The sequence below is a fragment of the Diabrotica virgifera genome, chromosome 2 (genome assembly GCF_917563875.1).
Source record: "Diabrotica virgifera virgifera chromosome 2, PGI_DIABVI_V3a".
In the NCBI taxonomy this organism is placed as follows: Eukaryota; Metazoa; Arthropoda; class Insecta; order Coleoptera; family Chrysomelidae; genus Diabrotica; species Diabrotica virgifera.
Window position 1 is genome coordinate 82894106 of NC_065444.1, and position 67526 is coordinate 82961631.

At 32.6% G+C, this 67526-nt stretch overlaps 1 protein-coding gene across 1 annotated transcript; it reads right to left on the reverse strand.

The window, feature by feature from the left end:
• Nucleotides 1–32027: 32027 nt before the first annotated feature.
• On the reverse strand, nucleotides 32028–48688 carry LOC114331217 (sodium channel and clathrin linker 1-like). Its single transcript, XM_028280713.2, has 2 exons — nucleotides 48537–48688; nucleotides 32028–33907 (listed from the first exon to the last, which is right to left on the reverse strand). The coding sequence occupies exons 1-2, from the start codon at nucleotides 48555–48557 to the stop codon at nucleotides 32282–32284; spliced, it is 1647 nt and encodes a 548-aa protein (XP_028136514.1). The 5' UTR covers nucleotides 48558–48688; the 3' UTR covers nucleotides 32028–32281.
• Between the last annotated feature and the right edge of the window lie 18838 nt (nucleotides 48689–67526).

The following is a 67526-nucleotide window of genomic DNA, read 5'->3' on the forward strand; positions in this document are numbered from 1 at the left end:
ATTTTCACGTTTCTTTATGTGCTGAGCTCTTCTCTGGCTTGATATGTGATTTTCCTCCATTCCTTCCTGTCACTCATTTTTCTTTTTTGGCCCTCTAGCCCCATCCTTTCCAAATCTTTTTCGACGTCTTGCTTCCATCTATTTTTCGGCCTTCCTCTTCTCTTTCTTGAAGTTATAGTGTAGTTTAGTACCTTTTTTGGAGTCCTCGTGTTTGGCATCCTTTCAATGTGACCTCGCCATCTAAGTCTCTGAGCCTTTATCACTCCTATTATATTAGGTTGGTTGTATAATTGCTTTAACTCACCATTTGATCTTCTTATCCATAAACCGTCCCTTATTTTTCCTCCATATATCTTCCTTAGTATTTTCCTTTCCCAGATCTCCAGTAAATTTTGTTCATTTTTTGTCATTGTCCATGTCTCACTGCAGTATGTTACTATTGGCTGTATAGTTGTTTTGTATAGCTGTACTTTTGCCCTTCTTGATAGAAACTTGCTTTTCAACATTACATTAAGCGCATGTACACTTCTATTGCCTGCCATTATTCTAGCTTGTATTTCTTCTTTAATGATAGGTTTACGTGATATTATTGCCCCTAGGTATGTAAATCTTTCTACCATTTCGAATTCGTATGATGTTCCTTCTTCTACTTCTACTTTAAACTTTTGACCATTCCTAAACTGACCATCTGTCCACTCCATACATTTTGTTTTAGTTGAATTTATATATAGTCCCATTTTCTTCGCTGCTTTTACTATTCTCGGTACCATCTCCTGTAGCTCTTTTTTTCCTCTTGCCAGTAACACCACATCATCCGCAAACGCCAAAACTTGGTGTCTTCTTTGATATATGAGTCCTTCTCTATTGATTTTTGCTTCTCGCATTATTTTTTCTAGGCATAAGTTGAAGAGTAAAGATGACAGAGGATCGCCCTGTCTTAATCCTTCGTTTACTATAAATTTTTCTGATGATTGATTGTTTATTTTCACTCTGTTTTCTGTATTCTTCAGAGTGAGATGTATCATGTTACGTAGCTTTCTGCTAACTCCCAATTCCTCAAGCGCCTCTTTTAATTTCTTCCTCTTTATTCTATCGTATGCTTGTTGGAAGTCGATGAATAGTGCTATCGTTGGTAGGTTGTGTTCATAGCTTTCTGCTTGTAATTCTCTGATTACGAATACTTGGTCCGTTGTGCTTCTCCCTCTTCTAAATCCGCACTGATATTCGCCTATTATACTTTCAGCTTCTTTTTCAAGTTTGTCTTTTATTGATTTTCCTAGGATTTTGTATACGGTATTTAATAAAGCTATTCCTCTGTAATTACTGCATTCTGTTTTGTCGCCTTTTTTATGTAATGGGCAGATAATTGCTTCCTTCCAGTCCTCTGGTATTCGTTCTTTTAACCATATATCTTTTATGATTTTGTGTATCCAATCATTCAGCAATTTTCCACCATATTTCATCATCTCTGCTGTTATGTTATCGCTTCCAGGGCATTTGTTGTTTTTAAGATTTCTAATTATTTCCTCGATTTGTTCTTTGCTCGGTGGATTATCTTCTATGTCTTCTAACTGTTCATTTTCTGTCTCTGCTTCTATGGATTCATTTTGGTTTGGCTTATTCTTGCCATTTAGTAATTCGTCAAAATACTCTTTCCATCTCTCTACTATTTCTGCTTCGCCGCTTATATTATCTCCAGCTTTGTTTTTAACGAATATGGGTTTCTGCTGGTATCCTCTTTTCTCGTTTCTGGCACCTTGATACAGGTTTTATATTTCTTTATTTCTGTAGTTCTCTTCTATTTCTTTTAGCTTATTATCTAAGTGTTTTCTCTTCTTTTCTCTCAACAACCTCTTTACTTTTTGTCTTTGTTCTATATATCTATCATGCGTCTCTGTTGTTTCTTTCTTGATCATTTCCATCCTTAATGATTGTCTTAGTTCTATTTCTTTTTGGCACTCTATGTCGAACCACTCCTTCCTCTTTTTAATCTCTTGTTTATTACATTCTTTTGCTGCTTTGTTCATTACTTGCTTTATGATTTCCCAGTTGTTCTCCGTTTGTTCTTCTATTTGTATCTTTTTTAGTTCCCTTTCCATTGTTTCTCTGTATGTTTCTTGCTCTTTTTTTGTTGCAAACCGAATTGGTTTATTTATACATTTCTTTTCTTTTATTTTGTTTTTGTTTTCAGGTATCAGTTGCTTCATTTTGATACCCACCATGTAATGGTCGGAGTCGGCATCTGGTCCTCTGTATGTTCTAATCTTTTTTATACATTGCTGCTCTTCTTTTTCGATCAGCACGTGATCTATTTGGTTTTTGGTCTTTCTATCTGGCGATATCCATGTTTCCTTGTGTATTTCTTTTCTTTCGAAATATGTGCTCATTATGATCATATTTTTTTCTCTTGCAAAATCTATGAGGAACTGTCCGTTTTCATTAGTTTCATTGTGTTTACTATGTTTTCCTATTGTCGGTCTAAATATTTCTTCCTTCCCTATTTTGGCATTTGCGTCGCCTAAAATAATTTTCATGTCGTATCTGGGTATACTTTCGATTGTTCTATTTAGTTCACTGTAAAAAGATTCTTTGACATCATTATCTTTTTCTTCAGATGGTGCGTGAATATTTATGAGAGTGATTTTTTGGTATTTTCCCTTAATCCTGATACTACATATTCGATCTGATATTGGTTTGAATTCTACTATTGCTTCCTTTAGTTCTTTTCGTAGCATAAAACCTGTGCCTAGTGTTCTATTCTTTCCGCCGCTATTAAAAAACACTGTATCTTCTATTTCTAATATATCATTTCCCAGCTGTTTCGTCTCCTGCAAGGCTACTATGTCAAATTGGAACTTTTCGATTTCTCTCGCTAGATGTTTAAGTTTACCTTCTCTATATGTGCCTCTTACATTCCATGTTCCTAAAAGTAAGTGTTCTTTTCGACATGTTCTCTTGTGTTTTTGTCCGGTTTTCATTTTTTTCTCTTTTGTCCTTTTTTTGAATTATCGTTATCCTTTTTCTGTACTTGTGTCGTCATCGTTATTCCCATGGTACAATTGTCTGCTAGTTTTTTGATGTTGTTTTGATCATTTTTCCTTCTTTGTCGTTCCACTTCCATTCGTTGTTGTTTACCCATATTTTTTTTACTCCAATCTTGACTTCATTTCCTTTGTTTCTTTCTTCCTGAGCAATGTTTCTAATTGTTTTCTGTATTTCTCGTTCTCTTATGGTTGCATCTTCGTTAATATATACCTTCAGCCCTCTTATTTCTTTTAACTTATACTTTTTTTCCATTATTTTTCTTTTTTCTTCCTGGTTTTCTAATTCAATAAGGCATGTTTTTTCTCCTAGCTTGTGAGCATTCCTTATTTTAACCTCTACTCCTAAGTGTTGTTTGATGAAATTGTTAGTTGTTTCTTTTAACCCTGCTTGTTCATATGTGTCTATCCTTAGACCGTTCATGACTACGTTATTTATTCGTCGGTGTTTTTCCATAACTTCCGTGTGGTTTGTTATTTCTCTGAGTTCCTCCTTGATTTCTATATTCTCTTGTTTTAGTTCCGCATTTTCTTTTCTCAGCGCTCTGTTTTCTATAATGAGCTTTTCTATTGCTTCCTTGCTTTCTTTTTGATTTCTTTTTATTTCCTTAATGTCATCGGTGAGGTGGCTCATCATTATTAATAATTGATCAATTTTTGTTTCTTCATTTCTTTTCTCTTGATTTTTTGTTGGTGTTCTCGAGAACTTTTTGCTCTTTCTAAAAATATCATCTTCCTCGTTATCCATATATCTGTCCTTCCTTTTTGACCCTCCTTCTGACTGTGTGTCATCACTGTCTAAAGTTTCCAGATACCTTTCCATTTTCCGGCGCCAAACACTGTCTTCCACCTCAAAAGTGCAGAGAAGACAGCGTTTACCGTATTTATTTTGTATATTTATTATCGGTTGTTATTTTCTGTGGTTACCTGGAAAATCTACTCACAACGGCAACGTCGCAATTTCATCGGCCAGAGTTTCGTGTCTACGTTTTGTTGTTAAACAGGCTTAACAATTTTAGCGATCTTACTTTTTGTATGTCCTTGGTTCTATTTTGATGTTATTTCACCGATTTTAATGTTTTTAATTATCACTAACCTTAACTTAATGTCTTATATTGTTCACTATTTTATTAATTTTTACAATATTCTTCAGCTAACCCAGATCGGCCTCGGTCCCGATTAATCAGACTTATCGAGGTTCCACTGTACTATTTTTACACAAAAATATAGCACTTAAAATCTGAGAGATGTGATGAGTTGATAAACAATTTTTATGTAAAGTTGATTCAGAAATGTATTCTGCTTATACTTAATTAAATGTTAGATTTTTAATTTTATGTATACCTACCTAGGTACCACTAGAGATGCAATAAAAATTTCTAGAAGAAATCAATTAAATTATGATGAAAATTTAGGGTTGTTTTATAACCATTCCTTTTTTGTATCACCATCCATTTAATATTTTAATACTATGCACTAGTGATGTAACGAATATTCGTATTCGCATTCGCGAATATTCGCATGTTTTTGCATATTCGCATTCGCATCCGCATTCGCGAAATTTGTGCGAATGTTTTGCGAATATGAAAACCAGAAAAAAAATAATTTTAAGCAAATATTAGGTTAATAAGATCAAAATCTATTCACTTCTCATCTTTTTTATTAGAAATGGTAACTTAACCTCAAACATGAAGCTACTCTCAAATGGAAATATGCAGGACAAAACAGCAGATAAAGAGACGGAAGATGTAAAGAAGCGATAACTCACTGGAGACCATGGGACTACAAACGAGGAAGGGGCAGACCACAGACGAGATGGTCGGATGACCTAAAAAGTACGCAGGGACCAGATCGACAGCATTAGCACTGAACCGAGAAAAGTAGAAAAATAAGGGGGAGGCCTACGTTCAACTTTGGACAAATGAAGGGCAATAGATAGATAGAACTTAACCTTGTATAATCACATTATCAGCCTTCACTTTTTTTATTATTTGGTATTATGTAATAAAGCTTAAAATTCAGATTGATTTGCACTAAATATCAATTAACTTTTCATTGTAAAAGGAAACATTACAAAAATAGAAACAAATTTAAAAAAACTGAATATTCGCATTCGCATCCGCCTTCGCGAATGTCAGTAGCAGATATTCGCATTCGTATTCGCGAATGTTCAAAAAATGACATTCGTTACATCACTACTATGCACTTTACTTCTGTACATCTATTAATTATTATTAGTTATAATTTTCACCATGATGTGATACTGAATACTGAGATGACAAATAAATAAATTGCTTTTTCAACTGACATTATAAATTATCACATACTTACTAGTAAGTATTTAAGGATTATGTAGGTCAGTAAGTAAACTTTATTTTTCAAATCAGTGTTTAAGCTCATATCTTTTCTCTGTAGCTGTTAGAAATAGAAGCTCTTGATTTTATTATGATTTGTAGTGTAAAATTTTCTTTACTTGCTTGTATCACCTTAATTTCATTGTCCAAAATATTTTATACTGTTTTGATAACAAAGTATCTTCTACACCAAAGCTAAACAGTGTTTAGCTGCTCCAATTTTATTTTGATTAGGTATGGTTTATTTCTCATTTATTATGTTATGTACCTACTTTTGACATCTTTTCTAATACTCTCTATTACAATAAAACCAACAAGATAAATCTCTTCTGTGATAGAAAAAGTCATGGAAAAAATAAAAGTGGACATTTATGTTTGCTTTAAAACTATATTAAAAAAAGGTATTATTCATTACATTTCAAATATACAGTATACAGTATATTTTGTGGACTCTACAATAAACTCAAACCGATGCAACCAGAGTGCCATAAACCACTTCACATTACACCGACATAAAAAACAATAATTCACATAATAAACAATAATACAAAATACCCATTTATGTAAATTTTTTTTTCTCTGATTCTGGCTTTGGTTTAGAACTAGAACCTTTAGCCACGTAATTGTATAACTTATCACTAAGTCAGGGGAGTAATGTGTAGTGTGTGTGTTGAGTAAGTGTCTTGTTACTTTGCAAAGTCGACGTCATTGTCTTTGCAAAGAGACGCTAATTGTTTCCGAACGTCTGCGGTCCCTCCGGTAAATAAATAATACAAAAATAATGATAAAAAAACTGACGTCTGTCATATGCCTGTCACGAGACAACGCATGCGTGTTTAATGGAACCGAGTGCTACATTTAATCTCTCGTAAACGTAATACTTAAATTAGACAACCCACACGAAAACAGTTTCAGAACCTTGTTAGACATTTCTGTTTGAGTTTTCCCATATCAGATAAAAAAATAAGCAATACAATCAGCTGTTTATCATTTAATTACAGGCAGTAAAAAAGTAATTAGATCGGAGAATTACACTCGTTTTAATGGATTAAGAAATGTGAGTCAGATTAACCAAGTAGTCGTACTTAAATAGTTCCCATAATCATAAATTCAAGTTAAACCATGTATTCTGTTGTAAACTATTGAAAGCTTTACGACCAATAAATAATAAAATCGTTCCCATTGGCAATTTATCCCGGCGATTCTATTTCCTCCAGTAAATACTTAAAACAAAAAGCGCTTGAGACCAAAATTGTTGGCTTTTCTCTCGCTTCGGTTATTACAATCACAAAAAATCAGTTCAATATTTATTTCCCCGGAGTGTAAAACCCTCCCTTCTGGGAAGGGGCAAATCTACCTCTGTTTCTCCATTTGAATCATTGAACAGGACGATTAGAGTAATAAATCAGCATTAAGGGCGATGTACACTGAATTTTTATGGAACTACCCAGGGATAAATGGAGGAGGTAATTAAATTTTCAGCAATTAGGGGTGAGCGTCGGTGTTAACGCTCATGGACACAATTTTTGGGGCTAGAAATTGCATGTATAATTGATTAAACAGCTATTTCAATTCTCCGCCGTTTAATTTTATTATTTTCGCGGATACTATACCGACCGCAATTTTTTACCGACCCCTATCAAATATTCGGTTGATATATTTTTTTTGTTATAATAAGATTACAGGATCAGTAAAATAATTTGCCCATAAATAATTTTGTCACATAATCACATGGGCAGAAACCTTGTACACTGTAAATGTACCTCTACCATATATTGGCTCTTACTATAGGGGAGTTTGTTAAGGGGAGCCGAAAAAAATCTTTCCTTAGAAAAACTCGAAATCGACAGATTAAGATAAGGTAAGTAAAGTACATGCAGAACAGTATATATTTAAAAAATCTGAAGATTTGAGAGGGGCGTAAGGAAATGGGTGAGCCACAAAATTTCCCGAGAAAAGAGCGAATATTTCGCGAAATGAACATCTGATCGAAAAACTAAAAAACCAAGTATGTAATATTTTTGAAAAATCTACCGAATGGCACTAAACACGACCCCACAGAGTCGGGGTGGGGTTACTTTAAAATCTTAAATAGGAGCCCCCTTTTTTATTGCAGATTTGGATTCCTTACGTAAAAATAAGTAACTTTTATTCGAGACATATTTTCGAATTATGGACAGATGGCGCTATAATCGGAAAAATGATTATTGGAAATGGAAAATTAAATTAAAAATATAAAGTCCCCACTAAAATGGAAAACTTAACTTAACTTTTTTTGGTTTTAGGACCTTACCTTCACAACCCAAGAGGTCCCCATGACGCTCGAGTGACTGCACATTTAGCATATTCTCCTTCACTACTATAAGTAAATCGGATGATAAGGATGTCAACGATTTATTTTGCATCTCTTTCTCAATGTGTCTGGCAATTTAATCTTTTTTTTTTAATACTCTGGGCTAATCAGCAATATTCATGGAAAAGTTATTTACCAGCAATTTTATTGCTGGAATCGAATTATAAGATCCTATATATTAATAATATAGGTATGCAAAGTCCGCATATAGTGTGCTACTTTTTTTATAAACAAAATGGCGCCGACAAATCGTATTTTTTTCAATTATTGCTCTATAACTCCGAAGATTTTAACTTTACAACAAAAACACCCAAATAAAAATTCACCGCAATTAAATTCTGCATAGAGATATGTTTTTCACGATTTGCTCCGACGAAAATTTTCCTCGGAAAATGCGGGTTTTCCTAACAAAAACTATAATTTTCAAATAAAGTTTTAGGTAAGTAATTATTGATCAACAATTAAATATCTTAGTGACATCAAAGATTTCTTGGTATAGATTGTAATTCCAGAAGCCGGTGAAAATTAAACGAATATTTTAGCAACAATTCAATTGTTAATTAACAATTTACGATCGCAATAATAACCAAAATAATCATGATACATTGATCAAACTTATAAAGATTATAAAGATGAGATGCTTGTTAAATATTTTATCGACAAAATATAAATTTTTCTTTTTTTTGCATAATCTTTAAATTTTGAAAAAAAAAAATAGTTATAATACGTTGGTCTAATTAGTAAAGTACAAAAAAAGGTTATTTACCAGCAATTTTATTGCTTTAATCGAATTATAAGATCCTATATATTATTAATATAGGTATGCAAAGTCCACAGATAGTGTGCTACTTTTTTTATAAACAAAATGGCGCCGACAAATCGTATTTTTTTCAATTATTGCTCTATAACTCCGAAGATTTTAACTTTATACCAAAAATACTCAAATAAAAATTCACCCCAATTTAACTCTACATAGAGGCATGTTTTTCCCGATTTGCTCCGACGAAAATTTTCCTCGGAAAATGTGGGTTTCCCCAACAAAATCTCGAATTTTCAAATAAATTTTTTGGGCCAGTAATTATTAATCAATAATTATATAGCTTGGTAAAATAAAAGCTTTCTTGGTATAGATTATAAATTCAGAAGCCGGTTAAAATGAAACGAATATTTTAGCAACAATTTAATTGTCAATTAACAATTTACAGTCGCAATAACAACCAAAATAATCATGAGACATTATAAAGGTGTGATGCCTATTTAATATTTTGTCGACAGAATATAAATTTTTCATTTTTTTGCATAATCTTTAAATGTTTAAAAAAAATTATTATAACAAATTAACATTTCTTAGAAATTGTTTATTATATTCTAATTTTAAAAAATACTTAAAATGTGTATTTCATAGGTCTTGAAAATGAATGCTTTAAAAAATTTTTCCAACCATTTGCAAAAAAGTTAGGAAACAGCAAAATAAATATACGATATCTCCATTGTTTATAATTTGTTTTAATTGTTTCAAAGCTTAAAAGTGAGTCTATGGTACAATCTAATTACTCACAAAGAATGTCAAAAATTAGTGCAATGGTTATATTTTAATCAAAGATTAAAAATACTTTTTTTTTGTAATTTTTAGCGCGAAAGTAGGCTTGATGCAGAGCCGGAGATAAAATGTTCACTCGAAGCGACTGACACGCTTAAACTCGCGCGAGTTGTGTATGTGGGCGGGTAGCTACGGTACTGTATTATTCTACTTTCGCGCGTGTAAATTACAAAAAAAATATATTTATAATCTTTAATTAAAATATAACCATTAAGCTGATAATAGATATTGTTTTATAAATAATTAGCTTGTACTTTAAACTTACTTCTACGCTTTGAAAGAATTAAAAAAAAATTTATTAACATCGTAGTAATCGTATGTTTATTTTGCTGTTTTATAACTTTTTTGCAAATGGTTGCAAAAAAGTTTTAAAGCATTTATTTTCAAGATATTTGAAATGCGCATTTTAGCTATTTTTTAAAATTATAATATAATAAAAACTTTCTGAGAAACGTTAATTTGTTTATAACTATATTTTTTAAACATTTAAAGATTATGCAAAAAAATAAAAAATTTATATTTTGTCAACAAAATGTTAAATAGGCATCTCATCTTTATAAGATTTCAAAGTTTGATCAGTGTATAATAATTATTTTGGTTATTATTGCGACCGTAAACTATTAATTAACAATTGAATTGTTGCTAAAATATTTGTTTAATTTTCACCAGCTTCTGGAACTATAATCTAAACCAAGAAGGCTTTTAAGTCATTAAATTATTTAATTATTGGTAAATAATTACTTATCTAAAACTTTATTTGAAAATTAAAGATTTTGTTGGGAAAACCCGAATTTTCCGAGGAAAATTTTCGTCGGAGCAGATCGGGAAAAACACTTCTCTATGCAGAATTTAATCACGGTGAATTTTTATTTGAGTGTTTTTGTTGTAAAGTTAAAATCTTCGGAGTCTAGAGCAATAATTGAAAAAAACACGATTTTCGAGCGCCATTTTGTTTATAAAAAAGTAGCACACTATCTGAGGACTTTGCATACCTATATTATTAATATATAGGATCTTATAATTCGATTCCAGCAATAAAATTGCTGGTAAATAACTTTTCCCAAAAATGGCCTATTCTCCGATAATCAGCCCAGACTATAAGTAAATGCTGGTAAAAAATTTGGAATTTTGTGCTGTTTTGTGCCATTCTCAGGAGTATATATGAATTGAATCCAGTCAATTTAGGGATGTTCTTCAACCAGAAATACTAGGTAAAGTTCATGGTTGAAACAGATATTTAACAAATTGTTTATCCCAGAGAGCTTTTTTTGCAATAACATAAGTCAGAAAAAATAATGTTAGAACCATTCTACAGGTGTCACATGAAAGATCATGAACTAAACCTTCAAATTGTTTTAAAAAAGGTGAATAAAAAATGCATTTATTAGTAATAAATAATTGTGCAAAAGCATCGTCAATTTTTCCCTATAAACTTTTTGAATAACTTTTTTCAAAAAATCATTTTTTTTGCCGCTTTTTAGGTGCACAACTACCAAGTAATGTTATGTATATGATAATTCATGAAAAATTGTAATAAATATATATAATTTACTGTATAAAAAAATAAAAAGTTTATAAGAAGAAATTTAACATACTTTCGCAGAACCATTTATTACTAGAAAATGCATTTTAATTCACTTTTTTTAAACCAGTTTGAAAGTTTAGATCATGCTCCTTCATTTAGCACCTGTAGAATAGTTCTAACATTATTTTTTTCTGACTTTATTGCAAAAAAATCTCTCTGGGATAAAAAAATTGAATAAAATTTAAACAATTAAATGGATCGCTTTGAAAATGTTTGTCATATATTGAGCACCAAAGAACCCTCATTTGACAAAAATTTCAAAGCTGTACACTTATTTTTACAATAGTTATTGCAAAATAAATTTTTTTTTATTTCGACCTTTTTTGCGGTAATATCAACAATAAATGAGTGTATTCAACTTTGTCGTACGCCATTTTAAAGATTTTCCATTCTTCGAAGATGTTTGTACTAAGAAAATCATAAGTCCTACTGTTTTTCAATAATTTGAAAAAAAAAGAAAAAAGGCCGTTTTTTGACACTAAATTGTTTATAATTAAAAATGGCCGCCAGATCATACGCAGGAGATAGTTACAATTTGTTCTTATAGGTATTACCTGTCGAAAAAACGCTTCAGTACCCTGGCTGTTGAAGTGTCATGGAAAAACCTTACTACCCTGGACTAAAAAGGTAATATAATCAGTAATGGGCTTTATTTAGATATCCAAAAGGAGGATATTAAAGAAATTATCACGAAAAGATACTACAACTCACAAAATAATAATTTGGATCTATAGGAGGACCATACGGACTTATTGTTCGCAATTAACAGGTTATCGTCTAATCATACCAATAAAGGTAGGAAGAATAGGACGAATAGGAATATAGTCTGGAAAATAGTCTCAAGTCAGATTGATCATTTTCTAATAAAACATAGGTCCCGAAACACAATACAGGTAATACAAGCATACCCAGTTATTGATCGATAAATTTTCAGATCACAACTCTCTTATAGAGTATGTACGCAAATTTGTTATTTGCGTATAGTCGAGGAAATGAAGCTGAAAAAATGGCAAAACCTCGCAATTTTTTTGTCCAGCATCGATTTGTACAAAAATTTGAGATTAGGCTCATTACACCCTCTAGTTCATGTTCTATATTCAGCCGTTGTACGCTTTTGCTTTTTTAAGGGTGAAAACTACCCCTAATTGTAAAAAATTATAAAATAACATTGTAAACTTTAATATTGTCGACATTTGGTTCTTATTAGTTACATAATGATTAATTTATGCTTTAAGATATACTATAATAATATTTCAACCCTTAAAACCACCCTTGTTGGAGCTATATATAAAAACTTTACTTATCCTAAAATAATAATTTATGCTTGCATCGATTTACTTAAAAATTTGGGATTAGGATCACCTCACCCTGTACTTCACATTCTATATCATAATTAAGGGCGTTGATTATTGTTAGGGGTGTAAACTACCCCTTATTTACAAAAATTACATGAAAACATTGTAAACTTTAATATGGGTAAAATTTTGTTTTGATTTGTTAAAAAATAATTGTTTTATACTTTAGGATATAATATATTATATATTTCAACCTTTATAAAGTACCATTAATAGCATGACAGTTTTATAAGTAGATATTTTAATAGATCTTTACAGAAAAAAAAATAGAATTAAAGAATTACAAAAATTAGAATTACACAAAAATAAGAATTTACAAATATGTACAAATACAAATTATACAAATAGTTTTTTAGTCATCTTCCAGTATACAAACCGGTTCTGTGGTAGTATACATACATTGAAAATTATCCATAAGAGGACTATCCGAATTTTTCGAAAAAAAAAATGGTTTTATAAACATATCTCCTTCATTTTTGGCGTCAAAAAATTTTTTCAAAAATTACTTTGTAGGATTTCTTAAGAGTTATAAGACTGTGTAAACTAAATTCCGTAAGATCCCTTAGTTTTTAATTAGGGTGGGTGGCTCGAATAAGGGGGTGTTTGCTCGTAAATAGAGGTTTTAAACAGCTATATCTTGCTTACTGTTCACTCCAATGAAAATATATGCACAATAAAATTTTAGTTATTAAAAAAGCTACAATTTAGTAGTTTATAATTTTTTTGTATCTCCAGTATTTTCGGAGATATTTTGAAGTAAAAGGTGAAAAATGGGAAATTCCAAAAAATTAATTTTTCTTTAAACTCCAATGTTTCTAAACTTAGCCCTTTTAGATAGGTCAAACTTCTTGGGTGTATTGATAATATAAATATAAAAGGAATTATAGAAAGGCCAAGACCAATTTTTAATTAGGAGGGTAGTTAGGGGGTGGTTTTCATTGATTTTTTCATAGAGAAAAGCAGGTACCGACCTTTTTTTGATCATAAGTCGCTTAATTTTTAGGCTAGAAACTTTTTCTTTATTATTTTTTGAAAGGCCTCACTGTATGCTTGAAAAAAGATTATTTAAGTTTTTCTCGAAAACTGCAAAGTGTTTCCGTTATTTTACTTTGAATATTTTAAATTATGCATTTGACGAAAAAAGCTAACTTTTAAGATGCCGTATCTCGGTTTGTATTGGTCTTAAAGATGTTAGAGAAAAATAATTTGGTTTGTGTTACTAAAAGATACAATTTTGATATCTACAGCTTTTTTGATTAAATGCATACTTTTCGAGGTATTCTCGAAAAACCCTCTAAAAAAGTCGATTTTTTCATCGAAAAACTGTTACTTTCAAGCGCGAATAACTCGAAAAATATTAGTTTTACGAAGAAAATGTAAAAGACATTTTTTTCTTAGAATTACTTTTTACATCGATTTACATGGTTAAAATGTAATAAAAAATTCTCGCCACCGAGATGGGGTGGCAACCACCCCCAAAGTTTTAGCGTACAGCGGCATGATATAAAAAAAGATCCTTGAACTATTCCCCACCTTTTGTGAAAATTTCAAGTAAATCCATGCTGGACGAAAAAATTGCGAGCCAAAATGCTTTTTCGTCGACACGTACATAATTTGAATATGTCAACTAAGCGAGTTTCATGGAGACCGGTAGTTGGCGTAAACAAAGTCGGACTTTCTTTTCGTAAAATTTTAAGTCTCACAGAAGTATGGATACTGTAATAAGATGTTATCAAGTGTCGTATCGAGAAGGCTGATTATGAAGATCAAGGGGCACACAGCGCTGAAAATCAACGAAGCGTCAGGATCCTCTCTTAAAATAGTAACCCTAAGAAACAGCTTCTCCACCGCCAGGTCTCCAATTCGCACTTTTATCTTTTAAACATAGATAGAGGTAGCACTGTGTGTTACACCTTGCCCCTGATTATGGACGTCATAGTGTTATAGAGTGCAAATATAATATAATAGGTTGTGTAAGGAAGATTGAACGTCCACCTGCTAGGGGTTGGATATCAGGAATACACTAATTACTCATACTGCATTTATTTAATTACTATATATGTTAGTAGCAGTAGCTAGTTGGTGGACGAAGTCTATATTCTAACTACTTGATGTCTAAATAATAAATGAGGAATAAAGAATGATCTGCAATATGTTCTCCGTATCTATAAATAAACTTGTACTTGTTTTTATTATGATTGCCCACACCGAATAGACCGTGAAATATTCATAATATCAAAATAACTGACTAGGTCTTTCTCGAAATGAGTGCCCTACATTGTGACATCAATGTCACCCAGTTATTCTACTATAAACAATAATGTTTGTGTAAGACCTTTAAAAATTAAACCGATATGAATTGTTCTTATGTTTTGAATGCTAATATAAATCCTGTACACAGAGAACGATTGGCTGGGAATCAGGAATGGAATGGGTTTGTCTTTAGTAGGGATGGCGGTTTTTGACAAAACACCGGTTTTCGGTTATACCGTTTTTTTGCTTACGGTTTAACCTGGTTATAACCGGCAAAAAAAAACGGTTTTTTTAAAATCGGTTTTTGGTTTTTTTAATCCAATAGGTTACAATGTTACATTTAGCGAACGGCTCCACGGGCGAGAAATTGACGCTAGCAGTAGCAGTAAAACGAACTTAAGGTTCCACGGAACGGAATAGGAATAGCCGAACTGAACCGACTACGCACAAGTCCTGTAGTCGGTACAGTTCGGCTATTCCTATTCCGTTCCGCGGAACCTTAAGTTCGTTTTACGGCTACTGCTAGCGTCAATTTCTCGCCCGTGGAGCCGTAGCCTTACAAGCACTTTAGTTTGCGATACTCCACTCGACTCGATACTCGATATCAATATGATAAAAATTAGTACTATCGAAATAACATCAATATCAATATAAATAAAACACAATTTTTCATAAAACCATTTTATTCTATTAATTATTATATTTATTTATTATTTTATTATTATTATATACTTATTGACTATTATTAAATATAATATAGCGTAAGATTAAATATACATATTGCAATAATATACCATTTAACCCAACCATTTCAACTTTCAAAAATTTCCCAGACTCTTTCAAATGGAATTTAAAAAAAAATAATATCAACACAAATATTTTACTTAAAAATAAATTGGATAATGTAATTTATCTTTTATTTTTACTACCATCAAAAAAAATTAATAATGTATTTCTTTTAACACGTTTGTATATTTTTGTATAATAGGTACACATTTTAACTCATTTAATACTTCCTCTATGGGTGTATCGATTTGAAAACGTAGGAAAATCCTTGGAGATTCGTATTCGTAATCGGTAATTCGATATTCATAGTCAGAACATTATTTTTGGTAATCAGAAAAAGTCATTCACCCACTTTCAATGTCAAGAGTCAAGTGTGAAAAATAGATGATGTTTGCGTCTACTTCAACCAGATCACTTCTTATGTAAATATTATGATTACAAATACCTTTTCAACGAAATATTATAATAAAATTTAATAGTTTCTGGCTAATGTGAGTTTGCACTTTCAGTTTGCTTCTGTATTTATAAAATAAAATTTGAATTATGGTTTTGTTTGGAATAATTACTTGAGAATAATAATTATGTTTGGGATCCAAAATAATACCTAACCTATTCCTAATCACCGTAAAAACCTAATAACCGGTTTTTACTTTAAAAAGAAAAAACCGGTTATAACCAGGACAAAAAAATAACCGGTGAAACCGGTTATTGCGAAGTAAAAAAATCGGTTTTCGGTTAAAACCGGTAGGTTTTTCTCATCCCTAGTCTTTAGTAATAAATTATTACTCTGTTTAGGAATTCATAATCGCAGATACAGGGTCAGAAGATGATCAGTTGGTGTTCATATTTTCAGATATCCCCAATATCCAATCTTTTAGCACAATCAAGCAAGGCCGTACATTACGACAGTCACCATGGTCTTCTTTGAAGAGGCTGGAACCAATCTTTTGTCCTAGTTTCCGAGGTGTCTGGATTTATTATCAGCAATTAAATACGTGTGAACCATGATTGACAGTAAGACTTCTTAATTTAGGGCAACGTCTCCAAACTTTGGGAGCATGCCGGGAGAAGTTACTGCGGCACAAAACAAGACACTTCAGGAGGATATTGGCTATCTCATCTGGAGCGACCACATAAAAATAAAGGTTGCTTTTCAAATCAGTGTCGAAGAAGCTTTTAAAAAAGCAACAAATAAAGCTTTGAGGTATTAAAAAAATACGAAACACTTAAAGACGCATCTACAGTAAAGAAAACGTATCAAAACAAAGTCTAAATATTCCAAAAAAAGCAGATATTTTTTTTTATTTCTTATAAATAGATTATATTTGATATACTCACGTACCCAAATGTTGCATGCAACGACACTGCATGCTAAATAAGTTGTTTATGAAAGTTTTACCTAAAGCTATCTGTAAGTCGTTAGTTTCTTACGGAAACGAAGATTAATACGAATTTAACTTAAGTTGCGTATTTACGATGTTTACATAGACATCCCGTCGTATAAATCAATAAAGTTCAGATCATTAATTTTCAAGTAAAACTCTGTACGGAAACTTCGTTTTGCTTTATTTCAAATTTAATCTTCGTGTTATTAATGGTTGACGTGACAGAGATGTATTTATATTTTGAAAGACTACTTTGTTTTTGTATTTAAATCTAAAAATCATAGAAAATAATTAAATACTACAAAGAATTCACAACGGAGTTACTAACAGCAATGAATGCGGTAAAAATAGGAGGAAATTTTTGAAGTTTGAAAATATTAACTAACTGAACAGCTTTTTATATAAAAATTTTACAGAAAAATTTGAATGTGATACCTTAACAACAAAATACACGTTTTGCTATATCTATTAAAGTTTGCATTATGCTGCAAACGAAAATAGTATAGTATAGTTGATCCAAAAGATGGCATAACCCAGACATCCAAAGTGAAAGTTATCCTTCAGCACCAAATTGTTCTATATGGTCCACACCATTTTGAGCGTCGGGTTTGGGGGGGGGGAGAGAGGGGAGAAATCGGTAAATTCGTAGTTTTTTAAGTTTTTCGCCAATATTTCTAAAACTATGCGGTTTAGCATGAACAACCTTCTATAAAAAATTGTTCTACATTAAATTTGAAATAAAAAAGGCCCTATGCATAATCTATCTAAAATGAATGGTTCCAAAGTTACGGAGGTAGTATAGTATAACTGGTCCAAAAAAGGCCTAACCCAAACATCCAAAGTAAAAGTTTTCCTCCAACACCAAAATGTTCTATATGGTCCACATATTGTTCAGTAAAAAGTTACACCATTTTGAGCGTCCGGTTTGGGAGGGAGATGGGAGAGAAGCCGGTAAATTAGTAGTTTTTTTAGGTTTTTTAGGTAACAAAAAATTTTCTATACATAATTGTTATAAAATCAACGATTCCAGAGTTACGGAGGGTGAAATTCGAGGTTTTCGATACTTTTTATATTTTTTGGGCAATATTTATGATTTAACTATACCAAAAACCTAGACATCCAAAGTGAAAGTTATCCTCCAACACCAAATTGTTCTATATGGTCCACATAATGTTCAGAAAAAAGTCACACCGTTTTTGAGCCTCGGGTTTGGGGGGAGAGGGGGGAGAAATCGGTAAATATAAACAGTATCAAAAACCTCCACTTTTCACCCTCCGTAACTCTGGAACCGTTGATTTTATAACAATTATGTATAGAACCTTTTTTGTTTTGAATTTTATGTAGAACATTTTTCTATAGAACATTCCTTACGCTAAGGCATAGTTTTAGAAATACTGACGAAAAACCTAAAACAACTACTAATTTACCGACTTCTCCCCCATCTCCCTCCAAAACCGGACGCTCAAAATGGTGTAACTTTTTACTGAACAATATGTGGACCATATAGAACAATTTGGTGTTGAAGGCAAACTTTTACTTTGGATGTCTGGGTTAGGCCTTTTTTTGGACCAATTATACTATACTACCTCCGTAACTTTGGAACCGTTCATTTTAGAAGGGTTATGCATAGGGCCTTTTTTTATTTCAAATTTAATGTAGAACAATTTTGTGTAGAGGGTTGTTCATGCTAAACCGCTTAGTTTTAGAAATATTGACGAAAAACATAAACAACTACGAATTTGAAGATTTCTCACCCCTCTCCCCCCTAAACCGACGCTCAAAATGGTGTGACTTTTTTCTGAACATTATGTGGACCATATAGAACAATTTGGTGTTGGAGGATAACTTTCACTTTGGATGTGTGGGTTTGGGTCTAACTATACCATACTAAAATGGATAAAATTAATTGTATCATTGGTAATCTCAGGGTGCCCGTAATTTATGCCAGAATGAGAGAGTATAAAGATGACTCAGACATATTTACCATAGACAAGCTAATCACTCAATATGAAGAGTTGTCGATTTATAAATTCCTAAAAGAAGTGGGAGCGGAACACAAAAGAAAATGATTAAGCAGGACAAGTCGCTAAAGAAGATTGACATGGCGATCCAGATTTTTTTAGAACGACATTGGCCATGCGATCACCTTTAATAGAAAGAGCTATAGGTCAATGATTATGATATCAACTTTTTTGAGCCTGAATTGGATGATGTAGACACCGGCTGCTACATGTGGTTTCAACGTGTTACAATTTTTACACAGTTCACGCCATATGATCATCCCACGTGGAGGTGAGTGAACTATTTTTTATGGATTTGCCTTAAATTTTTTTACTCCTGGGCTGACATTAGTGCAACATCTATCGTTTTGTCATGTTGTTATCAAAGAGCTTGTTATTTTTCGACACACTGTAGTCCACCTATGAGTGCCTGTATACCAATTTGTTCAATAAAATCTTTAGGTACTTGTGGGTACATCAAATACAATATATTTTTAATATCGGCTTTAAATTCTTGTAGGCTTTGTTATGGTTTTACTATCGAACTTTCAGATGACTTTGAACGATTTATTTTAGATGCTGCTCGCCATATCTCGTAACTAAAGCTTAAACGAGAGAAGTGTAAATAGGTGCATCATGGGGAACAAATTGCAAGAGAGTTGTTGCTTGTCTTCGAAGCGACACTATCAAAGAAGCTGAGATGACTTTATCAGTCCAGTTATTTGCTCTAGCTGCAACTTTGAAGTGAAACCTCTAAGTTTCCTGGTTGGAAAGAAATTGTGTGTGGTATGGAAGATGATAGAATTGTTTGTTCGGCTAAGACATGATTTACTGAAACAAAATTAGACAAAGAAGCTTGGGTATTAATTTTTCTTTCTAACTAAACTTTTAAACTCATTGTTTTCAGCAATTGTTTTGATGTTGTACTATTTTGTTTCCTAAATCGGTTTTTATAATCTGTTTTTTTTAATTTGTTTCTACTACTAGTAATTTGACTTACCTCTAACTAAAAATGTTCGTGAATTTGAGATAATAATATTTATGATTTCTACTCCTACTTTTCTACGCCTCTCCTCGTACTCTTCCCTTTATTTACTAAGCTTCTGCACCTCTTTATTTTCTTGCCTACGCTTTTCTTTTTTTTTTTTCAGTTTTAAAAACTATGCTGGGGTCCGAACGTATCCATTTCTTTACCAAATCCAGCAGATCTTGTATTCGCCAGTAATAACTATTTAATATCCCACCGATGTTACACTTCTTTTATATCAATTTATTCAATCACCAACTTGTTTAGAATGCCATACACTCAACGAAAAAGGTACGCAATATCAATAAAAATGTTAATTCAGACAACAAACGCAATACTTAAAATATATCCAATTCTTGGTTTTATTGGAACAACAAAGCGATGTTCATAAATTCATTATTTTCGTTAGTTGAGCCAATGTATTACGTTTATTGAATGGATAAACATGCATTATGTATACCATAATATCACTTTATTGATATTACGAACTCTGTTCATTGAGTCAACGAACACTATTCATTGAAACAACAACGTCGTTAATTGACCGACGAAGACTATTCGTTATTATTTCCGTTTATTCTTACAATTAATTCCGTTCATTCCCACAATAAATACGGTTATTCTTACAAGCAATTCTATTGATTCTTACAATCAGTTTCGTTCATTCGTACTATGAACGTATTTTATATTAATAATTACTGAATGCATTAGCCCAATGTATGATATTGATTAGTAATAATTTTTAAATCGCCCTTTTTGTCCTAAACCTAATGGACTTACACTGTGTGATTTCTCATAATATGAGAAATCATATTATGATTTCACTTATACAGTGCGCTGGAATAAGTGTTACAACCCCACCCCCCTTATTAACTTATTTATTTTTAGCACATAAACAAAACGCTCGGACAGGTCGATTTTTAAAATAATCAAAGTATATTATGACATCAATGTTTCGAACTTTACACGATCCCTCTTCAGGTGCCAGGCATAACTTTGATTTTTTAAAAAGGGAAAGTACATCATGTGACAGTTCATTTAAAAGCGTTTGGAATAGTGCTTCCAAAAAAGTATATCACTTTACTCCTTTTTGAGAGCGCAGGTGCAAAATTTCGATGGAATTCTTTTTAAACGCATTAATTTTTTGGCATTTCGAGAAAACTAATAAGTATTTGTGAAAAATTTAAACGCAGAATAAAAGATTACATTATTACCGAGGGCTGAAAATCCCTTAGAATAAACAAAAAGTTTCGTTTGAACGGTATATTTGAAATTAAAAATCATACTAAATTTTCTCTTTTTAACCCCTGTGACTTATTAAAATAATCATTGTAGAAGTTCTCACGGACTTCAGATCCTCGATAATACTGTAATATTTTATTCTGCGTTTAAATTTTTAAAAATACTAATTAGTGTCCTCAGGATTCGAAAAAAATTTAAAAAGAATTTGACCGATATTTCACGATAATTGACACACGAAAACTTCTTTCTACTACGGACTACAATTGGAAACGAAATGAAATTATTATTCGGCACTTCGGCAGAGGTAACAGCATTGTTTAACAAAGAATTCTTTTTTAAACAATGGTAACACAGAGAAGCTAGGGGTATCACGATAAGGAAAAGCCGTTACATTTCTAATGGTCAAGCAAAACATTTATTGTCTCAACAACTACGTTTATTGTCACCATGAACGCATTCGTTGTGGTTATTAACCGCAGTAGTAGATTGATTAATGCATTCGTTGTCACAACAATCAGTTTACATCTATACAATAATCATATATTACTCTATATTAACAACACTTGTACAGTGTTTTAATGAAATCTGTACGTTGTCACGATAAACCAAGGTACTTGCTTGTCATCTACGAAATCAAGAAAGTGAGTTGCTGCCAGAATTAACATTATTTATTAAATACACGAAACTAAGTTATTGGCTGAATAAATTGAGTGTTATTGATTAAGGTACTCTAGTTATTTTCACAATTATTATTCAATCATTGTGACAATAACCAAATACATTCGTCAATGTCTAAAAGTTCGTTGAAACAAAAAATTAAATTGTTGTTACAACGAAATACTATTCAATAAACACTGTTAATTAATATTACGAACTAAATTTTTTTAAATGATACTTAATAGAAGCGGAAATGGGAGAGATAGAAGCGGATTTTGCTTGTGATAGGTAATCTGCACAAACTATATGGACATAATAATATGGTGAATCAGTTGTGTATATAAATTTCCCCTGCGGGCAGAAATCAGAGTGGGGGACAAGGGTAGATATAAGTAGTCAAAGTCCCATTTTTTATTATTTTTTGTGACGGTTATGATCGAGATAGTGCACCAAAATTTGGAAATAATTACTAAATGACGTAACTAAGCAAAATCTCCACAGCTGCGTGTGGGAAAAAGGGGTGGCGCGCAAGGGTGAATATAAAAATTATAAGGAGTTTTTTTACCCTCATGATCGAGATAGTGCACCAAAATTTTGGAATAAGTAGATCATAAGGTAACTAAGCAAAATATCTAGGGGCGGAACGCTGCGTGGGGAACAAGGGAGTGGTGAGGAGGGGAGAATATAAAAATTATAAGGGTTTTTTTGTGACGTTGGTCCCTATAATTTATATATTCACCCCTGCCCGCCCCCCCTTTGTCCCCAACACAGCTTTCCGCCCCTGGATATTTTGCTTAATTACGTTATGATTTACTTATTACCAAATTTTAGAGCACCAACTAAACGTCACAAAAAACTCCTTATAATTTTCTTATTCATCCCTGCTCGCCACCACTTTTTCCCCCACGCAGCTTTTTGTTCCTGGAGATTTTGCTTAGTTACGTCATGATCTATTTATTCTCAAATTTTAGTACACTATCTCGATCAGAAGCGTCACACAAAACCCCTTATAATTGTTATATTCACCCCTGCTCGCCATCCCTTTGTCACCTACGCTGCGTTCTGCCCCTGGAGATTTTGCTTAGTTATATACGTCATGATCTATATATTCCCAAATTTTGGTGCACTTGATCACGAATATCATAAAAAACCTCTTATAATTTTTATATTCATCCCTGCTCGCCACCACTTTGCTTAGTTAGGTCATGATCTACTTATTACCAAATTTTAGTGCACTACCTCGATTACGAGCGTCACAAAAAAATCCTTATAATTTTTATACTTACCCCTGCCGACCACATACTTGTCCCCTACGCAGCGTTCCGCCCATGGAGATTTTGCTTAGTTACGTCAAGATCTATTTACTCCCATTTTTTTGCACTATTTAGATCATGAACGTCACAAAAACCCCTTATAACTTTTTTAGTCACCCCTGCTTGCCAGCTCTGTGTCCCCCGAGGAGCTGTCCGCCTCTGGAGATTTTGATTAGTTACATCATGATATACTTATTACCAAATCTATCTCGATCGTGAGCGTCACAAAAAAAAATAATAAAAACCGCGACTTTGACCCCTTAAAACTACCCTCGTCCCCCACTGTGGTTTCCTCGCGTAGGGGAAAGTCATGTACACAACTAATAGGGAACTTGCAAAAATTTTTAAATATTAAAATGATATTAAAAAACATAAGGTAATATGATCTTAAAACGCTTGCATGCGAAAAAAACACATATTTTTAACCCGTACGCTAATTACGACGTTTTGAAAATGCTATAAAATTCAAATATCTTAGGAATCTCTTGAACGTCCTTCTATTGGTTCGACGTCACCGGCCACGGTGAACCGGCGGAAACAACGCGATTAAGGTAGGTATCACGGGTATATTACATTTTAATCGTCTTTAATGAAAAATTCCTAGGTATTATTTATGTTCATCTTATATATTGTAATAAGTAGTTACCCAATCAGCTTAGTTTTAAATTGATATTGATAAAGTTGAGTGCTACCTTGTAAAGAGTTTAAAACGCATAATATGACGGACGAGCGTTTTTCAAAAGGTCAATCTGACTAACTTACCTACCGTTGATGTCTTCATCGTGGCAACTTTTATAAAAAGTAGTAAAAGCTATTCTATTGGAGAAATGCGAGGTGTCAAGGCAAATAAGTAAGAGTTATTAATAAGCATGTTTAAACCGTTTATAACAATAGTTTGGTACCATTATATTATAGTACTTATACGGTTTACCCCGTGGGTTTGATCTACCTCCCTCTAATCGAAGGATTTCGTATATACTGGAAAAGATTACGGTGTAATTTGCATTATAATAAAGATTACATTTTATTGTAATGTTTATTAGTACCTACTGGAGCCTTTCATTATTGTGTTTAAAGCCTTCTGAGAAAAGATTATGGTGATTAGCAGCAACAAAATCCTTCTTTACAAAGTTAATAATACGCATAAATAAGAAGAATCATTATTGTAATTTTGCAAGTTAATATCTTTATCATCTCAGCTTATACTTACACCGCATCCCTCGGTAGACCGCAAACTATAGTAGAAACCCGACTGTAGACCGCATACTATAGTAGCACCAATACTTTTTAGTTACTCTTACTTTTATTACTAAAAGTTTTGTTTATTTTTAAGTTACTTGTTTCTTCTTTGTTCTTCAACACAAGAAACGAACAAAGTAATTTCATAAAAAAGAACTTTTTGATACATGTCAACAGAGATAAAATGTTAATATTTTGCCTGTCACAGAAAAAATCATTTTTGCCACAGAGTAAAACAAGATATTTCAACTATATTATTTATCTATGGGCAAACTGCATTAAATGCAATGGCCCACCCCGAACGGACAAACGATACGAGTGGCCTGTGACGTCAGACCACAGGTCTCGCTTTTGAAGTTGTTTAAAACGGAAATTTTAGGCGCTGAACTTTGATTAGATGTTGTACGTACACTATTCATTGTTAAGACGTAATATTTTGAATATAACATTTTAAAACATAAATTAACAATTTTAGCAAAAAAAATTTTTAGTGCAAGTTCCCTATTCAACACATCCCCTTATAGTTAGTCCATATTACTTATCTCGAGCAAAATCTGCTCCCAGCTCTTGGACTATAATGACAACTATCAACTTCAAAAACTACAACTAAGTACCTACTACTATTTCTAAACTATTAACTTCCTGTGTTTATAAACTGTTGTGCTCTGTATTTTCTCTCTGTTATTAGATTGATAAGCATATTCTTATTTTGATTAATTAATTAATTAATTTAATTACTACTTATGGAAAACAAAACCAAAATTAAATAAAGCTTTCCAATAAAATTTATTCTCAGGGCTAATTTATTTTAATGTATTACCTTTGGTTTGTGGCTTCTAGTATCTCTAGTTGCTTACTTCATCCAGGAACAAAACAGGGAAAATAAATATATACTCAATATACCATAAACATAAGATTTAAATGTATGCTAAAACTCAATTTTGTTGCAACTATTTCTTATCTAATAAATTACTCTTTAATTCTGCTATCTCCTTTTTTTACAAAAGGACATCATACATATTTTATGGAAAATATAATGTCACTCAAATTCAATAAAATTTATACGAATAGATTCGTTTTAAATTAACGGTCAATTCTTATCATTGCGCCAACTCTTAATTATGATTAATTACGGCGAAAATTGCAATTAAAGTTGATCGAAATCACATTTCTGGAGTTCATAAACGTGTCAGTTATAATCACTATTGCTCTGGGTGCTATTCAAAACAACTTAAACCCCGCTGGGCCTAAGCGGACTAGTGAAACTATTATAATAAGATGCTTAATAACCCGAGCAGATTTATGAAGTTACCGATAATCTAGGTATTTTAAAATATTTTTTCTCTCTCTCTAACTTATGTACCTACCCATTTGATTTCAGATTGATTTATATCAATTTCTGCTCTTATTATTGAAAATTAAGAGTTGGCGCAATGATAAAAATTGACCGTTAATTTGAAACGAATCTATTCATATAAATTTTATTGAATTTGAGTGACATTATATTTGCCATAAGATGTGTGCGATGTCCTTTTCATTTAAATAATTCGTTAGACTGTTCTTACTATTATATAAAAAAAAAACAAAATTTACTTTTCACCTTTTGAATAGATTACTTATTTCTTCTTTGAATTAATGATTGACTAAATTATGCTATAGAACTGTTCAATAAAAAATAAACAAATATGGTATGTGATATAAAAAAACTCTCATCGCTTCACAAATAAACTGACTAACTTTTTTTTTTCTTCTTTACTTCTTCTCATGGATTGTGTAGTCCTCGATTCTCCCACACGTGCTCCTAGGATGCTGCGAACGATCCTTCTCGTCCAAACTGCTTCACAAACAAACAACGGCACTCGCTCGAAATATTTTCTCACTTTTCTCTCTGCTCGATGTCTTGTGCAAATTGATACCAACCGGCTTCTCGTTCCAGACAGAAACAGGAATCTCTTCGGGCACAAGGAGATTTAACTTCTCAACTCGATCAACGATTTCGTTTCAACACGATTCTGCTTACACAGCCGCCAACTTGACCACATTACACTGAGTTCTTACTTTTCAAAAAAAACTGGACTGCTCTCTCCAGATGTTCACTACACAGTGAAACTTTTTTTTCCTCAAGACTCAGACTCAAACACTCTATTCTCCCTCCAACCGTCTCTCTCGCCAATCACAAAACATCCCCTACACATTACATCCGAACTTTCATTTCATAAGAACAAATTAGTTTTATATACAACTTTTCCGTTTCGTCAAATTCCAGGAGATACCCAAATTACTTTTGTGTTTCTACATGCTATAAAAAAACCGATATTCCAAATCTCAACAATTGTGTTTACCGTCTTTCCTTCTAAGAAGCATTTATAAACGTCCTATTGTTCATTTCAAAGCGAATACATTTACTTTCTAATCCGACAGTATTAATTGTAAAAGTCCGTTCATAGAATCATTAATACTGAACGATTTTCACTTTCAACGAAACACTGCTTATGACTAACTAACACTATTTACAATTTTTGGGCCATATACAGGGCGATGAAAATCTATGATCTCGTGGTCTTTGACATAAATTAATTTTCTAAATTTTTTCAATAAAACTATATAACAATACATTTTCTGACGTTTCAGAAATTACATTATTAAATTGAATGAGTTTTTTTGTAGACATTTAGCGAATTTTCGATGACCTCTCGAAGATTTTAGATTTCCTTAATACCCTTGTTTTTCGTCAAGGGCTTTTTCTATCTTGAAAATTTCTTTTAGTTAGCTTAAGTGCCTTGACAACTAAGCCCTTTTTTCATGGTAATTGATTTCAGAATTAACTACTTGATTTCAGAATCAATTATTTATTTTATTTTAGTATAGCGTGTATAGCGTGTAGAGTAAATGTTTTGTTATTTAGCAAATTTGACTACATTGTTTTTACAAAGAGACGCTAACTATATCCGAACGTATGCGATCCCTCCAATATCACGGAACTTTCGTAACTAAATAAATGTCAAAACAACGAAACATAAAAATCTTTGAAAATTACAATTAAAAAAAACCAAGAGTTAGAGAAAAGTTTCACGTTTCCGATTATCACGAACGTGTCTTTAATAAAAATGTTCCGTGTGTTTATCATAAAAAAGTTAAAATTAAACTTGTTTCCCACGCAGAGCCCATTTATCCGGATCCGATGTTAACCGTCAAGTTATGTGTCTGCCATCGACAGTTGCAGGAGAAAAATGAATTTCTGCAAGGCGTCGGACCGCATCCCGATGCGCTCGAAACGAGCAAACTTGGATAGATGGATATCCATTTTAAAAACTTCAGAGACATCTGTCTCTCCTTGTACGGTTGTGAATTTCGACATAACTTCGGATTTTTCTCGTTTTAGTGAGTTTTCCCAAGTATTTTAAATATAAACGAAGCGGGAGGCAGTGTTTAACATGCAAACTCAGTGTTGAAGAATTACTGGAATCGCGTATTCTTAATACACGAAGAACTTTCATATAATAATAGCCTCGTAGTAACTTTTAAAAATAGATATACTTCACTCTAAAATGGAGGGGTTTTCGGTAAAATGGTGGAGAATAAAAGATAAAGATAAAGATAAAGATAAAGATAAAGAGAAGAAAAGAAATACTTCCGGGTGGTCTCTTCGAATCCCCTTAATATTCTCTACCGTGTATTCACAACAATTTATACCACCCCTTCTTCAATACGTGCCAATACTAAAACTTATATTTACTCCATTAAAATGTTACATTTTTTAAGGCGTACCTTACATTTGTTAGAGGAGTCAATTTTATTTCTTTATTGTATAGGAGGGATCAGTAGAAGCTTAAGTTCAAGTTTTTGGGGTCGCCACCCTTGTCCCCCGGCTGCCATCTTGGAAATGGTGTGCAAAGGGGTTTCGCGCTATATCTCGTAAACTACCACCCCTACGGAAAATCTAATTAAACATAAACTGTAGTAAATTAAATTTTATACAACTTTATCTTTATTACTTTTTATCGTCAAGTGACCAAAAAAAAAGATATAAACAAAAATATGTAAAAAAATTTTAACAAGATTCCTATTGGAGGTTATAACTTTTTTTCAGTTCATTTTAAAATAAAATAACATTTTAGCAATTTTGTAGAGGGTTTTTCAGCGAACAATTTCCACTATAAATTTCTTTCATTCTACTTATTTATATAGGTGTTACAGCGCTCCAAACTTGACCAGATTCTCGAATGCTCATAGGGATATAATAAAAACAAAAGTTAGGCTTACTTTTCTATCTATATATATTTTTTATTCATACAATTTATTATGATTTTAACATTCCTATGCTATTATTAATCTGTTTTTGACCTTTCTCCACACTATAAAACTTATAACCCGAAGAAGATATAAAAACGGTCCAAGAAGTTGTTTGAGGACAAATTCGCCGGTTCAGAAGAAGAATGACGCAACCGCATATTGCAAAATTCTTAAGAAGAGCAAAAACGAATTTTTGTTATCAAAATCATAAAGTATGATCAAAATTAGCCATTCACCATAACGTGGTCAGGATCTCGAGATATAAGCATTTATTGGGGTGTGCCGCTTGTTTATGAAGTAACATAACTTTTTTCCTATTGTATATTTTGACTTAAAATTTTCCAAAAAACTTCTTCATGAATTATGTTTTATTCTCGTGTTGGTTAAAATTATAAACTAAAAAGTTTGTCACTCAACTTTTTTAAGTAAACATGAAACTAACGAAATATGATGACAAAATGTTTAAAAACTAACAACCCCTTTTTTAATGTGTCTAAATATTTAGGAAAAATACTATTGTTATCTACATACTTCAGAGATTAAACAGTAAAATTTTCAAAAGGAAATATTTACAGCGACCAAAGATACAGCGAGGTAAATTTGAAAAATCATTAAAATTGATTTTCGGCATTTTTGTATAAAATTTGATTTTTGAACATGTTCCACCAAATTTAAATAAAAATAAACTTCACATTCGGATTCAGCGACCTCGAAAACATAAAAATAGACCAAAATTGGTCATTCACCTTAAATTTGATTTTCGTGGTCGGCATAAAGATTGCTGCCGCTCGACTAAATATTTAGATAGAAAATATTTTATTTATTGTATTCCTATGAGAATTCGAGAATCTGGTCAAGATTGGAGCGCTGTAGAACCTAGGTTATAAATAAAATTAAACAAATTTATAGCGAAAATTGTTCATTGAAAAATCCTCTACAAAATCGCTATGATGTTATTTTATTGTGAAAAGAACGGAAAAAAAGTTATAACCTCCAAAAGGAAACTTCTTACAAAATTTTCTCATATTTTTATTTATAACTTTTTTGTTGGTCACTTGACGATAAAAGTAATATATATAAAATTGTAGAATATTTAATTTGCTACATTTTATGTGTAATTAAATTTTCTGTAGGATTGCTAGTTTAGAAGGTACAGTGCGAAAACCCTTTGCACCACTTTTTCCAATATGGCGGCCGGGGGACAAGGGTGGCGACCCCAAAAACTTGAACTTAAGCTTCTACTAAACCCCCTACACATTAAAAAAATAAAATTGACTCCTCTAAGAAATGCAACCTAAATGTAACATTTTAATGGACTAATTGTCTATATGGTCCACAATAATAAACTACATCAACTTTAGACTCACAAATCCTTTCTCCTTTCATCCAATTTATCCTTGATGACGATTATGGTGGTGTTTGGTATCGAAACGAGTCCATTTGCCACAGATTTTTGCATGTTTATATTATCATATTTTAAGTTATATTAATTATGGTGTATTTACGAATTAAAACTTGACTGTTACAAATCTAAATTATATATCCCGAGGCATGTAGATGATTACATACGAGTTCAAATATTGATCTCTGATTGAGTGACAGTAGATGGGTTATGTTTACTGGAAGTTGCACATTACTTTTTACAAGGTTTTCAGAAAATATAGCTAGCTGTAAGTGCTTTATTTTTGTAACATCCAAAAAAGATGTGATTAATATCACACTGGTAAATATTATCGCATGAGCACTTTCCTGATTCGACAATTTTAAATCTAGCCAGGTGAGCTGGAACAGCACCGTGATTAGTTTTTAGTCTAACGATAGTTGCAGCTGATCGTTAAGATATGTTATATTGGAATATATGTATGTGATAATTCTGTTAAGGATGGTAACATAGGATGGATCTTGTAATAGTGGTTATTTGAAGTATTCGCCAATACTTTTTATCTGTCTTGCCAGTTATAGTATATTTTTTGATTATGAAATTTGATTAGATCCGTAACAGTGTAAATATAATCTTGTATACCAGAATGCGTGGAATTCTTAGCAAGTCTGTCTACTATTTCATTACCTTTTATCCCGCTGTGACTTTTTGCCCAAATAAATGTCACATCCTTGTTTCTAATTTTATGTTTAATTTCACATATCAGCTCACATGTCTTACGATTTAATTCAATATTATTAAGTCCGCTAAGAACTGACTTGGAGTCTGAGATAATCACTGCATCTTGTACTCGTGCTCCAAACAATCCACAGCTTTTCCAATAGCTACTACTTCTGCGGTGTAAATAGAGCTGTGCGAATGAAGTTTTTTTAATGACTTGTTTTTAGAAGGAACGTACACTGCAGACCCTACCTTTCCACCATTTACTACAATTTATCCTTTGATTATGCATCCCCTCAAACTAACACATTATCATCGTCATCTAATCAACAGCTATTCCATCCATCGTCGGGTGTAAACCTCCAATAGGTGTGCCCATTGCTTGGACATTGAAGAGACAACACATAAGAAGAATAGAAGCGTTCGAAATGTGGTGTTACAGAAGAATATTGAAAATTCAGTGGGTTCAAAGGATTACCAATGGTGAAGTGCTACGACGTTTAAATAAGGAGTTAGAAATTATGAAGAGTATAAAAACTAGAAAACTGGAATATTTGGGTCACATTACCAGAGGAGAGAAATACGAGTTGCTGAGAATTATTATGCAAGTAAGGATCCAAGGAAGAAGAAGAAGCATAGGAAGAAGATGCATCTCCTGGCTGAGGAATCTTAGATAATGGTTTAACTGTAGTTCGTTACAACTGTTCAGAGGAGCAGCCAACAAAGTGACCATAGCCAGTATGATATCCAACCTCCGATAGGAGAGGTAACTTCAAGAAGAAGAAGAAGGTGTGCTCATTCATATCTGTTTGCTGTTTTTTGTATCTATTCGTGGCCAGCCATTCGCTTGATGTCATCAATTCATCTTGTTTGAGATCTGCCTCTACATCTTTTGCTTGCCCTTGGTCGCCATTAGAGAATTCGCTTTGTCCAACGGTTGGGTTCCATTCTTCCTAATAATATGTCCTGCCCTAGCTCTAGAAGATATGTTTCGAACTTTGAAATGGGCAAATAAAGGAGTAAAGACCGACGGCGAAAACCTAAAGCATCTGTAATTTGCCGATGATGTTCGCTAATAGCAAAAGACAGAGAACAATTGCGGGAAATGCTATTAGACTTCAACACCAAATCAAAAGGAATAGGAATAGGTTGGTTGGTGTATTCTTTGGTTTAACTTAACAACTTTCTAAATACAGGGATTATTCCAAAGTTTCAAATATGGTCCCTTTTACTTATTGCCTTGAAGTGGAAGATAATGGTTTCTAATTTGGCAGCTATTTCTCGGAACTCGTGAACGAATAGAGCGCTCCAAGAAAAAGCGCCTCATGTGGAAAAATTATAATTATATGACAAGTAAAATATTAATAAACTAATTGTTTGGTACACAATATATCAAATTAATTCTGTAATAGATATATTCCAAAATTATATGTGATTGCACCAGATACAAAAAGTATTTAACTTGACAATATGTACAAAAACTATACAAAATATTTACATTAGCACTCAGACTTACATGATGTCTTAAACGTAGTAGATTTACAATCCACTGTTACAGATTTAAATTTATCTTTAGTAGTCTCACATAATTTTCCTTTACAATACTTTCTTATTCTCTTTGTCTTACTATCATGTTTAACATTGCATATTTGCTCAACCAATTTTTTTCTAGATACATTGTATCTGTTCCTTAAATGTCAGCTAGGTACATTAGGCTGCACATGCTGGAGGTTAGTGTGAGAAGACGTAATGTGGTTGGTATCCGCTGCTATTTTTTGTAGTACATCTTTGTAATAAGACATTTTCTTCTGGTTGTTGTCCAACTCAGTTTTTAAAACTATGTTTTCTTTTTTCGTCGTTTTTGTTTCATGTTTCAGTTTTCTTATACCATTTTCAAATTTCGTTATAACATCTTTAGTTTCTTCCAATATTTTCTTGTTTATTTTCTCTTTCATATCAATTTCAGCTTCAAGTTCCTTAATATGTTCTTTAAATAAAGCTGTGGACTCATATTTTCTATTTTCAACCTCAGCCATTACTTTGTTTTGATTTTCAACGTACGTTTCAAAGTCTTTTGTAACATTACTTACTTTGTCTTTTTGTCTTTCTAATTCATTACTTAAACTTTTTATACTTATATCTTTTTCGTTAATAAAAGACTCCAATTGGTTGATAGAATTTTGTAAACTTAGCCTCTCCACATCCTTGGCTTTTAGAACTCTTTCATAATGTGCTGCCATCTGCTCCATATCGTTTTTAACAGTATCGAGTTCTGCATTTACTTGAATGTTGTGTTTTTCAGACACAAGTAATTTTTGGAACGTGGATTCCAAGTTCTTTTCTAATATTAATAACTTTGATGTCCTGCTATCATCTGTACCAGTTGCTCCAAGAGAAAATCTGTCTATTTCGTTTTGCAAGATTATATTTTTTGCTTGCATCTTTTCTATATCTAATATTTTTTTGTTTAATTCGTCTTGTAGTTTTCTATGGTTGTCTAGAAGATCTGTGTACCTTTTTTCAGCGTCTTGTTTAACTACCACTATATCTTTATTACATTTTTCTTCTATAGCACCGATGATCCTGTCTAAATCATCATTCATTTTCTTCATTTCACTTCTTATTGTGGCTTCTCTAAGCAGCGATGCATCTTTTTCGTTAAGAGCAGCCTGGACGACTTCTATTGCTTCAATTATTTTTTCTTTATATTCGCTATTCTGCTCCATGATTTTCTGTACCAGCTTATCTTTTTCTTTGCTCTTTCTGTTGCAGTGTTCACAAGCGTCTTCCAGGTCAGAAATCTTTTTATTTAAATCGGTTATTTTACTATCTGAGGCTTTTAAGGATTCTGAGACGTCTGTGGCATTTTGAAGGAGAGTTTTGACTTCTAAATTTTTGCTTTCTAATCGTTTTTGAACTGCCTTGAGTTGAACATCTAGGACACGAATATTTTCTTCGTATTTTTCTTTTATTCGAAAGTATTCGTTCTTTGGGAAGAATTCAGTAGTATCGGATTTGTAGATGTTTAGTTCGCTTTCGAGTATCTCAACAGATCTATTCGCTTTTCGCCATAACTGAGTTACCTGGTCTTTTTCTTTCAACACCAAACCGATCTGCAATTTTAAATTTTGAATCAATTCTTCTTCTGCTACAGATTCTCTCAGTTGTTTAGCACTAGAGTAATGTTTCAGCTCTTCGAGTATCCTCTGGTTTTCGCCAACTAGCAATGGTATTTTTTCCTTAAGTTGTCGATGCTCTGATTGTATGATTCTAAGTTCGTGGGTCAAGTCCTTGACTATTGCTTCGTAGTCAGCGATTACGGTCTGAAAGTAAAATTGGGTTATTAGATCACATTTAATTCAATTCTAGATTATATTAAACATAAGTATTTTTGTCACAAAACTTTGTTAAAAAGATGGTCAAGTATTTATTAAGGTTCGTTTATAAAGATATTACTGCGAGGCATAAGTTAACGATATAGAAAATTATGCTCATTTTTATAGTTGATTTTTTCGTGAACAAATTAACGGATTCCGCTGTTTTTTTTAACTATTCGAATCACTTGTCTGCGATTTCCTTACACCCTCCTTGAACGGTGTTCTTTTGAAACAGCAGTTTGGTTTCAGGCGCCATAAGTCAACTGAACTCAATTTGCTGACATATACTAACTTCTTACTGAACGCCTTGGACGAAGGACTACAGGTGGACGCCCTGTACACCGACTTCTCTAAGGCTTTCGACAGAGTTAATCACAATATTCTATTAGAAAAATTGCAGCGATTAGGGATACATGGTTCACTTCTGCTGTGGCTTAGGGAATATCTTCTGGACAGAAAACAAATCGTCAAGCTCTACAGCTATTTTTCTTACGAAATAGTTGTCCCTTCGGGCGTACCGCAGGGATCTCATCTTGGACCTTTGTTGTTTAATGTTTTTATTAACGATATAAAAGACTGTTTCCAATATGCGAAATTTCTTTTATTTGCTGACGATGTTAAGTTTTACTGCCACATTAGGAATCCACTCGACTGTTTAAGGCTTCAGTCCGACTTGAATCGGTTGAATGAATGGTGCAGCAACAATGACATGGTTCTCAACTCCTGCAAATGTTTTCACATATCATTCACGCGTTCGAAAAGTCCTATCTCTTTCACATACAAAATAGGTGATATAAATATCACAACAGTCACATCCATAAAAGATCTTGGAGTTACACTTGACTCTGGACTATCTTTCAATATTCATATAAGCAATATCATCTCAAAATCGCTTCAACTGTTAGGTTTTATTAAAAGATGCTCCCAAGACTTTAAGCAGTTGAGATCGTTTAAACTGTTGTACTGTGCAATGGTGAGGCCAATCGTGGAATATGCATCTTGCGTCTGGTCACCCGCCTATGAGACATACAACTGTAAGATTGAAAGGATCCAGCACCTATTCCTTAGGTTCGTCGCATTCAAAACAAACCGTAGAGACTGGAATTATATGGATCTTGAACTAGAACTTAACATTGACACCTTATCAAGCAGACGGAAAAAGAAGGACATGTACATGTTGTATAATATTATAAATTCAATTCACGACTGCCCTGAGCTCCTGGAGAAAGTAGGTTTACATATTCCCTCCAGAATCACACGTTCAAGATCTACGTCTCATACTGCCATCAGCAGAACTAACTTCACTGCAAATTCTTTCATCTCGAGGGTTTCTAGACAGGCAAATGCTTGCTCCAATTGTGTGGATTTCTTTGCGGATAGTTCGCGATTTTTAAAAACGCTAAAGGATTGCACCCTCTAGTTTTATGTTCTTGAATATTTTAAACTTGTGATTATATATCTTTACCTGTTATTTTTACTTTTTGACTTGCTTTTTTGTCGTAGTGTTTATTGTATCTTATTGTATTTTACGTATATTTGTAATATTTTGTTAGTTCTTCATATCTTCTGTAATGTTTTATTGTAATGAGCTTTGCTCGTAAATATATATAAATAAATAAATAAAAATAAATAAATAAATTATTTTAGACTTTTAGACTTTTCTTTGCTATTTACACAGTTAGGCAAAGGTTTACTCAAACTTATTTTTTGTATTTATGCCGGGTGGAAGAAAAGATACGTTTTTCTTATTTTAAGTTGGAGACACCTTGTAGGGAGGACAAGGTAAAAATGTGAGTATATATCTGTGCGTTAGAATTGAAAGGGCAGAAGTCACTTTCACTTTGTTTTGCAGTAGATCAAAATTAGTGCTATTAATTTGTACACCATAATTTTAAATGCCTGTAAAATCATCACATGATGTTGCAGCTTTATGATTTTAAAGAAAGTGGTAAAGCATGCTATGTATTTTATTTTACAGTAACATAATCGACGTTAGGTTGTTTTGTATTAACCCTGCTGTCCCGTTCGAGTCAACTACACAAATGTACTGTTCGGGTCAATATGACCCAACTATGGTTTACGCTCCTTAATCGAAACAATGGTGATAAATAAAACTTTATTAACAAGAAATTATGGTTAATTAAACAAAAATTATGTTGTTAATGTAAATTAAACCTTATTAACAAAAACAAAAGGCATTTTTTCTTTCAAAAAAGCCTAGTAACAAATATCTACAAAAATTTAATTCAGTTTACAACTGGGACAGTAATAAAAAGAATGGATTTTACAAATATGTTTGTGATATAATATACAACATAATAATTAGTCTTGTTATCGTTTTTATGGCAAGTTTACAGCGTGTTCGTTTAGCAGGCGGAGTTAGATTGTCCATAGACGGTTCACTAGCATTTCCATCTTGTCTACTTGTTCCTGCTCGTGTACTTTTTACCAGTTCGTAGGAGCCTTTAGTTATTGTTATATTTTTTCTGGAAATGATGACTGGTTTCATAAGTTTTTTCCCAATTCCTCAAGAAAAGTTCGCTGTTTTCCCAATTTATTGGTATTCCATTGGATATTTATTGATGCCCATAACACGAACGCGTTGTAGGCAGAAATGTCCAGCAGATTAGAAAAAACAATCATTGGCCAGCGATTTATCTCTTCTCACATGTATACGTGCCAATAAGCTAATCTAGAGTATCCACTGCTCCCTTATTGGAATTGTAATCTAAAATAATTTGGGGCTTTTTCATTTGATGAAAGCGATGCATGATGCATCGATTCATGATGCAAAGTACTCATAAGAATAACATTTTTATTATTTTTAGGAATATTGTCAAATCTTGCATAAAGCAAAAAAGACGAGCTATGAACTTCTTTTTTCGCGATTTTTGCTGAAAGCTCCGGTTTATTGTACTTATAATCCCCGGCATTGTATCTACTTGAAATTGTACTTGTTTTAGAAGAAATTGTCCTAAATTTTACGATGCAAAAAAGTTATTACACGTAATATTGTGGCCTTCCAAATCACTACTTAAGTCACACATCACACGCATTTCTGTATAGATCTGCAATTTTAGAGCGTAAGAAGTTTAACTGTTCATAACTACATAAACCCCAAAGTTTTGTGCCATATTTCGCTGGCTTGCTGGAATGTACCATTTGAAGGGAGAGTGGCCTCTAAAGGCAACTAGTTGCTTATCGACGGTAACATTGTCATCAGGCTTAAAAAAATTTTTTACATTTTCTACACATGTTTCATAAATTTCACGTATTGCCGTAAGTTTATCAAAACGTATTTTATCCTGTCTAGTAGTTTTGTTATGAAAACCTATTACTTGCAAACTTTTTGTAAATATATCAAGCGGCATTGTTGATCGAAATATAGTACGACCCGTTTCTTCATTCTACAAACTTTTAGTTGATTTACCATGATACTTATAAACTCGAGCTAAAAATAAAAGACCAATGTATGCTTGGAGACCAACTTTATTCATGTCTTTCCAGTTGGTTCCAAATATATGCTGTCCGTCCATGTTGGTCATATTTATAATTTGGTTTGCAACATCGTCCAGCTATACTACAGTTTATTTTACAAGATTTAGCTTGCAGAGACTTGTTTTTATTTACAGACATATCCGGCTGACAAACACACAGGTACTGCTAATATAGAATACTGCCAACTAAACACACATACACAGGTAATTTTTAACGGTTTAAATACGCGGGTCACATTGACCCGAACGTACCCTAGGTAACAATTTCATTTTTATCAAAAAATCAGGAAGTTGATTGTTTATCTCATATGCAATTGAAAGACCTCATATTAGGTAATAAAGTCACGAAACACCAAATCGTTACGCCGCGTAATAATTTGTAAAATAAGAAATAAATTATTTTTTGGGTCAAATAGACCCGAACAGGACAGCAGGGTTAAAATAATAAATAATTTAGGACTACAGCCTTTTTTGTTCTGTGGTACTATTTTAATAAAAAACAGGACAGACGCCCTTTTGATATGATTTTGTTAGGAAAAGAACCTTATAATAAGAACTTAACATTATAAAAATGATATAAAACTTAAATTAAAAAGCATTTAATCATCTTCGGAACATTAAGAATTGTCTTCATTAACGGCAACTTTATTTTTTTTTGTTTTTAAAAATTTATAGTAGGAATAGTAAATAGAAGGTACCCATTCTAGCAATTACATTATGGTAGGGGAGCAAAGTATGCTAAATGTGCAGTCACTCGAGCGCTTTGGGGACCTATTGGGTTGTGAAGAGTAGGTCCTAAAATCAAAAAAAGTTAAGTAAAGTTTTCCATTTTAGTGGGCGCTTGCCATTTTTAATTTACTTTTCCATTTCCAACAATCGTTTTTTCCGATTATAACGCCATCTATCCATAATTCGAAAAAATGTTTCGAATAAAAGTTACTTATTTTTACGTAAGGAATCCAAATCTGTAATAAAAAAATGAGGATTCCTATTTAAGATTTTAAAGTAACCCCCCACCCCACCTCCGTGGGGGGTCGTGTTTGGTGCCATTCGATAGATTTTTCAAAAATATTGAATAAGCGTATTTTACAGTTTTTCGATCTGATGTTCATTTCGCGAAATATCGTGGGATTCGTATTTAAAATATTAAAATTACCCCCCACTCCTCTCCGTGGGAAGTCGTGTTTGGTATCATTCGATAGATTTTTAAAAAATATTGAGCACATATTTTTTAGTTTTTCGATTTGTCAATCATTTCGCGAAATATTCGCTTTTTTCTTGTGAAATTTTGGGACTCGCCCATTTTCTTACGCCCGGCTCAAATCGTCAGATTTTTGAAATATACACTCTTTTGCATGTACTTAACTTACCTTATCTTAATCTGACAATTTCGAGTTTTTTTAAGGATAGATTTTTTTTCGGGCCCCCCTTAACGAACTCCCCTGTGTTAAGAGCCAATATATGGTAGAGGTACATCTACAGGGTACCAGGTTTCTCCCCATATGATAATCTGACGCGCTCGAGTAACTGCAAAAATCCCCGCTTGGGCTCCCCTACCATTATGTGGTTATATTTTGAACTATCAATTGGAATGGATTTTTATTATTTATTTGGTCAAATGTATTTGGTAGGAGAACATCGAGAGAACTCATTTTCCTTTTAAAATTGACAGATTTAAAATTTTCCTGAGAAAATGTTGTTTTATAAAACATGATGCCAGGGTGGTCTCTTTCGACTTTCAAGTGCACAATTTTAGAGCATAGAAAGGGTTCATTGTCTGTGATCCGTTTCCGGTTCACAAACGGAGTTATCGATTCTTTGCCCATTTTTTCAAAGTCACTTGTTTTTAGCTCATAAACAATAAGCGGTTTTAAAGAACAGCAGGTCCTTATAAACTGGGCCTATTCATGAGGTACAGAAATACTCATAGTACCTAGGCAGTCTTTTCTTCTTCCTCTCAATAAGTGCATGTATACTGTTTCTACTTCGTTGTGTGTATGTCCCTTGAGTAAATATTTATGATGAATTTTAACTACTGAGGTGTTATGGACATACACATACAAAATGAAAAAAAATAGGTTTTGGCCAGAGCAGTTATCTGACCAAAAAGTTACCTCTTCTGTTGTAGAAGGTAAATTTTTTAACCACATTATTACAGCGGAAGTTATCTCGTTGCCACCCCTTTTTGCAATAGACTCGTCCCATATGAAGCATGAACCTTCGGCAGTACTATCATTATAGACGGTAAGATTAAATGTCCATAGCTGCTTTAAATAAATCGATTTCCATTAGTTAACATAGGTGTGGGGAGGCATTTTTGCAAATCCATCATTGCTACGAGTTCTTTTAAATTCTGTTTGCATCTTACCTTATCCTGCCTTTTTAACTTGTATCTGTTTTCTGCGCCATTCAAGTGATCTGCCTTTTTCTTTAAAATATCTTCAGCTTCATTAGTATCTGCCTCTTTTCGCTTATTTTCAAAACTGTCACAGGTGTCACATATATCAATGTTAGGGGGCTTGGAATGAAGATTGAATTTGGTAGAAAAAATTTGCTGGTGCATACTTTTCTTTACAAGTTCTTTTGCATACTCCTCATTAATCTACTCTAAATATAATTTGTACATTATTGTTACGTTTACCCAGTTCCTACAGTCGGTTGCCATAGAGATTGGACTACCGTCTTTTTACGAATCAGTGTGCCATGCAAAAAAGACCGGTGGACCACATAAGGCCTTTTGTAACAAATTTCATAGTGGACATCCGACTTGCACTTTTAGTAATATTACCTGCACAACCATCTATTAAGCACCATTCAAGAGATATTACCGTTAAGTGTATTACTGCATACCTCCATTTACTGTGATAATTGACTTCCGCCCTTTCAATTCTAACGAACAGATATCTAAATCGCATTGTAGTCTTAGGCTTTGCGAACATTGTTTTTAAAATGTTCCCAGTATCTTTAGAAACAGAGAAAATAGACTGATTTATTCTTTTATTCACATGATTGTCGCAAAAGTTTGAGACACCCTGTAGGGAGGAAAAGGTACAAAAGAGGCTCTACATTGAAATTTTGTTCTAATCTAATACTATATGGACATATAGTTGTTTTAAAGTTGTCTGATATCTTTAATAACAAAGAAACTAGAAGGTTTTACTCTTTAATGTGTGTTTTAACTAACGACATGTGATACGTGAGGAGGTCATGTCTTATCACGCAACTAAGATGAAGATGAAATTATTTCCTATATACATGTAGTGCGAAAGGAAAAGAGTGTTCAACGAAAAATACCTGTGTAATCTACCTCTCGCAATTTAAACAGCCTCCACGTAGACACCAAATCCCTACTTACTCTCAAGGGAATTCCATCCCAACAGATCAGAGAGCCTCCATTAAACAATCTCGCCTCTCTTATGTTGCGATGTACATACCGCTTACCTGGTCAACAAATAACTCTTATAAAAGCCGATCAGAACTGTTTACGTTATGCAAACTACTGTTTTTAAAGTTTTGTTCACTGTTATTTTTTATCGTTAATCTAGTTTCGTTTCAATCAAAACACACGTTAAAAGGTAAAACCACCTGTTTTCTTTGTTTCTAGAGATATAAGAGTCATCTAAAAAGCAAAATATTCAGAAGGTAAAAGACTACAATTCGATTTCGATATATACCCACACTTGTACCTTGTCCTCCCTACAGGGTGTCTCAAACTTAACATACAAAAAACATTTCTTTTCTTCCGTCCGGTATAGGTTCAAAAAAAAAAAGTTTGAGTAAACCTTTGCCCAACTATGTAAATTCCAAACAAAAATGTAAAATAATAAAAAAATTAGCGGACTCCGTTTAGTCATGTCACCAGTGGGGGTACAACGGCCTCCTTAATTCAGATGGACTTACCCAAGTTTTTTTATGTATTTTGACCCGTAGAACACGAATTTTTTGGGTAACAGTCGATCCGGATGTCGACAAGATTGTTATAAACAAAGAACTTGAGGAATCACATAACAGCGATTTCTCGCAACACAAAACATTGTTTTGTATTTTTTGGGTCATTCTAAGCAAAAAATGTTTTTAAAAGTTTTTTCGTAGGATGCATAGTTTTCCACATAAACGCGATTGAACTTTCAAAAAATCGAAAAATTGCAATTTTTGAACCCGAATAACTTTTGATTGAAAAATAAAATAGGAATTCTGCTTACCGAATTTGAAAGTTCAAGTCAAATTCTATCGGTTTTGATTACTGTCATCGCTAAAAATAATTTTTTTTATTTATAAGCAAAGCTATAAACACATAGTGATTGAATGATGTTTTAAATGCATTTCACATTTGAAATCGAACGAGTAGGTACGCATTCAGACAATTTCTACGTAGATTACGTACATTAAAACGCATGCATTGGGAACGGGAAACACTATGTGCTTATAGCGTTGTTTAACAAATAAAAACTTAATTTTTAGCAATATTTTTTAGCAAATAATCAAAACCGATAGATTTTGACCTAAATTTTCAAATGCAGTAAGCAGAAATGCTATTTTATTTTTTAATCAAAAGTTATCCGGGTTCAAAAATTGCACTTTTTCGATTTTTTGAAAGTTTAACCGCGATTATCTCTAAAACTATGCGTACTACGAAAAAACTTGTAAGACCATTTTTTGCTGAGAATCACCTAAAAAAGACAAAAAAAGTTTTGTTTTGCGAAAAATTGCTGTTATGTAATTCCTCAAGTTCTTTGTTTATAACAAACTTATCGACATCCGGATCAACTATTACCCAAAAAATTTGTGTTCTACGGGTCAAAATACATAAAGAAACTTGGGTAAGTCCATCTGAATTAAGGAGGCCCTTGTACCCCCCTGGCGACAGGACTAGTTAATCTATTCACGAAAAAATCAGCTATAAAAGTAGTCAAGAGTAATAAGGATTTTCTCGGGACACTCAAAGATCTAGGTAGCTGACTACTTTTTCAGTTATTATAGACCTATAGGAAGAAAACCTACCTGTTTCCTGCCTAGAGTTCGCGTCCGTTTTTTATTATTAACAATTTAGTGCAAAAATCTCGATCCTTTCGATTTTTTTCACTCTATTCAAAAGCTAAATAGTTGACATAAAATTACAAAATTCAGTTTTTTAGAACATTTAAAAACCTCCAAAATGCCGATTTTTGAATCAGACTTGGAAAAACTAAAAAATGCAAAACTAGAAATAGTGGAGTCACTGAAGGTGGATATGAGCTATTACCTCCGATTTCGTTGAACCTCCATCGATTTGCATGAAAATTGGTGAGTGGTTAGAGGATATCTCAAGTAACAAAGGTTACATGGTGCCAAATTGCGCTTTTACCGTGGGGGTGGATGCCACCCCTTCTCGTGGGTGAAAATTAATTTATTAAAAATAATCCCATATTTCGATAGAGGGACAAATTTCAAGAAAAATTTGTTTTGTAAAGTTATTAAAATAAATCAAAACTTTTTGAGTTATTAAAGATCAAAGATTTTAATTTTTCTTGAGAAAAATGCATGGTTTTAACCAATTTTTCATCAATAACTCAAAAAGTGTAATAGTCGAGGAAATGAAGCATTTTGGCTCGCAATTTTTTCGTCCAGCATGGATTTACTTGAAATTTTCACAGAAGGTAGGGAATAGTCCAAGGATCATTTTCTATATCATGCCGCTGTACGCTAAAACCTTGGGGGTGGTTGCCACCCCATCTCGGGGGTGGGAATTTTTGATTACATTTTAACCATGTAAGTCGATGTAAAAAGTAATTCTAAGAAAAAAATGTTTTTTACATTTTCTTCGTAAAACTAATATTTTTCGAGTTATTCGCGCTTGAAAGTAACAGTTTTTCGTCGAAAAAATCGACTTATATAGAGAGTTTTTTGAGAATACCTCGAAAAATATGCATTTCATCAAAAAATATGTAGATAACAAAATTGTATATTTTAGTAACAAAAACTAAATTATTTTTCTATAATATTTTTAATACCAATACAAACCGCGATACGGCATGCTAAAGTTAGCTTTTCTCGTCAAATGCATAATTTGAAATATTCAAAGCCAAATAACGGGAAAACTTTGCATTTTTCGAGGAAAACCTAAAATAATATTTTGTCAAGTATACAATAATTAAACCTTATAAATAATAATAAAAAATTTCTGACATGAAAATAGAGCGACTAATGATTAAAAAATTGTCGGTACCTGCTTTTCTCTACGAAAAAATCAGTGAGACTAACCCCCTAACTACCCTTCTAATTAAAAATGGGTCTTCACCTTTCTGTAATTCCTTGTATATTTGTATTGTCAATACACCCAAGAAGTTTGACCTATTTACAAGGCCTAATTTTAGAAAAATTGGAGTTTAAAGGAAAAAAGTTTTTTGCAATTTCGTATTTTTCACCATTATTTACTTCAAAATATCTCTGAAAATAATGGAGATCCGAAAAAATTATAGACTACTAAATTGTAGCCTTTTTAATAATTAAAATTATATTTTTCATAGATTTTCATTACAGTAAACAGCTGTTTAAAACCTCTATTTACGAGCAAACACCCCCTTATTCGAGTCCCTTAAACCCACCCCAATTAAAAACTAAAGGGTCTAACGGAATTTAATTTACACATGATTATATCTCTTCAAAGATCCTACAAAATAATTTTTAAAAAAACTTTATATCGCTAAAAATGAAGGAGCTGTGTATATAAAACGAATTTATTTTTCGAAATATTCGAATAGTCCGCTTATGGAACATTTTCAATGCATGTATAATACCACAGAACTGGTTCGTATACTGGAAGATGACTTAAAAACTATCTGTATTTGTACTTCTACATATTTGTAAATTCGTATTTTTGTGTAAATAAATGTTTTTGTAATTTTTTAATTCTACTTTTTTCTGTATAGATCTATTAAATTATCTACTTATAAAATTGTAATGTTCTTAAGGGTGGTTTTTAAGGGTTGAAATATTATGATATTATATCCTAAAGCATAAAACAATTATTATTTTTAGCCAATCAAAACAAAATGTTACCCATATTAAAGTTTACAATGTTTTTATATAATTTTTGACAATAAGGGATAATGTACACCCCTAAAAATAATCAACGCCCTTGAGCATATTATAGAATATGAAGTACAGGGTGATAATAATATGATCCTAATCCCAAATTTTTATGTAAATCGATGCAAGCCGAAATTATTCTTTTAGGATAAGTAATTTTTTATATATAGCTCCAAAAAGGGTAGTTTTAATGGTTGAAATATTATGATAGTATATCTTAAAGCATAAAACAATCAATATGTAACTAATAAGAACCAAATGTTGACAATATTAAAGTTTAAAATGTTATTTTATAATTTTTTACAATTAGGGGTAGTTTTCACCCTTAAAAAACCGAAAGCGCACAACGGTTCAATATAGAAAATTAACTAGAGGGTGAAATGAGTCTAATCCCAAATTTTTGTACAAATCGATGCTGGACGAAAAAATTGCGAGGTTTTGCCATTTTTTCAGCTTCATTTCCTCGACTATAAGTTTTTACAAAAAAGTTATAATTATCAAAATTGAAGCTAATAAAAAATGAAATAAACCGCTTACTACAAAAACCTTTTTATGTTAAATAAAAGTGAGTTATAGGTAATTGAATATATTTTTTTTTCGGTGAGTAAAAACTCTAAGTATTCAAGCTGAAATAACGGGAAATTGATGCATTTTATAACATAAACTTATTAAACATTTGTCAAAGTACTTAAAAATGAGCCCCCGAATATGTTGATAGCGTTATAATTTATGCTCCAAAATTTTTTCAAAATTTATCTTTTAAAATTTTTTCCAAAAAATGTTATTGTTTTTTTTTAATAACTCCGTTCGTGTTTACGATATCAGGTTCATCTAAAATCTGTTAGTAAAGTTAATTCCAAGTGCTATTTAAGCACGTTAAACCTAATCTTTTAAACCCCTTACTTTTTTAAAAAGTGAATGTTCAATGACCCCGGTTGCATGGTTCCCACAGCAAAATTTAAGATTTAAACGTTTCTATCTCGGTTATTTTTTACCCTATAGAAATAGTAAAACAGGTAAAATATTTGGCATAGAAAAAACTAATTTGGTTATGTATATAATATGTTACGAATATTCAGTATTTTTGGAGTTATTATCAAAAGAATATGAGAATTACAATAATTTTAAAAATTATGATTTTTTTAAATTATATCTTTTTTTCAAAAATATGCATTCTAAACCGGTCAAAATTATCGAAAACATTACTTATGCTAATATAAAGAAATTCTTGTAAGGACTACTATAAATTTTAATTTTTGTGGAAATGGCGTATGTTTTATTTTTCACTTTTTCCTAAAAAATTCGAAACGATTCTTTTATTTTCATTATAACTTGTTTAATTTTGACGCTATTACCTTGTTATGAAGCTCATTAAATAGGTATTTCGAAGTACTTTGGTAAATGTTTAACAGGAATATTTGATACATTGTATCATTTTCCCGTTATTTAAGCTTGAATATTTAGATTTGAGTACTCGTCGAAAAAAATACACATTCAATTGCCAATAACTCACTTTGAACTAACATTAGTGTAGTTCTTTATGTGGGGAGTGTATTCAATTTTTTATTATCTTTAATTTCAGTAATAATAACTTTTTTTGTAAAAGCTTATAATTTTTGATTTATACGTGAAAAACTGATTTAAAACATACATTTTTTTACGAAAAAATAAAGTCTTTGGTCTTTAATAACTCAAAAAGTGTTGATTTATTTTAATACCTTCATATAAAAAATTTTGCCTATAATTTGTCCCTCTATCGACTTATGGTATTATTTTTAATAAAATAAATTTCACCCCCGAGAAGGGGTGGCATCCACCCCCAGGGTAAAAGCGCAAGTTGGCATCATGTCACCTTTGTTCCTTGGGATATACTCTAATTACACACCAATTTTTATGAAAATCGATGGAGGTTCAACGAAATCGGAGGTGAAAACCTTCAGTGACTGCAATAAAAGAGTACCAAGTAGAACTGGATAACACATGTGTAGCCTGCGAAAACCTCGATAGCTCTATCAGCGTGGGAGAGGGATAAAAAAATGCCATTTTACGTCAAGAATATCGCCTGGGAAACAGGATCGTAGGAACATGTTAAAAAAAAGTAACAGTGAAATTTGTGCACCCTATAAACATTTTGTGGGGGTTTTGTTCCCTAAAACACCCCCAAACTCTTGTGTACGTCCCAATTATTATTGTGGTACTATTAGTTAAACACAATATTCTTAAAACTTTTTTCGCTTTAGTATTTTTTCGATAAGCCAGATTTTTTCGAAATGCGACTTTTTTTAATATGATATTTAATTGTGAACTGTTATTTTTTAAAGATGTTCCTGGCATAATAATATCTCATATCCATTTTCATTAAAGAATCTCTAATAGTTTTCGATATATTGGAAAAAATCGATTTTCATTTTGTAACTTCAAAGGGCTGTAACTATTTTTACGTGCACATTTGAACTAGAGTAAGTTAAGTTCAATCGAGCTATTTTTGATCCCAGATATGTGATTTAATTTATGACTTGCCTTTTGGTTACACCCTGCGTATGTGATACTTCGTTTATGATCAACTATTCTAAACGAAAAATAAGCCACCATTTAACTAAAAAAACGATTTTATTAACCTTTCGACGTCCACATCGGATATTGTTGTCAAAATACAAAATATTAATAAATTAAACAAAAATGTTGTTGCTTAGTAAAAAATTCTTCTATGATCATTTAATTTTTTAATTTGACGGATTTATATCGGCCATTTTCAATATTCATTTCTATATGGAACAATATATATGCCTGAATTGCTGATATAAGGCAGATTAAATTAAATGATTGGAATAATTTTTTTACCAAGCAACAACATTTTTGTTTAATATATTAATATTTTGTATTTTGACAACGACATCCGATATGGTCATCGAAACGTTAATAAAACCATTTTTTAGTTAAATTGTGGCTTATTTCCCATTTAGAATAGTTGATTACAAAAACTTCGTTTTTCTACTCTATCTAATATTGTGTATAAATTTTTAGTTTGTGAAAACTGTCATTATAGATAGCAGTGCGTGAAGGATTTAAAGTGTGCGTGAAGTAACAATGTATTTTAAATCGGATTTATTTTTCGCTCTGTTTTTTGGCACACTTTCATACAATCAAATATCCTTAACTTTCGCGTTGTCACGGTGATGACATGTGAGCAATAAATTACAACAAAAGTTTTGACAGTTTAGTGGTTTGAAAGAAGTTAGAATTTTTAAATGTCAAAGTTCTTAAAATTGTAAAATATAAATAAATTTCAGTAACGAAGAGTTGCAGTTTTTTTATGTGTTTCTCGTAGATAAAATATGGGATGAAACTGTGCGTGAAATACTTTTTGCGAACTTACGCGATGTATAGCACTCGCTGTCGCTCGTGCTCTAAACATCGCGTGCGTTCGCAAAAAGCATACTTCACGAACTGTTTCATAAATAACTATTATGGTCTACTTTTGTTTCGTTAGTTTTTGTGACCCTTTAATATTATCGTTATCGTTGTTTGTAATATTAATAAACCTCTTCCCAGTTTGCTCTTTTTACCACTACTTTTAAAAAGGATATAATATGATCTTCCAGTTATGCCACACAATTTTGTTTAAGTTATATTAATTATACCAGTATCGAAGTTGTATATTTTTTAGATAATATTTACAAATTCGTGTGTTATGTATTTAATTAATCTTCCATGTTCCCATAAAAAATCCTATTTTATTTTATACAATACTTGTTGCTGTTGCCTTTTTCGTTATTTTCTGAATATGGTATTTCAGAAAAATCAATTTTTTCCTACAATTTGATTTAATAAAAATACGTTAATCCCACTTTAGTAGGTATAACTAAATATTATGACCATACGTGAACATACAAGCCTACGAAATGGTGACTATGGTAACAACAATGCCAACAATTCAAATTAATGTCAAATTTATCAGTATCTAATACATGAATTAAACTGTTTTATCAATAAAATCAGCAATGAATTACCTCGAATTGTGCAACATCCATTTACCGAAGACAAACACACATAACAAAATAAATACCAATAATTCCACTACTCACATTATTTTAATAAAGACATTGACGTAGAATGGCATGGATCTTGACAGCGTTAGAGTCGGTTACCGTGAGGGTCAAAAATCAATTCGCTTGTAGCAGCAGCCAAGTTTGTTACACAAAATAAACAATGTGATTGGTTGTACGTTTCGATACCGACGTTAAAAGTCTGCTGGCGGAAGTACGCTAGCTGAGACATGTTTCTTGTTTACTTGCCCGGAATAAATAAAGGGGGATCTGTAAGGGAGTATTTGCAATAGACGTTTTCAAGAAGGAAAGTCTCGCAATTGGAGAAAGGATTTTGTGTTAAATGTTATCATAATATATGTTATTTACAAAAGAATTTGTTTGTTACTCTAATAATTTGTACGAAGGTTTTTTGAATCCGCTAGGAAAAATATTCTGATTCGGATTTTTGGCACAATCTTACTGAAAAAGGACTCCCTTTAACAAATTTGCATGTTGCCAGGACCAAAAGTGGTCAAAAACTTTTTAAACGTTTTTTTTTTGTTTTTTTCCTAAAATTGTTTTTTTGCATGGAAAAAGATTTTTTAGGTTTTTTGGATCATTCCAAACAGATATGGTCTTCAGTGACTTTTCTCTAAAAATGATAGTTTTTGACATAAATGCGATTAAAAATTTAAAAATTGCGAAATCGGCCATTTTTAACCCTCAAAAACTATGTGAAAAACTGAAAATTTGAATATTGTCAAGGTAGGTAGATATTCTTTAAACATCGATTGATGAAATCTCGAAGAGTTTTTTGCAATACAATATTCAAACCTCCTTGGCTTTTAATTGCTAATCAAGCGTGCGCGACACTATTTTCCACCGACATCGACAGTACGGTGCAAATGAAAGGAATAAATTCGGTATTTCGTAAACCAGCGACTTTAAGGAAAAATCCCGAAACAGGTCGATTTTTATTTTTAAGTTATGATATTGTGGCATAATATGGTACAATAGTGACGTCATCCCTCTAAGCGTGATGACGTAATCGATGATTTTTTTAAATGAGAATAGGGGTCGTGTGGTAGCTCATTTCAGAGGTTCTTCAATTCTCTATTTAGTAATGTAAACATTTACATAATTATTTATACAGGGTGTCCTTCTACTTCTTTTTTTGTCAAATAATTTAATTTATAAACATTTTTTGGACACCCTGTATAAACAATTATGTAAATGTTTATATTACTGAATAGAGAATTGGAGAAACTTTTAAATGGGCTAGCACACGACCTCTATTCTTATTTAAAAAAATCATGGATTACGTCATCACGTCCAAATGGATGACGTCACTAGTATACCATATATCCACAATATCATAACTTAAAAATAAAAATCGACCTGTTTCGGGATTTTTCCCTGAAGTCGCCGATTCGGGGAAATATCTACCTACCTTGGCAACATTCAAATTTTCAGTTTTTCAGATAGTTTTTGAGGGTTAAAAATGGCCGATTTCGCAATTTTTCAATTTTTAATCGCTTATATGTCAAAAACTATCATTTTTAGAGAAAAGTCACTAAAGATCTTTTCTGTTTGGAATGATCCAAAAAACCTAAAAAACTTTTTTTCATGCAAAAAAAATAATTTTTGGAAAAAAACAAAAAAAACCTTTAAAAAATTTTTGGCCTTTTGGTCCTGGCAACATGCAAATTTGTTAAAAGGAGTCCTTTTTGAGTAAGATTGTGCCAAAAATCCGAATCAGAATATTTTTCCTAGCGGATTCAAAAAACATTCGTACAAATTATTAGAGTACCTGCGTATTTCGTGTTCAATTAAAAAACAAATTCATTTGTAAATAACATATATTATGATAACATTTAACTTTAGAAGAATAAGAAGAAAGTGTGCGGTCTCAATTCGTTCGACCGAATACGCGGACAGATGTCTTGATGGAATTGCAGAAATTATTTCAAAACACTCTTATAAGAAAATAACAAGGGAGATATACAACAATGTACAAACTACAGGGCTATAAAACTGCTTAGCCACACCATGAAAATATGGGAAAGAGTAATTGATAGACGGATACGTGAAGAGACCGAAATATCCGAGAATCAATGTTGCTGTATACAGGGCAGATCAACAACAGATGCAATTTTTGATTATAAGGCAGTTGATGGAAAAATACAGGAGTAAAGAAACAAACGCTCATATGGTACTCATTGATCTTGAGAAAGCATATGATAGAGTTCCTCGAGAGATTCTGTGGTGGGCACTCAATAAGAAAGGAGTCCCTGGTGAATATGTAAAGATTGTGAGGGATATGTATGAGGGAGTAACGACTAGTGTTAGGACAGGTGTGGGAGAGACTGATAAATTTCATGTGAAAGTAGGATTGCACCAAGGCTCTGTGCTTAGTCTGTATTTATTCTAATTAATTTTGGACCGGATAAGAGCGAAACTACAGGGTAACATTCCATGGTGCTTAATGTATGCTGACGATGTCGTGTTAGTAGGAAATAGTGAAAGAGACTTAGAACAAAAGCTGGAACAGTGTAGGCAAGCTCTAAACAGAGTATTTGGGATGTTCATTTAAAAATGGAGTTACTACAAATAAAACGGTAAATTTTTATGTTGAACTGATTGTAAAAAGCAATAGTTTTAAGTACCTGGGATCGGTATTACAGAGTAATGGAGAAATAGATGGAGATGCATGCAGTAGAATTAGGGCTGGATGGATGAAGTGGAAAGAAGAGAGTGGTGTGTTGTGTGACAGAAAAATTCCAATCAGGCTGAAGGGAAAATTCTATAAAACTGCCATAATACCGGCTATGATATACGGAACTGAATGTTGGGCAGTGAAGAAGAAAGAGAAACAACGAATGCATGTGGCCGAAATGAGAATGCTTAGATGGATGAGTGGAGTGACAAAGAAGGATAAAATTAGAAATTCGTATATTAGGGGAAGTCTAGGTGTGGCACCAATTGATGCCAAAATGAGAGAGCATAGGTTAAGATGGTTTGGTCATGTTCAACGTCGAGACGTTAATCACCCATTACGAAGAATAGCTGAAGTGCAGATTCCTGGACGGAGTAGGAGAAGAAGACCAAAAAAGACCTGGGGGGAGACGATAAGGCAGTACATGTTGGTAAAGGGGATTGACATTGATATGACCCAAGATAGAATTGTGTGGAGAAATGCAATTAGGGAAGCCGACCCCGCATAGGGATAAGGCAAAGAGAATGATGACTCTTAAAAGAAAATAGTTATTTATAAAACAGTTCGTGAAGTATGCTTTTTGCGCACGCACGCGATGTTTAGACCACGAGCGAAGCGAGTGCTATATATATCGCGTAAATGCGAAAAATGTACTTCACGCACAGTTTGATACAATATATTATCTACAATATACAAAAAAAAAGAAACTGCAACTCTTCGTCACTTGAATACATTTCTATTTTACAGTTCTTAGAACTTTGACATTTAAAAATTCAAACTTCTTTCAAACCACAACTCTGTCAAAACATTTGTTGTAATTTATTGCTCATATGTCATCACCACGACAACGCAAAAGTTGAGGATATTTGATTATATGAAAGTGTGCCAAAAAACAGTGCGAAAAAGTAAATCCCATTTAAAATACATTTTTACTTCACGCACACCATTCCCGTACTGCTATCTATATTGACAGTTTTCACAAACTAAAAACTTATACACATAATATGAAATAGATTAGATAAATGTATTTACAAATTATTAGAAGACATGATTAATTCTGCCTTTACTGATATTATTGAAAATAATCGACAATGTGATGAAGATCATTTGATTTTTCAACTGATGCCCCTCCCCATTAGGCTTTACTTGTTCGTCAAGATTTATACCAAAATGTTTTAAGGCATTGGATTAGGAGGACAGGTAGCATCGAATGGCCTCCTCGGTCACCAGGTTTGTCTATGGGGGATTTTTATGGGCACCTGAAAAAGTAAAATCTATAGAACACCACCTATATCTATAGAAGATTTACGTCAACTAATTGTCAAAGAATGTCTACGAATCCCTCTGAAAATTCACATTAAAATTAAAGAAACACGCATATTCCAAAACATCCTTTGTTGTATCTGTTTCTAATAATCTATGTTGTACCTATGTGCTTTCACGTTATACCATACATAATATAATATACATATCTACATAATCTTGATTATTTTTGGCGGCTGAAGGTAGTGTCGAAAATCAAAGTTTTAATTTCTAAAAAAAAAAAAAATAAATACACCTATATCTACATACGGCATAATTACAATCTAAAAATAAAAATAAATTATAATTCTTTTATTGTTTTTCATCGTGGGGCTGCAGTATAAGTTTTGCTGCAATATCTTCTATTGTTTGTCAATGTTTTGCTTGCCTGAAGTCTATATTTCTTTTGGTTAGCGCTTTCTGATTTTCACATTTCTAAAACGATCCCTCCTGGAGACTCCAAGTACTCTCCTTAGGTTTAGCGCGATGCCATCCAGGAGGTTTACATCGATGCTTTTGAAAATAAAATGAGTTTGTTTTACATGGATGTCTGCTGCGCGGCCTACAAGGAAGCTTCCCTGTGATTGGTCCGTTCGAAGCCAAATTGTCATTTCCTGCGCTATCTGAGTTGATACTTTTTATATAATCCTATTTTTGTACTCAGTTTATTTTTGAATTTCTAAAGTTAATAAATTCTGTAAATTTTTGAAATATGAAGGAGTATCTGATTATTTACAGCTGACCTTTCATCACTATCATCACTTTACTGACACAACATCGCATAAGCACAGTCTTTTTGTCATTCCAATTTCATTAAACAACTCCACTTGATAGTGGTTCTAGCTCGACTGACAGCGCAGGTGACCTCCTCGCTATGTGCTGTCGACATCGACAGCGACTTAACTAGTAGCATCTACCGCGACCCACACCTCCACCTCGACCCACTTGTTCTGTTCTTACCCTTAGGCATTTCATCTCCACAGCCTGTATTCTCGAAGCATTCCGTTGGTTTATTGTACACGATAATCGCTACTAAAAGTTCGTGTCGGCACTTAAATGGAATTAAAGACCTTCAACTTGGTCTGTCTGACGATCTCGTTTGTATTGAGCAGGGCCTTCCCTAAAGCATGAAAAAGTCTTTCGGTGTTTTCTATTCTGTTGTCTACTTCTGTTTCAATATTTCAATTTTCGTTAATGATCCCTCCTCAGTATTTGAACCATGACACTTGTTCAATTGTTTCATCGTCTATTTTGATTTGGAAATCTTGTTGATGCGATATACTCATCACTTGTGTTTTCCTGGCATTTATTATTAGTCCTCTGTCTCTGAACGCTTTATTCCATATAGCCAAATTTGCTTGCAGTTGTTTTGCTGTTATGCCAATAGTGTTCAAATACCTAAAGAACGTTCAAATAAACAAAATCTATTAATTCCCTCGTCGCGTCGGATGAAATTTTTGCCACCCAGCCAGCGAATTGCGTAGAGAGCAAGGTGATGGATATGTTTATAATCGAGGGGTGGTATTTTTTATATTCAAAATGTGCGTTCTCAATTACGTTCGACCGAATACGCGGACAGATTTCTTGATGGATTTCCCGAAATTATTCCAAAAAACTTTTGTGAGAAATTTATAATTGAGTTTGGGCTGTTTGACAGGCTGAATAATAGACCGGATCACGTTTTTAAATTGAGTCGAAATTAAGTTACCGGCGTGTCAATTACTGTTTTTGTTTTCATTAAAAAACATCGGAGCTGCCATATCCGTTTTATTCAACAGGTTTTTGCTGATCCAAATATTTTGTGAAAAATTTAATTTTGATTTTCAATATCATTTTTAGTTTCTATGATAACAAATTTGTATTAAATAATTTAGAAATTGTTCATGATCACATTTATCATTTTGGACCTTTAGAGATCATATTTATTTATTATGGTAGGGGAGCCCAAGCGGGGATTTTTGCAGTTACTCGAGCGCGTCAGATTATCATATGGGAGAAACCTGGTACCCTGCAGATGTACCTCTACCATATATTGGCTCTTAACACAGGGAGGTTCGTTAAGAGGGGCCGGAAAAAAATATCTATGGTTAAAAATACTCGAAATTGTCAGATTAAGATAAGGTAAGTTAAGTACATGCAAGAGAGTGTATATTTCAAAAATCTGTCGATTTGAGCGGGGCGTAAGGAAATGGGTGAGTCGCAAATTTCACAAGGAAAAAGCGAATATTTCGCGAAATGAACGTCAGATCGAAAAACTAAAAAATACGTCTTCAATATTTTTCAAAAATCTATTGAATGGTATTAAACATGACCCCCACGGAGAGGGGTGGGGTTAAATTTAAGATTTTAAATACAAACCCCGAGATATTTCGCAAAATGAACATCAGATCGAAAAACTGCAAAATACACTTTCAAAATGGTTTTTAAAAATCTATGGAATGGTACCAAACACGATCCCCCACGGAAGCGCGGTGGGGGGTTACTTTAAAATCTTAAATGGGACCCCAAATTTTTATTGCAGATTTGGATTCTTTGCGTAAAAATAAGCAACTTTTATTCGAGATATTTTTTCGAATTATGGATAAATGGCGCTATAATCGGAAAAAAGGATTGTTGGAAATGGAAATTTAAATTAAAAAAATGACAAGCGCCCGCTAAAATGGAAAATTTTACTTAATTTTTTTTTTATTTTAGGACGTAATAATCACAACCCAATTGGTCCCCATAACGCTCGGGTGACTGCAAATTTAGCATACTTTACTCCCCTGCTATTATTTTCTCATATTTATATTTCTCTGATTAGCTCTTTTCTTACAAAAAGGGGTTTGAAACCCACTACAATGAGGGTAAGAATAAAAAATTAAATAAGTAAAATAATTTTATTGCTAAACGACAACTAGAGTCGTCTTATATTTTAATTCATTCAGAGAGTGGCATAAACACCCTGACCGGTTTCAAACTCCTAATAGGCAGTCAATGAAGATATTTGGCTCCGAATTCCATCCTACTACATAGATTTACTTGATATTTTCACAGTAAGTAGGAAATAGCTTAAGAAACAAAGTCTATCCTACGCCGATGTGCGCTTTTATCTTGGGAGCGGTTCCCACCTCTTCAGGGGTGGAAAATTTTTTGGTCAATATAACCACGGAAGTGACTAGAGAACTAAATTCTAATCAAAAACAGTTTTAAAATTGTTTTTTTTTTGAAAACCCATTACTTTTTGAGTTATTAGTGGTATAATATTGGCTATTTTCATTGAAAAATGACACCTTTTCGGACGGTTTTTTGTGAATACTTTAAAAACTATGCATCTAACTAAGAAAACTATATAACGTTTTTGAATCTCATAAAAAAGCAAAGGTATTCGTCCCTTTATAGATCTTCTAGGTATAATACAAAAAGAGATGGTAGGTGAAAAGAGTTTTTTTTTGGGCATGCTCAAATCGGTGTATTCAACTTGAAATAACAGAAAAACGTTCAACTTTATGTGTATAATACTGCCAATACTTTTTATAGTGCTTCAAAAAACCTTTAAAATGAGCAATATTAAATGTCGATTACTTTCAAACTAAGTGAGATATGCTGCAAAAAAGTTGATGACTAATGTATTTTAAAAAAAAATCAGAAGTGTATTTATTAACCCCTCATCCACCAGCATTTTAATGCATCGTTTTCCTTTTACCATACATTTTACTATAGTGTTATTTCTGTGTTCAAATAGTTGTATGGGTTTAAATGAATGGTTTTTGAAAAAAAATTTAATCAAATTATAGAGCGCATTTTTCAATTTCTTTTAAAATCTTCCCTTTTCTCCAAGTAACTCGAAAATGATAAGAGGTACGAAAAAAGATACCATACAAAATTGTAGGGTTTGTTAGATAAAAATTTTGTTTTTATTTTTCATTACTGTATCTCTTATCATTTTCAAGTTACATGGAGAAAAATGATGATTTTTAAGAAAATGTAGAAATGTGCTCTATAATTTGATCTTATTTTTTTTTAAACAGTTCATTCTAAACCCCTCCAACTTTTTGACCATAGAAATAACACTATAATAAAAGGTATTGTAGAAGGAAAACGATACATTTAAATTTTGTTGAATAAAGGTTAAATACACTTTTTATTTTTTCTTAAAATACACTAGTCATCAATTTTTTGCAGCATATCTCGTTTAGTTTGAATGTAATCGACATTTAGAATTCCTCATTTTGAAGGTGTTTTCAGACACTACAAAAGGTATTGGTTGCATTATACACCTAAAATCGACCGTTTCTCTGTTATTTCAAGTTGAATACACCGATTTGAGCATGTACCAAAAAAAAAACGAAACTATTTTCACCTGCCATATTTCTTTTTGTATTATAACTAGAAGATTTACGAAGGAACATATCTCTTTGATTTTTTATTTATTTTAAGCTTCAGAAATGTTTTATACAGTGTTTTTAGTTAGATTCATAGTTTTTAAGGTATTCGTAAAAATCCCTTCAAAAAGGTGTTATGTTTCAATGAAAATGACCAATGTTCAACCACGAATAACTCAAAAAGTACTGAGTTTTGAAAAAAAAATTACACAACAGTTTTTGCTGAGAATTAGGTTCTCTAGACTCTAGACACTTCCGTGGTTATTTTAACTAAGAAATTTTCCGCCCCCAACAAGGGGTGGGAACTGCCCCCAAGATAAAAGCGCACATCGGCATAGGGTAGACTTTGAATGAGGAGATAAGTATAGGTAATATCATGTTCTTGCTCTCATTGACTGGCGTAGAAGCTATTATGAGGGACTGTATATTATTGGTTTCTATGAATGAACTAACACAAATCAGACTGCAAGTGCCGAGTTTCAATAAAATAACACGATATGATATTAAAAATAATATTAAAATAAAATTTTATTGAGTCCGAGTTTCTGGTAACCCATTTGCGGTTTCCATAATTTGCAAATCATAGGAATTCTGAGGCAAATAAGGCTAGATCAGTGATACTCAACCTGCGGCCCGCGGGCCGCATGCGGCCCTCTTGCGTTTTTTATGTGGCCCGAAGTCTAACTTAAGGGCTCTGTAAACGATCAAATTATTTTGAACTTGAGTAAGATAGTTGGTGGTGGCTTTTAGCATTTATTTACGACATACCAGGAAAACTTGACGAACTTAATCGTCGCGTCGTTTACAAATTAAAAGGTAAACATAAAATTATTTCGCAGTTAGAGAATAAATTATTTGCTTTCGAGGACAAGCTAAATATGTAGGTACATCGAGGAAATTAATATAAAAAATCTGTATAACTTTTCGACATTGGTAAGAGATCAACAAGATGGAATTGATGTATCTCCAGAAAACTTTGCTACTATTTCTAATTGCTTAGTTTTCTTGAGCGATGAATTTCAGGAAAGATTGAATGATTTTCGATAAATTAGGAAATATCTTCTATTAGTGGAAAATCCCTGACACTTAGAAGTAGCCGCTACTACACAATTTGCGGCATTGGGATTTAATAGCGCAAATTTGTCAGATGAACTAATTGATTTTCAAGATGATACAAATCTGGAGGCAATTTTTAAAGAAAAAAGAGAGGCAAATCAATATTGAGAATTCTGGAAATTAACACCGAATAACTATAAGGACCGGTTGTTCGAACGCTAATCAAAAATGGAATCAACTGATTATTATCAAATATTTAGTTACTGTCACCAACTGTCAATGTCAACTTTGTTTGGGTTGCTGAAAACATAATTGATTGCAATTATGAGATTTATTAACAATTATGTTAATAATTGTTATGTTAATTACTAATTAATAATTAATTAATCAATCGATTATGTTAATTATCACAATGATAATTAACATAATTGATTACAATCAACTGATTGACGTTCTAATTAGGGGTGTTGTTATTTGATGGTTGTTAAGGGAACTTAATTATAATCAACTTCTTGATTAGCGTTTGAACAACCGGTCCTTAAACTCTCAAAAGTTGCGCTTACTTGCTCTTCACGTTTTTTGCTTGATCATGCCTGTGCGAATCTTTGTATTCAAAAATGAAATATGCAAAAAATATTTAAATTGCTGACCTTTCAAATGAGCTTTTTTCACGAACTTTATTCTTATTTAAAAAATCATCGATTACGTCATCACACTCAGATGGATGACGTCACTAGTATAACATATGTCAAAAAATCATAATTTAAAAATAAAAAATCGACCTTTTTCAGGATTTTTCCTTATAGTCGCCAATTTACGAAATAACGAATTTATTCCTTTCATTTGTATCATACTGTATATTACTTCACCAATATTGCGGCCCGCAAGCTGCGGCAATAGCTACTATGTGGCCCAGGAAAAAAAACAGGTTGAGTATCGCTGGGCTAGATCTATGAATTCCATTTCACTTCCTGCCTGCTCAGCGTGGCAAAAATTATAATGAAAACTTGATCCCACATACTCTGTTAGGAGTAAACTAATAGAAATTAATAATAATGCTGAATTATAGAAACCGCGAAGGCGTTACCAGAAACTTGGTCTCAATAAAATGTTTATTCTCACAGTAGTTTTAATTTTATTGAAGTATGAAACGAGAAAAGCGATGTACTACCCCTCTAATTGAAATAACATTCGAAAATATTACTCCAATCAACCAAGATAGCCATCGTTACACCCTTAGCTTAGCTCAGTCACTCAGGTGTGTGTTCGTCTTGTCCTAACCTTAGATATGAACTATGAAAATTGGAATGGAAGCAAAAAAAAACATAGTTTTTAACTAATCATGTTTATTGTTCATAAAGATATAATAAATAAAATGACTTAGTAAATTGCATTAACAAATATATTCAAATTCAATTCTTGCCAAAAACTAACAATTCTGGATTATACTTATGGCTTTTGGTATTGATGGTAACTTCTTGATGTCGAATGGTACTGCTGTTGTAGACTTCTCGTAGGCCTGGACGGATCTTCGGCCCTAGGCCCCTGCAGCTAGAGATGGTGGTTGTGCAGTCTACGTGTCATGGTCTCACATTGTCAGCCATCTGGTGCATCGCCGGCGATGGGCTTCATACTCCCGAAAGGAGAAAGTAGATTTTATTCCCAAAAACCCAAGAGGAATGATTTGATGGATCAAAATGAATTAATTTTAGAATTACATGCCTTTTTAAGGATTAATTTTTCCCTTCCAGTTTGTATCTTCTGGTAGGAATGAAGTATGAAGTGACACTTTCATGAAAGTGCGACATAGGTGGCGGGCATGTTCCGAATTGAGACAGATACTTACGGAGTAAGAATGTATACAGGGTACGTTCAGTATGTTGATTTAAATAAAAAGAGATATAGTAAATAGAAGATAATAAAAAAGGATAATAAAATGATAATCAAAGAGGATAATAAAAGAGGGCGCCAACCGATTTTTATTAAAGGGGAAAATGCGTAAACCAAATAGAAGAAGATAATGATTAATGAAATATTAAAGGAAATAAGGTAAAATAATTATTTAAAAATAAAATATCAAAGATGTGACGTTTGCAACGTTACAAGTAAAACGTTTGATTGTTGTAATCAGATCCCGCCACGCCACCCATATCGTATTATTTAGTGCGGCCGATAGACCCCTCCGTGGCTCAGTGGTAAGAGCGCCTGCCTTTGGATCGAAAAAATCCGAAAGGTTGTGGGTTCGAATCTCACCAGGGTCAGAAATTTTTCATTTATTATAAATTAATGAATGAATATAGTTTCTGTCCTTGTGGGATCGGTACCCACCGGAGGGACCGCAGACGTTCGGATACAATTAGCGTCTCTTTGAAAAGACAATGACGTCGAATTTGCAAAGTAACAAGACACTTACTCAACATATACACTACACATGACACTAATACTCATGTTGTGACTGGCCGAATGACATAAAGTCCATGCCAATATAAACAAAAAAAAAAGTGCGGCCGATATATGAAACAATTGCACATTTAATGATACAAGCATATAATTTGGACCACATATACTACACATATAAAGGTTTAAATTTAAATATGAGGCCATTTCAGATTTTGCCTTTTACAAAAATGGCGGGCATTCAAAATGGCGGCTATACATATGTGTTTAATAGTATCATAACTTTTGAACGAAAAGCCTGATTTCAACCAAATTTGGTATATAGGTTCTCTTTTTGATTTCTAAGATGGATGTGGTGAACCAGAAGAATCGGTTTACCAGAAGTTGTGTTTTTACTGGTTGCTTATGTAAAAATATGTTTTTTTTCAATTTTTTCCCTCTGTATATATTAATTTTTCAAAAAGGTAATACCGCAATTGAAAAGAGCGTAAGAATATTTTGTAGAAAATATTTTGATCTTTTTAGTTATGTTAATTACCATTTAATAAATTCATAACGAATATTCACATGTACCTATGTGTGGCAGATTCGTGCAAATATTATAAGAAATATTGTGCATTTAATGGTAGAAACATATAATTCGGACCACATGTACTAAGCACATCAAGGTTCAAATTAAGATATAAGGCCATTTTAGATTCTACCTTTTACAAAAATGGCGGGCATTCAAAATGCCGACTATACAGATGTGACTAATAGCACGATAACTTTTGAACGAGATGTCTTTCAACCAAATTTGGTGTATAGGTTCTCTCAAAAAAATTTTAATTTTTTTTTTGAAAAAAAGCCTATAATTTTTTTTAGAGGTAGATAGATGTCTAATTTTTTTTCTATTTTATGTATTCTATCAAACACTGTGTTTTTAATTTTTTTACTGGGAGTAAGGGAGGGTATATAAATGATATGATAAAAATGATAAAATGCTTATAAATGATAGCAATGTTTTAGAGGCTATAACTTCGTTTTTTAATACCATTTATACCAGCGGACAACTTCCTAATGGCTGGCCTGATTCACTGTTTATAGCTCTACCTAAGAAGACAACAGCAAAAACCTGTGCTGATTATAGAACCATCAGTTTGTTAAACCATTTATTGAAAATTTTTCTGAAGGTAATACATGGTCGTATCTACAATAAATGCGAGGAATACCTGGATGACACACAGTTGGGTTCCCGTAACGGGTTTGGAAAGAGAGACATTGTTTGGAATGAACGTACTTGCTCAAAGATTTGTCGAGATATATCTGTAGATATATACTGTTGTTTTATTGACTTCCAAAAGGCATTTGATCGTATCAAGTACTCTATATTGATCGAAGCTCTAAAAGACATAGGCTTGGATGACAGAGATGTTCGAATGATTGCAAATTTATATTGGAATCAAACAACATCAGTTTTAGTAGATGGTGTGGAATCACAGGCTCTTAATATTAAAAGAGAAGTACGGCAGGTATGCCTCTTGTCACCACTGCTTTTCAACGTTTACTCTGAAAGAATTTTCAGAAAAGCTCTTTCTGAAAAACAAGAAGGAATACTTGTGAAAGGTACAGTAATCAATAATTTGCGATATGCCGACGATACAGTACTCCTAGCTTCTAGTCAAGAAGATCTGCAAACACTACTTGATAGTGTCGTTGAGAGTTGTAGGGAGACAGGTCTGGATCTGAATATACGGAAAACCAAAATACTCGTAATAAGTAAACAGCAGCATATAAAACCGTCTATATATGTACAATCCGACAAGCGAGAGCTGGCGGGTGACCTTGCGCGAAAATACACAACGAGAAATACACAATACGAGAAGGCTACCCACCAGCTCTAGCTTGTCGGATTGTAAATATTACCAAACTTGAGCAAGTTGATAAAATCGTTTACTTTGGATAGCAACTAAATTGTTACGCAGAAAGTCACGGGCAAATTAGATCTAGGACAGAGCAGGCTAGAGCCGCTTTAGAAGGATGTCCAAGGTGTTATGTAACAGAGACCTAAAATTGGCATTGAGGATCCGTCTACTTCGCTGCTACGTGTTCTCGATCTTACTTTATGGTGTCGAGTCCTGGACTGTGAATAAAATCGATCTAAATCGGCTTTCGAAATGTGGTGTTATAGAAGAATTTTAAAAGTTTCCTGGGTGGAGAAGATTCGAAACTCCACAATACTGGAACGTCTCAGCAAGACTACTGAGATCATAAAAAGCATCAAGCAGAGAAAGCTGGAGTACTTCGGACATGTAATGAGAGGTCCCAAATATAGGTTGCTACAAAAAATTATGCAAGGAAAAATAGCAGGCAATCGCGGTCCAGGACGAAGAAGAACCTCATGGTTGAAGAATTTACGAGATTGGTATGGTGTTAATACAAGCATGCTATTTAGGGTGGCAGTGAATAAAATTAGGATAGCTATGATAGTAACCAACGTTCTGAAAGGACATGGTATATGAAGAAGAAGAAGGGAGGGTACTTTTTAATTTATTTATCCCGTCCATAAGTGGAAAGTTTGATGCGTCACTGTGGACGGCAGAGTGTTCATACGTTTTCTTTTAGGTTCTACTATTAAAGTTATAGGGTCTCATCGTGCCCAAAATGATTAGCAAATTTCACCTATAGTGGCTCTTAGTCTATTACGAAAAATTCTAATTTTCTACTTACGTTCCTTTTTTTTAATTAAGTAGCTTACCTAAAACAAAATATTTTGATTAGTATTTTCAATAGATCAAATTTTTAAAATATGCAGTGTAAATATTTTGGGTGAAAACCTGGTTGAAGTAGCTTTAGAAAAATAGTAAATAAAATTATGTCTCTTTTCATAACGTATTAAATAACTCCCAAACATAAATGCAGATAGATAACATTTTCCTCTTAAACGAGCTCTACTTTACCGACAACGGTCGCAGTTGTCGGTATGCAGCAGAAAATAGAGAATATCGTCGGCAGTGGTACAGATTACACGACAATTTGTCAGAATTAAACGGATAAAGCCGGCATGACGCACCAAGGCACGTACCCCAGTGCAGCATTTATACACGCCACCAAATATTCCGAGTTATTTTACATGAATTTCCTCGAAATTGTGCAGATGCAGTGCTTTTCTATTTAATTTATTTTCCGGAACCGCCACATTCAACGGGACGACATATTGCAGCGATAAATTTTTATTTAGATTTTACACATAATAGTTAAAGAGGTAATACGTTTTATCATACAATTTGTGATGCAATAAATTTTACAATTTCTATAAAACACCAAACGTGCTGTAAACAAGGTCGTTTTAGACAGTCTTTACACTATTTGGCTAAAAAGACTAAATTAGTCAAACAAACAAAATTGAAAACCATTAATATGAAGAGTGTGGGTTTGCCACATAATGCTAAATTTCGCATGAACATTCTGGATTTTACTAAAACTTTAACTAATGTATTTACGTTTACCTACACGAAAAAGGCATAAACATAAATGGAGAGAAACTTAGTCACCTCGGGTTCGCGGATGACCTAGTAGACCAGGGCGTATCTGTAAAAATATTAGTACATTTTTACGTTGAGAGGTGACTCAATTTTTTTTTCAGAAATTGCTGGAAAATAACTAAAATAAAAATATTTGAGTTATCCTCCCTCTCAAAAAGGTCCGAAACATTGTTGAAATAATTAAACAGTCAAAAAATTAAGGAAAAATTCGATTTTTTTCATCGTTTTTTGATTATAACTTTAAAAGTATTCATTTCCTAGAAAAGTTGTACTGACATAAAAGTTGCGTAATTAAATTTCCTACAACATAGAGTGGGTTAAATATTTAAAAAGTAGTCACTCTTGTTGCAAAATAGCAATAATTGCGAAAAAAACATACAAAAAGAAGTATTGGCATTTTACGTTTTTCAACCATTTATGCTACACTCAGGACCTTTATATTTCATCCAGAAAAACTATATGATACAATAAAACAATACTCTAAATTTCATTAAGAGCGGTTCAGTAGATTTTGCAAAGTAAATTTTGAAATCCAGCTTTCGCAAAAAGAATTCATTTTTTCAAAATGTTACAAGACTGAAAATAAAGCAGATAGCAAGTTGAAATTTTTTTTACATATAGAAGTGAACTACACCTTTCATTTGAAATTTGCAAAATTAAAATCGAATAACTACCACGGCATCAGGAATTATTTTAAATAAACATTAATATTGGTGCTACGAGCAGGACAGCGGATAGTTTGCTCTGATTGCGCATTCCAATGACCTTTGATAATGATTGATACATTTTAATTTTTATTACATTTCCATATAAATGAATAAATTTGTTTATTGCAAAATAAAATCACATACTCTATCCTTTGCAATAACACTTTTTTAGCAAAAACTTTCTTTGTTCATATATTTTAACCTAGAGAATAAAATTTTATTATTTTTAAACATATTATGCAATTGTTTAAACAATATTTCACAAACAATAATAAAATTAGTTTGATTTTTGTGGAATTAAAATATTAAAATACAACAAAATATAGAGAAAAAAATAATATATTAGATAAAGATTAGAAGAAATTTTGGTGGAAATCAACTTGTGTGAATCGAACACCGCTGTCTGCGCGTAGCATCAAAAATTAATGTTTATTTAAAAAATGTCCTGACGCCGTGGTAATTAATCGATTTTAATTTTGCAAATTACAAAAGAAAGGTACAGTACACTTCTATAAGTAAAAAAAATTCAACTTGCTATCTGCTTTATTTTCAGTCCTGCAACAATTTAAAAAAATGAATGTTTTGGCGAAAGCTGGATTGCAAAATTTATTTTGCAAAATCTATTGAACCGATCTTAATGAAATTTACAGTTTTGTTTAAATATATTATAAAGTTTTTCTGGGTAAAATATGAAGGTCCTAAGTCTAGAAGTTTGCTTCTGTATTTGTTTTTAATGTAAGCAAATGCGGAGCAAGAAGACTCACAGGGACAGGGATAAGTCGATGTGAAACACACAAGTTTTTTCACTGCAACCTTGCCAACAACATTATTTTCTGAATACACCTGCATCCAGAACTCTTCTTCGCTTCCTTCACGGTATTTAAGTTTTAAACTGCTATCTTCGGTGATCTCATGTAGATTTTAAAAAACTTTATTTGTCATTCCGACAGGTTTATTTTTTGGGTCGCACAAAAAGGGGTCCATTATCCAGCTCTATAAGTCATCTGAGTCAATGGCAGGAAAATAGTTTACAATACTTTCTTCCAAACCTTGCAAATGAGCAATAACAATTTTAAAATTCGTTTGAGGATTGATTTCATTTGTTATAACAAATTCCTCTAATCGAGAGAAAGTGAGGTTCCTCTTTTCAACACGCTTTGAAAAATGTAACTTTTTTACGCAAGGCTTTGATTTTATCTAATTGTGCTCCTCCTTTGCCTTGAAGCGAAATGGTGGTTTTATTTATTATTTCGAAGATGTCTGAAAGGTAACCCAATTTTAGTTGCTAATTGACATCTTTTAATTCTTGGATGAAAGATTCCTCTGTAAATGTGATAATCAGTGGATCTTTTAGTTCAAATAGTTTTCCTAAAATTTTTCCCCTCGATAGCCACCAGACCTCTATGTGGAGCAAAATATTGAAGTGATCCATACGCATATCTTCAGCGGTGAGCTGTAAAAGGCGTGCTTGAAGCTTCACATGGTTACTTATTTTCACAGAACCATCCAATACCTCTTTCAAATCTTGCGGCATCTTTTTAGTTGCCAAAGAATGGCGATGTAAGATATAATGACTGATGGTGGCATTTTCTGCCACTACCTTTATTCTAGCTAGACACCGAACCTCTAATTTTACCAACCATTGCAGTCGCTCCATCACTGCAAATATCCACACATTTACTCCACTGTATATAATTTTTTCTTATATATTCGTGGATAGCCTTGAAAATTTCTTCACCAGTGGCATAACTTTTAAGCTCTTCACACATAAGGAGTTCTTCTTCTATTTTCATCCCGAATGGAAATCTCACAAACACAAGCAGAACAGCAAGTCCAGCAACGTCGGTACTTTCATTAAGCTGTAAACAGAAGAATTCACAAGTTTTAATCTATTTATAAGCTCTCTCTCTACAAAGTCTAAAATAGTGTGAATTATCTTGCTTATAGTGCTGCTTGACATCTGCACATTATCAATCTTCTTGGTCATATCTGGACCTAACATGCATTGTACGACATCCTTCACGCAAGGTTTAATCAGTTCCTCGGCAATGGTATGGGGTTTTCCAGCTTTTGCAATGTGCAAACCAACAATAAATGATGCTTCAGTGGCGTTTTCGTTTTCATTTTTGCAGACTCTTTCCATCATGCATGACCCTGCCTGAAGAGATGAAGCACGACGTTTGAAGGTTTCTTCTGCCTTATCGGCTAAACCAGGATGATTACTTTCCAAATTATTTTCTTAATTTAGATGGAACCAAGCACCCATTTGCAACAATTCTGTGACAATTAACGTATTGGCCTTCTGGTGCCTGTTCGTTTCTAACTTAAAATCATATAACGTGAGATAGCTCTCCCGTGAAAAGGAAAAACCTAGTAAAGTGACTTACTAGGTTTATGCTTAGTATCAATTGTGTGAAACCCCATGAAGCTCTTTATCGACTGGTACTTAAAACTTGTAAATACTTGCATTTTTAAGAAAGTTATTTCAGATGGAAAATCCTAGCAAAATGGTAATTTCAATAAATTTGGTTGGAAAAACCTAGCATCTTGTTATTTTTTTAGAATAAACATAGCAACTTATACAGTGAACGATACATTTCTACTTATTTCAGAAGGAAAAATATAACAAAGGCTTTTACTAAATATTTCCTTTGAAAAGTGTATATATAAATATTTTTTTTAAATTGGAAGTTCCTAATAACATACCTTACCATTTTTAAGCCGAAAGACAAAAACGTCATATTTCTAAACAAAAAACTAGCAAAGTCATTTACTAGATATATCCATATTTTTTCCGGTCATTTAAACTCGGCGAATTATTTTAAAGTGTGTATGCTAGGTATTTCCAATTTAATTCCGCTTTGGCGCGAAAACGAAGGATCTTTTACTATGTTCTTCCAATGCAC

Bases quoted from the DNA above. Each gene is read 5' to 3' on its own strand.
- LOC114331217 (XM_028280713.2), bottom strand. From the start codon at position 48,557: ATGGATGTTGCACAATTCGAG. The intron at 33,908-48,536 runs GTAATTCATTGC...TTTTACTTTCAG, and splicing joins TGGATGTTGCACAATTCGAG to ACCGTAATCGCTGACTACGA.